The sequence below is a fragment of the Chlorocebus sabaeus genome, chromosome 23 (assembly GCF_047675955.1).
Source record: "Chlorocebus sabaeus isolate Y175 chromosome 23, mChlSab1.0.hap1, whole genome shotgun sequence".
In the NCBI taxonomy this organism is placed as follows: Eukaryota; Metazoa; Chordata; class Mammalia; order Primates; family Cercopithecidae; genus Chlorocebus; species Chlorocebus sabaeus.
Window position 1 is genome coordinate 80,589,464 of NC_132926.1, and position 72,089 is coordinate 80,661,552.

A 72,089-nucleotide genomic window follows, 5' to 3' on the forward strand; every position below is an offset into this window, starting at 1 on the left:
AAAATAATTATTTTAATCACTTAGACTTTTAGTGGTAAAATTATTACCTAATATATTAGGATTATCGATATGTTTGATATAAAAACACCAAGAATTAGAAGTTTTATTTAATAACATAAAAAACTATTATTCTGATCCATTGTTATAAAAGTAATTAAATTTTCACTTTCTACACAAGATAATTCCTGTTTACTTTTGCAAGTTATTGTTTGTTTCTGCTAAAAATTATACTATATCACATCCAGTTTGAAAAGGGGGATATCTATTCTGATCATTGTAAGTAGCTTACTATGTTTTTGGTCATGATGAAAATAATTTTTATACATTGAAACCCTTTAAATAATTTGTAATGAGAAAAGCAATATATTTTTAAGTGAAGCTTTATTAAAATCTTGAATGTACCATTAGCACAACAGCGGTTTTAACATCAGCAGTTCATAGTTCAGAGGCTATATAATATAGAGTCCTATTATTTCTTCTACATCAAGTAAAACTCTAAGAAAACTCTGCCTGCCTGAATATTTGTGTATGTATGCGTGACTGTGTCATACTCAGGTTAAAGGCCTAAGCAGAGAATTGGTTAGGTGCATTTTATTACAACAAAGTGCGGTAGGAGGCACCACTCAACTGCAGAGGCAGGGCTTAGCCATTGGAACAAATTGAGGACTAGTTAAAACAGGGATGGGGCAGAAGCATCTTTCCATTTTGTATAAATCACTACCAAATCTCAGAGAGAATTCACAGAGTATCCTGTTTTTTTAGGTCTTGGGTCTAACTAATAATGCAGTCAATAAGGGAAGCACAAACAATCCTTTAACTTTTTAGATTGAGAAGTTTACTCAGGAGGCAAGACCCTTCTTTCTCTCCATTCAATTTGTTAGGACTTGGTGATTAAAAAAAAAAAAAAAAAAAAAAAAAACGAAAAAAGAAAAGAAAATCTAGCAATAATTTTGAGTGTTGCCTCATGGCCACTAACCAGTCATTAAAACAACAACAACAACAACAACAACAACAACAAAAAAAAAAAACAACAACAAAAACACTTGGCCGGGCGCAGTGGCTCACACCTGTAATCCCAGCACTTTGGGAGGCCGAGGCAGGCGGATCACGAGGTTAGGAGACCGAGACCATCCTGGCTAACACGGTGAAACCCCGTCTCTACTAAAAATACAAAAAATTAGCCGGGCGCGGGGGAGGGAGCCTGTAGTCCCAGCTACTGGGGAGACTGAGGCGTGAGAACTGCGTGAACCCGGGAGGCGGAGCTTGCAGTGAGCCGAGATCGCGCCACTGCACTCCAGCCTGGGCGACAGAGCAAGACTCTGTCTCAGAAAAGAAAAAAAGAAAAAAGTAAAATTTTCATAAAAGAAAAAAATTGTCTATTAAGTTTCTAGCAAAGGATTAACATTATTAGATTAACTACATGGAAACGATTTGACAATCACAGCAGCAGCAACAAGCATTTATTGTTGCTTCCTATTTGCCAAGCTCTCTATTAAATACAAGTTATCATATTTAAATCTCTCACTAACATATGAAATAAAAACCAGGTTTACCCCCAGTTTATTTTTTAGAAAAATCGAAGAGAGAAAGGTTCAGTCAAAAACAAAAACAAAAATGAAACAAAACAAAAAAACAACAAAAAAAAATCTTTAGAAAATATTTGTAACAATAAAGCAATTTTATAAATATAAGAAACATTAGAAACATTAAATATAAGAAACAAGAAACATATTACACATATTCTTCATAATATACATGTGTACAGATATTATATTTACTACAACTTATAATTATACCAAAAGAAAAAAAAACACAAAAATTCTGACAATACAAAAATGATCAAATGCTTATTGTACATTCACATAATATGCTTAAAACCATATTAATTAGGTAGATTTAATAGAATAATAGAATGTTCAAAACAATACATCTGATTGAACAATATGTTTCTGAATATTACTTTGAGTTGCAGTGGAACTTATGTAACTGAAGTCATACCCACCCACTCTTTGAGAATAACAGTTAAATCCATATTAAATACAAACATCCATTTTAAAGAGAGTGTTTTCTCTGGGGTACCCAAAGCTTCAGAGGCTACAGTCCCAGAGAGCAGGACATTGCAGTGAAGACAGTCTATATTTATGGCCCCTTTTTTCCACTGGAGCATTTTCTCCTTCAAAAAGCAGGGCATAAGGAAAAACAGCAAACGTTAGTTTTAACATGATTATATTATTTTGGGTTATGGAGACTAATATTATAATTATTATAATTCAAAGAATTTCAGCTGAGGGACAGAAAGATTGTCAGGACTAGTTTTCTGAGGGGTCCACAAGGCAGAAAGCACAGAGGCAGTCATGAGCAATCTCTTTTCTTTTTCCCCTGTTTTCATTTTGAAGTAAAATGCTTTCCCAGAAATTTTCCTTTATATAGCATTTCTTAGAATTGTATCACATGTTCAGCCATAAATTTAGAAGAGTCTGGGTAATTGAACATGATGACAGCCGGGTGTAGCTGGCATTCACAAAGAATAGAGTTCCATCTCACTTCCTACTTTAACACAGAGATTTGTATATAAACACTATTTCCTAATGAGTTTTCTCTGTTTCTTCTATTTTTGCCATAAATTATTTTATAGTATTTTTTTACCGGGCATTTGTATCTTTATACTAAAACTTTCTTTTATGGTACATAAAATAATTGACTTATGATGGAAAAAATTCAGACATTGGATGTACATTGATGAGGGAAACTGGGCTAGGGGAATAATTCAGGGAAATTCTTGATGCCCTTAAAAACAAGTCTCATAAACAGATGCCTAATTTAGTATATCCACAGTTTAAACTTTACTTGAGAGAGAAACTTTTTTTTTTCAATATTGATGAATTGAGGATTAGTAGGTAAGGCAGAGCAATATATAATATTGATTTTCAAAATGTTAATGTTGTTCTAAATAGAACTTTTTTTTTTTTTTTCTTAAGCCATTACCACCCACTTGAGTTCTTGGAATTCCTGACTCACTATGTATCACGCTGAATAAACGGCTCTTGTTCCCGGAGCTAACCATCTGACTACTTATTGGCATCAATCAGTTTTAAAAAGGAGGACTTGAGAGTATTTATAAAAAGGTACTTCATCTATGGAACACATTAGTCACATATTTCAAAAACACTGTAAAAGGAAAGTCTCTTGATAACCAATAGTAATGAAAGTGTCTCTCTTTTTCCAGTCATTTGTAGACATATGTCCAGGAGAAATTATTCTATGCTGTATTTATTAACAATTTCATTTGGCATTTGGGTATAGGTGTGTGTTGTTTAAACTTGACCAGAGTGATTAATTTAGAGTAGTACTCACTCGATAAAATAAAACTATTGTGAGTGTGTTTGTGTGTGTGTGTGTGAATGATTCAGATTATTGCTTATTGCATTATCTGCCCATCACACAATAAGGGTACAATGATTATTTTTATAGTCTTAGAAGAATACACTCTCCATAGTTATGTTCAGAAAATTCAATTTTTATCCCCACACTAGTAAGATTAATAAAGAATAAAAGATGCCAGAATAGATGAGGCACAGTGTAAGAGAAAGATTACCTGATGATAATTATATAGTTTCATAAATAACAGATAATTTGAAATATTAACATTTTGTAAATATCTGTTTAACTAGTAAAATTAGTAGCTTGTAAAGTTGTTCTGTGGGAGTCTAAGGATTCATTTCCTTTCCTGACTTCACTCTTTATAGTTTTTACACATTCAGAATAATAAGATTGGCTGGTTGCTGGAAACAAACTGAGTAGAGACATTTGGAATGAGGGCCGGTTACTAGAATTTATTGATTCTGTTAAAGTTGCAAATGTTAAAAGAGTATTTATACAATAAACATATTGAAACATATCTGCCTGTGATTACAAAATAGATCCCCATTTCCTACAAAGTTACCAGAAAGTCTTATCATGTCTTTAGGTATCAATCTTGAAATCATCTCAAAGAATGTCCTGGTTTTCTCACATTCGAATATGAATTGTATATTCACTTTATCTCTGCCAGTGGCCACCTCCCAGGAAAGTCAGATCATCACAAAGTCACCCTCTGAAACAAAATTTCATTACTAACTTTTAGATGGCCCGACCTCCTGGTCTTTATTTCTTCTACCACTTCTCTGAATGTTCTTCAAAATACTATGTGAAGATCATGGGATCCCAAATAAAGAAAAGGTTGGGCCACATCACTGATTTTTCTGAACCAGAATCTTCACTTACTACATTCATAAAAGTAACCTTTGTGTCACCCTGGTGGCCAACATATGGACTATCTCCTAGTGATGCTCACCAATCTAGCTAACATAGTTCTATGGTAATTCCCCTTGGTCTGGGGATTCTTTAATAAAAACATATTTATTGTCACACATTGCTGAGTAGTCTCATGAACATTAATTTTACTGATGCTCACACATGCAAGTGGGTAAGAGTGATTTTTAGCATCACCCATTGACTATGTAGAACCATGAGTCCCTCAAAACAATTTAAGTCCTAGGATTAATGTCACCTGACTCATTATTTCTTTTGGTAGGTATATCATTTAATCTCAGAGGGTCCAGTTGTTACTAGTCATCTAACTTCAGGTATGAAAATCCCAGTTTATATTTAGATTATTTTGATTTTTAATTAAATTGCTGATATTTCTTAATCTTTTTGATGAAGAGAAACTCCCAATTTTGCTACCTCGGAATTACTGTCATTTTCAATGTCCAATTTTAGTCTACGACCATATTAATTAATTATCTCTACTATAAATACACAATCTTGTAGGTTTTCCTCAAATTATTTTTCTCTTTTCTTTCAGGAATGACTTTTATCTGAAGTTGCAAATGTCTTATATGCTTCAGAGTATTGAACTAGGTGTGCCTGGCTGTCCTTAGCTGTGACCTACTTTTAGCTTCTTTCATCTATCCATTGGGCTTTCTTTACAAATCTACTAAAAGGTTTCAGGTTAAATTGTCTCCTTGGATATTCTGCTTACATAACACACTGAAGTCAATTTTTCCTGTAATTAAGGTCTTCTTACTATGTGGCTTTCTCAGCTCCACTGTAATCCCTCCCACTCTATTGGTGCTCTTAGACCTTCTTTATCCCACTCTAGGATAGGCAGAAAAATTCTGATCCCACTTGTACCCTGCCTTGACCATAAGATACAAGGGTTTATTTTTCAGTTTATCAGTTTAGATATCTTGTACATAAAGAACCTCAATAATTCACTTGAATTTCCCCCAAATTATGTCCTGGAAATAAGAAACAAGCACTTTTGTATTGGTATGCACCACCCTCAGAAAATCATTTGGCTGTTTTTCTTTCCTTTCCGATCTTATCTGATCAAGTTTAATATTCTAATGGGGAATAGAAAGTTGCATAGAAATAAGCAGACTTATCTCTGGCACATGAATTCTTAGTCTTTCCTTGCAGTTCTTGGAAAAAGAACACAGTCAGAAACCTGGCTCTTGATAGTTTAATTTTAATCTAAATTTTCTGATTAGAGGTTGAATTTATAGCTTGTTTTTATTGATATGTTAAACTATATGTAATATTTAAGATAAAACTTCTACAATGAGAGTAATACCCAGGTAACTTTTAAAAATCATAACTTATGCAAATTCTTTTAGTGTATTTTTCACGTTATGAGGTTGAATATCATCTTTATTACACAAAGTACAAAATACATATCCAGAATTCCATATTTACATGAATAAATTATTGAATAAATAAATAAGTTGAACTTCAGATAAATCTGCGAGCAGAGTAATTCTGTTATATATGTAGCTATTCCACCCTTCAAGAAGATGGGATATAATGTTCTACCTCCTAAATATAGGCTACACATAGTGACTTCTGCTCAAAAAGAACAATGTGGAAAGGGAAAACGTTCATCTTTTCAGTGGAGATACCTGACAAACACTACTTCACCAGGTGAAGAATGTTGACATCAGTGATAATAAGACATGCTGATATTATTTACCCATAATATGTGATAAAAAAGAAATTTTACCACTGTGGTCTCCATCCCCCAAGACAAAAAATACCTATATAATGACAAGAAAAAAAATAAACAAACCTTAATTGAAGGACATCACACACATTTTAAATCTTGGAATAGTGTTAACTCTAGTCCACATATGTGGTTAAATATATTTACAAAACTTAGAAAATTAACATTGTCTTCATTGGGTCAAATCAAACTTAAACAGATAGAAGAACAGTAAGATAATTTGTTCCAAGTCACTTTTCTTTGGAATTTGGAGAAGTTACTCAGTTTGTCCCATGGAAACTATGAAATCATGGGTTCTGCAATATTTGGAAAAAAAATTGAGATAGAGAAAAATCAAAGAACCACCAAAAGAGAAGAAAGAACAGTAAAAAATAGTATCAACAAATCTTGGGGGTGAAATTACTTAAAAGGAAGAAATTCCCAAACAATATTTAAGACTAATAATGGATTCAATTTTGAACATTGCTGAGTGTCAGAATTTTCCTTCTTTTCCTCTCATAAATTATCAAATTGTCACAAAGAGAATTAAAGAAAAAATAAAAAATGTACTCCAAGGAAACTAAACCCATATGTAGTGCTCATAGTGTGGAATATGTGTTTATGTGTTATATTCACCAAAGCAACTCAGATGAGCAGAGTCTATATAGAAAAACAATAAAGAGAATAAATGTAGGGGGTGGAGAGATGATACAACTCTTACCAGATATCATGAAGTGCCAGAAAAAAACAAAATTTATAAAGAATAGAGACTTACCACGAAGAAAAAGGGATATATCTTGTTTAAAACACTAGATATGGGTCCTAAAGTGAATAGTGAACAAGGCATATCCAATTAGGTTCAAGAAAGGAAATACGGTAAAGTTATATAAACAATTTTCCGGGCTAGCTGTACATGTGGAAAGCAATTTGTGTCAGTGGCAGAACAGATGGAGAAAGATTTTTAGTTTGTAGTGTCCTCTCCTCTTTCCACTGCCCCACAGGAAATTCTGGAAGTAGCTGGTACAAGATAGAATAGCAATGTATTCATGTAGTTCATACAAACATACATATATTTTTGTCACAGAATTAATTCTAAAATTAAAATTAAAAGTTCATGTATACACTTATATATAAATATTATATGTATGTATATGTGTGTATGTGTGTGTATATATACACACACAGTCATATGACATCAAGACTATATGTGCATTATATATATACACAGAGGCTATATATAGTATATGTATATATGAATATATATACACACATATATACTCTCTATATAAAATATTTTGTATATATATTTATGTATACATGAAATATTTAAGTATATATATAAAATATTTATGTTTCTGTATACACAGACACACATACATACAGTCTTCATGGCGTATGATGGCTTGAGTGTTTCAGTGATAAACAAGAGTTAGAAGCTGTAGGACAAAGCAAAGATCAGCATTAACCTAGAGGTAAAATGAGAATCATTGTTTCAAGTAGCATAATGAATTTTCAATTTTGGACCTGCAACATCCAGCAAATGTAGAAAAGTGCTAAATTAGGCTAAGGGTGTTAGCACATGTGATACCCTGGCAGAAAAAAAAAAAAAAAAAGATTAATCTTTTTATAGAAGACATTATCTTGATTTAGCGTACCTCGTTTTTCATAGATCAACCTAATCTGAACTCCTCATCAAAGAGCATAAAAAGAGACTCTCAAAATAAATTTGAGTCAGCTTATTACACAGAATTAGGGAAACCGCCAGGTGGCCAAGCTAAAAATGCAACAGTAGAGGCCATACTAACAGAATTTAGATATAAGTTGTTGCACACTATAAAGAAAAAGGAGATTACATTTGAGTCCAAGGAAGTATAAATTCAACTATTAATAGAATTAAAATTTAAAACGTCCTCAGATGAATATATCAGAGTCACTACATTTTATTATAGAAACTGCCCAGTTTTCAATGAGAAATTATTGGACATTCAAAGAAAGAAAAAGTCAGAAACCTGTGACGTATACTAAAAAAAAAAAAAAAAAAAAAATTGGTAAACAATAGAAATTCTCTGTCTTTTGAGTTTCTGGATTTTGGATTTAACTGACCTTTAAATGAACCTTTAAAGAAGTTATGAAATACATGTTCAAAGACTAAGAAAAAACATGGTGCTTTTTAAATAAACACAAAATATCTACCAAAAAAGAAAATTGTTAACGTAAATTCTAGAGCTTAAACTTCCAATAACTAAAATAAAAACATCACTAGATGGGTTCTGCAGAATAACAATGATGTCCAAATAAATAATTAATAAATATTAAGTTAGATCCATAGAAGCTATTCAATATGAATAATAGCTGAAAAGAAAATTGAGAAAAATAGAGCCTCAGATATTGTAGGAAAAATTTCAAGCAATGAAATATATTCCATTGAAATAACGGAGGACAGGAGAAAAGAAAGAGACAGAAAGGGTGTTAAATACTAGAGTTTCAATGATGAAGATAAGTAAATTCTGGATATCTAAGGTAGAGCAATGTGAATATAATCAACAATACTGTATTGTCTAATTCAGATTTTTTTAGAAGGTAGATATTAAGTGTTCTCAACACACACTATGTTAGACGTTAGATATGTTAGCCTAATTGTAGTGATTATTTCACAATGTATAAGTCTGTTAAAACATTAAGTGGTACACCTAAAATACATAGATACTTTTTGTCAATTATACTTCAATAAAAATGAAAAAAAAAAATGCTTTGTCAAATAAAATCCTAAACAAATAAGCAGACAAAATCAGCTCAAAAAATCCCAAAGAGGGGAGTGAAATTTCTTTTGATTCAGCCCCATCCGGTCTTCCTGTCAAAATAATAAAAAATAAATAAATAAAGCAAGGGAACACAGCATAGTCAAGAAGGGTTAGAGTTTCAAGGAAATGAACTGGAAATGCTGAAAGTTGATTGCAAAGTGAGCAATGCTGTAACCTTGAAGAAACACTTGAGAAGGTCACATTCCAGAAACACAGACCCATTGAAACACCAGCATTCAATCATGAGATAACAGAATACTCCTTTTCTACACAGCTTACCGCCACATCAGGTCTCTCATATGTTAACAACAAATTACAGATCAAAGAACTCCATGTCAGATTCTCCAAGGAGAAATAAGAAAGTCTAAAGCACAAGAAGAGATAAAAAACAAGGACACAAGGACAAAGTGAAGCCTTTGGCATCTGTAGCTACAACAAACATTAAGCACAGCAAACTTCTAGTGATATTAACATATACTAAACACATACACAGACTGAAGGGTGTTTGACCTCATTTCTTATTACCTGATCCAACATATTCAGCTTTAAGCAAAAATGACAAGAGCTGCCAAAAGGCAAGAAAATACATAATGTAAAGACACAATCCAATTATCAGACACAGAAGAATCCTGCCGCCAGTTGAAAATGGCTCTGATTAATACGTTAAGGGAACTAATGGGAACCACACACAAGAACAGATGGGCAGTGTAAACAGAGAGAAACTCTAATAAAAGAACCATAAGAAAATGCCAGAAACTAAAATCATTTTAACAGAAATAAAGAATGCCTTTAGTGGGCATATCAGTAGTAAAATATTTCTTACAGTAGTTTAGAATCATAGAAGCATTGCAAAGAGGATACAGACATCTTGTGTGACCCCTAATTTCTCCTTAGCAAATTTCTTATGGTAGTATGGCACATACTTTTTATAATTAATGAACAAATGCTTAATTAAAATACATAACTTATGCAGATTTCCTCAGTTTTCTCTACTGTCCTTTCTATGTTCCAGGATCCCACTCAGGAAACTCCATTACGTTGGTGTGGCAGGTTCTCAAACTTCCCTTGTTCTAATAGCCTTAACCATTTTAAGGAATCACGATCATTTATTTTGCGGAATGTTCCTCAAGAGGGTGGGTCTGATATTTTTCTCATTATTAGACTGAGGAATTTGTTTTTGAAAGGAAAGCCATGGAGGTAAAGAGCCATATTTATTATATAATATCAAGGGTATATATAATCAATATTACTTAATATTGTTAATATTAACTTTGGTGAGCTGGCTAAGGTAGTGTTTGTCAAATTTTTGTACTGTGGTTATTCAGGATTTTTTCTCTTTTTTCATACTTTACTGGTATGGAAAAAACTACCGACAGCTTAAGGATAGAGTAGCCACCTACATTATTTGGAGTTCTTCTGTATGGGAAGTTCATTAATTCTTCTATCCTTCACTAATTTATTAAATAATTTATTTATCTCAGTATGAACTCATGAATATTTATTTTGTAAATAGTTATGATCCAATAAAGTTTGATTTTTTTTTTTTGCTTCAATTGACTAAGTTTGACTAAGGAGTATTCTTTTGGTTAATCCTTTTGTCCCTTTAGCAGACTCTCATCATTTTGTGAGGATTTTTTTTTTTTTCTTTTAGCATTTTCTTAATTTCTGGTTCTATAAGATGCTTTCGGCTCATCTGGTGTAGTTCTTGCCTCAGTAGTAGAAACAGTCCTTTCTCCAAGGAACTTTGGTTCCTATTACTGGAGAATAATGATCAAAACCAAGATTCTGAAACTAAATCTGCTTGTTGCTCTTGGGTATCATGATTTCTAGGTCCCCTCACCTGAAACATGGCTATGGTCTGAATGTTTGTATCCCTCCAAAATGTATATGTTGAAACCTCCTCACCAAGGTAATGGTATTAGAAGGTGGGGACTTGGAGTTGTGATTAGGTAATGAGGACAGAGTCATCATGAATGGGATTAGTCCCGTAAGAACTCCAGAGAACTTTCTTGCCCATCACACCACATGAAGACACAGCAAGAATGTGTCATTTATGAGCGAGAAAGCCCTATCCAGACACCAAATCTGCCAGCCCCTTGACTTTGCATTTCCCAGCACCCAGAAAAGTAAGAAATAAATTTCTGTTATTTAAAAATGACTCAGTGTATGGTATTTGTACCAGCCTGCACAGACTAAGTCAGATATTAAAATAAAAGTTGTAGGTTAACCTATGTAGATATGTATACATCTTTATACATATCTCAATATGTAAGCATCTGTACCTATATTAAGTTAAGCATTAGTTCATGTTGAGGTATCCAACTCTAATGTGTGTGAGGAAAAGAAAGAAAGATCAGGCTGTTACTGTGTCTATATCGAAAGAAGTAGACATAAGAGACTCCATTTTGTTCTGTGTTTGAGATGCTGTTAATCTGTGACCCTACCCCCAACCTTGTCCTTGCAAGAGACATGTGTGCTGTGGTGACTCAAGGCTTAATGGATTTTGGGCTGTGCAGGATGTGTCTTTGTTAAACAAGTGCCTGAAGGAAGCTTGCTGATTAAAAGTCATCACCATTCTCTTAATCTCAAGTACCCAGGGACATGTACACTGCCAAAGGTCGCAGGGACCTCTGCCTAGGAAAGCTAGGTATTGTCCAAGGTTTCTCTTGTGATAGTCTGAAATATGGCCTCGTGGGAAGGGAAAGACCTGATCATCCCCCAGCCTGACACCCGTGAAGGGTCTGTGCTGAGGAGGACTCGTGCAAGAGGAAAGAAGGCCTTTTGGCAGTTGTTGGCAGTTGAGATAGAGAAAAGCATCTGTCTCCTGCCCGTCCCTGGGCAATGGAACATCTCCGTGTAAAACCCGATTGTATGCTCTGTTTACTGAGATAGGAGAAAAACGCCTTATGGCAAAAGGTGGGACTTGCTGGCGCAATGCTGCTAAAAGGTTTATGGAGATGTTTGCATATGCATATCAAGGCACAGCATTTTCCTTTAAACTTATTCATATCACAGAGATCTTTATTCATATGTCTTACTGCTGATTTTCTCCCTACAGTGATCCTATTATCTTGCCACTCCCTTATCTTTAAGATGGTAAAGATAATTATCAATAAATACTAGGAAACTCAGAGAGGGTGCCAGCGTGGGTCCCCTGGGCCCACTTTTTCTTATTCTATACTTTGCCTCTGTGTCTCATTTCTTTTCTCAAGTCTCTCATTCCACCTAACGAGAAACGCCCACAGGTGTGGAGGGGTAGGCCATCCCTTCAATGTGTACATGGTACAGTGCACATGGTAACAGTGAGAAACCTGGTTCTAAATATTTGACATCCGTTTAATAGCTTTTCAGTTCTACTATACATGTGTAGCGATGTTAGAATTTTTAAGCTATATCCCCATGGGAAACAACTTTGTCCACTATATTGTTTATGTTTAGTTAATTTTACGTTTAGTGTTACAGACTCCACTCATTTCCAAAGCCACTTAGGCTATCACCTTTTCTTCCCAGCTAATTTAATTTTAGTAATCTTTTCAAATAACCAGCTTTAAATTTGTTTCTTTTTCTTCTGTTGTTTTTCCTGTTGTATTTCCAAAAAGAGAACAAAATTGTTTAGCTGTAAGCACAAGATTAGTTTGCAATAACATTAACAGTTATAAGCATCAGATTAGTTTTCAGATATCAGAGACTGCTTTTTTTGTTTCTTCTCAAGGGTATCACAGACACTATGATAGAAACATACATTGATACACTAAAGACACATAGAGGGGACCTATCTTATTAACATGCAGAGAGTAGAATAAGTAGACTTCTTGGAAATTATGATTGCAGGAGTGATAAAGTGAAGGAGGGGTATATAAGAAAAGGGTAGAAATGGAGTAAAAAATATGGAATGATTGAAGCAAGAGCATCACTTGGAGGCTGTAAATAATTTGGCACATTCAAAACCTTCAAGTCATTCAGTATAGCAGTCACATACAATGTGGAAAAGGGTGTAGTTTATTTTAGTTTAGCAAAGGCCAGTGATCCTTTATATGCCATGTGAAGAAATTTGACCTTCCTTCTATATGCAACTTTTGCTTGTGGTTTTGAAGTTGTAATATACTGTACTATGATGTGTGGATTAGAAAATATAGCTGAAGGAAGAGGCTATAAAAAATTGATTAAGAGATGATAAGCAAATGTTATAAAACTGAATTTTTGAATTTTCCTACCTTTCTCAAAGTTATGAAAAGGTTTATGATACTGCAGTTTGAATCACTGTGTTTATTCCTTCATTATACAGTGTTCTGTAATTTTCTGAAATGGCATCTCAATGGAAATCTTTTCTCTCTGATCCACCTTTATAGAGCTTTCTGGTCAGGGACTATAATATTTTTCTCTGTAATTGCCCATGCAGTGTAAACTCTATAGATATGAACCACAATTACTATGTTTTTATTGATCAGTGAGTCATGGGACAGGCAGGATTGTGGAAAATAAATTTGTATGCATGTGTGCGGTTTTTGTTGTTGTTATTTGTACTGACATGAACAGTTTGTGTTAAACTATTCTGAAACTGAAAGTAGACTTAAGCTTGAATTTTTGGAGCCAAAACAAAGAAAATAGTACTTATCATTTTATTAAAATTATAATAAAATGAAAAATATTAAATAACAAAGAGCAGGACTTATACAGTAAACATATCCCTAAAGGATAACATTATCCTGATCCTTTTATTCAACTCTTTCAACGTGTATCTCTTTATCCTCTTAGTGTTATAAAGTTTAGATATTATTGTATATTGATCCAGTATTAAAAATAATAACAGTTTAACAAAAGACACTATAGTTGATTTGGGCTTAGGGCATTACGCGTCCATAAATCATGAAATAGTTGGAAGATCACTGGTCTATGACCCTGAGATCTTTGTTTTATTTTCATGTTAGGTTGTAGCTGTCACCCTGAAGCAAGACATTTAATCTCTATGCACTTTAAGTGACATATTTATAAGAGAAAAGGGTTTAAACTAGATGACTTCTCAGGTTTCCTCTTATTTGAATATTCAATGGTATGTTCAACACATAAGACAAGAAGGATTTTCATCACTATAGTAAGAGATATGCGTTATTTAAAAAAATTATTGGCCAATTTTTAATACATATAATTCTAAGACCCCATTTAATTGATGTCTGCATCATTGTCTAGTTTCATAAGGCTTGATGAAATATAAATATTGAGATTAATTTTTTCTGTAATTGAATTTATTGATAGTCTAATTTCCCAAGTTCATTGTAACTACACTTGATCAAGACAATGAATGGCTCCATGATAACAAATCTAAGCATTTTTTTTTTTTTTTTTGTACAAAATATTCTCCAAAGGTTATTGATCGACTGTTATGGAAGATTCAGTGTTAACAGAAATTGCAATATTGTTAAGAAAGTAGCAAAAAAGGATTATAAATAATAAGAAAATAATGCAGTAAAATGGTTTTTGTAATTATACACAGATGAGTTTACATTAGAGGTTCTGTTCACTAAAAATAAATTAAGCCTAATTTTCTTTTTCTTTCCTGAGTGGGCAAAAACAAATTTAAAGCAATCACGCTAGCTCTGGAAGTGTTAGAATTTTTTTTTTCTGACCAGGTCTTGCTCTGTAGCCCAGCTGGAGAGCAATGGTGAGGTCATAGCTCACTACAACCTTTACTCCTGAGCTCAAGTGATCTTCCCACCTCGGCCACCTAAAGAGCTAAGCCTACATGTGGATCACCATACCTGGGTAATTTAATATGATTTTTTTTTTTTTTCAAAGACAGGGTCTCCCTATGTTGGCCAGTCTGGTTTCAAACTCATGGCTCAATTGGTCTCCCACCTTGGCAACCCAAAGCATTTGGACTGCATACGTGAGCCACTGCTTTGGGCTGGAAATAGCTTTGGAAATAGTACTGTAGCACTGCTATGAGTTAATAACGATGCTTTGAAAAAAATATTTTTAAAATCACTATAATTAAGACAAGATAAGAATGTAAACAGAATAATAAGGGAGTATACCTCTATCACCCTTTCCCTCACGCCTTTCTAACAGAATGGCCTATATTAGTGTACAAAACTAGCTGCCATTCAGGTGTTCCAAATAGCAAGCAACAGACTGTGGGAAGGAGTCGAAGTCATATCATTTGTAAAGTGATTAAAAACAAAGAGTAAATTAATCATGTATTCGCTAAATTTAGAACAATGATAGAACAATTTTCATAGTACTGGATGTCTGTTTTTCTCTTCCTACTGTTTCCTTTTCCCCTTTGACAAAAAACCTATCAGAGTTCAGAAAAAGCATCCTCCCCACTCAGAGTCCAATGTTGCTTGTAGAAATGACATCGACTCCAACTTCACCTCCAAGTTTGGGATCAAGAGCCAGATCTGTGCCAATGGCTTATGCTTGTTGCCCTGGTTCATGAATAGGTGCATGATATAATTTGGCTGTATCCCCACCAAAATCTCAATTTGAATTCTCACGTTGTTGGAGGGACCCAGTAGGAAGTAATTGAATCATAGTGGCATATCTTCCGCATGCTGTTCTTGTGATAATGAGTAAGTCTCATGAGATCTGATGGCTTTATAAGGGGGAGTTCCGCTGCACAAGTTCTCTCTTTGCCTGCTGCCATCCACGTGAGACATGACTTGCTCCTCCTTGTCATCCACTGTGATTGTGGTGCCTCACAAGCCATGTGGAACTGTAAGTCCAATAAACCTCTTTCTTTTGTAAATTGTCCAGTCTCGAGTTTGTCTTTACTAGCAGCATGAAAACTTACTAATACAGTGCATGATCTAGTTTGGGCCACCTGTTATCAGACTCATCATTGCACTGAAACTTTTGGTAAAGCAAAATATATTTTCCACATGGATTGTTGGAAAATAGGATATAAATAAGATAAAAATAGTATATAAAAAGTTGGCTACAGCCAACTTCCTTTAGAAATTGATAATAACTTGTCTAAAAATGAAGTACAGCCCAGTTATGCTTGGACTTCTTAATTAAACAGAGAAATAAACTTTCTTTTCATACACTCATTCAAGTAGAGTTGTGCTATTGGTTTACAAATAAAAGTCCTCACTCACCCCTTTAAATTACTGATATTTACAACTTCATATCTTTGTCCTTGTTTTGTGTTGTTTTGATCTTACTGATCTTGCTTTGATTGTGTTAATATTGTCAAGTAAGTAAACATTCCAATGGCTCTTAAGATTACACTGTTACTGAAGTCATATGAAAAAAAAAAAGTTCAGTTGGGCATGGTGACTCACTCCTTTAATTCTAATACTTTGAGAGGCCAAGACTGGAGGACTGCTTGAGGCCAGGAGTTCAAGATCAGCCTGGGCAATATAGCAAGACCCTGTCTATATTCAGAGAAAACAAAGCAAAACAAAAAATAACATACACACATACATTATATTGTTACTAATAGATTTTTATATTTTTCAAGTCATTTATTATAGAATCTTTTAATAAAACATCAAATGAATTACCCAAATTTTAAAAATTATAAATATTAAATATTGATCAGCAAATAAATTGGTTTACTAGTGGATTTAAGTTTTATTGTGCTTAAACTAATAAAAAATAAAAATTCCATCCTATGGAATATTCTGAGGTCAGTTATTTATATCTAAAATACATGAACTTGTTTGGTAAGGTTTTACTTTTATGTGGAAGAATACTAAAAAAAAGAGAGATGTATACAACATAGCTGGTGAAATATTAATGTTTTGTATGCAGTCTCCAGAGGAATGACTCTGATTGATTTTTTCTGCCTTGAAAAATAACATTTTTATTATAATATAACATAAGTTGAGCTACAGCTAATTATATTAAAACTTCCAGCTACAGAGAACCTTTATTTAACATTGAACTTGAAATAGTACTTTAGTCCTGCCAAGACAATATTTTTCCCACATTTTAACTGCTGTAGGTGTTTCAGCTTCAAAAGAAACACATCCTCTGCAGCCCTCATCTGGGTCTTTTCCATGAGATGGAAAGAAACCGACACACTAATGGAAGGAATAGTTATAAGTTGGTAGCGGGTAGCTCAAGGCTAAAAAAGTCAGTGCTAGACAAATTCCTATTATCTGCACCCTCCAAAAATAAGTATAAAGGCAAAAGATTTTTCATGCTCCCCACTGCAAGAAGATTAAGGAGGTAAAGCTGAGGAAGTGGATATCTTTGAATGAAGTTTCTGTTCAATGATGAAGCAAAAGTAAGTCTTTGAATTGTGTCAATCAGCTTGAAGTACCAATAAAAATGGAATCTAAATAATGCACTAAGACAATCAGAAACCCAAAATATACACTTTATCATAATCTTTTTCTCATACATGATGTGTTTATTAAAGTATCAGGCATCGTATAGCAGGAGCATGTAAGTTTTTTACTAAAAACTCTAAATTTTGGTCTATTGTGAATACAGTGACTCAGTAGGGGTAGAGGAACGTCAATTATTGTTATGCACTCTTAACAAAATTTTTATTTTATTGACTTAGATCTTTGAGAGACCTCAGTCAGCTGTATTGCCTCAGTTTTATACAAGCATTACCTTCAACTTGTTTACAGCCAACATTCTCACACCCTGCTACTAAAGATCTGTCCTTTAGAAACCAAATTTTATCTTTTCTACATCAATCTATGAAAATTAAAAGTGATTACATGATGAGATGGCTTATGAGAAAGAATTCTACTCCAATAGCATCAACATATTTGTCTTTGTGTGAATGTATTGAAATGTATTCAACATACACTTGAATTTTTCTTTGCATTTCTCTCTTATTTAGTAAAATAATAGAAAAGAAAGTAACAGCTGATATTTGGGAAAAGTGCTGTAGTTGAAAAATATTAAAATAGAGCAGTATCCATGAAAAGTAGTGGCATTTTAACCCTGTTCTGAATATTACATTTGTTGAAAAATAAAAATTAGTGATATAAATGCATATTTAAAATATAACTTACCTGCTGATGTCTAAAAAGCAGTATATTTGATGAATTCCAAAAGCAATTTAAGTTCTTGGTATTGAAAAAGGTTTTTCTTTTATTTTCCTTTTGGATAAATTAATTTCATATATCTTTTTCTTCAAAAAGTATATTATGCAAGAAACTAGGGGATCGTCCATATATTTAATATTGAGAAAATTAGTTCAATTATTTACCCACTGGAAAACACTTGTTAAGCACATGTCTCAGTTCTGGAAGTGAGATACATATAGTAACAACTCTTCAAAAAGACCCTATACAAATAGAGTTTGCAGTCTTGTTAGAAAAATGTAGGCATTAAACCGTTAATTGACTGCATATTTATAGGAGGAGACTCATATTATATACTAAAACAAAAACTAAATACCAAATAGGGTTTAGGCTACTCCTGATGAGGCTACTTTGAGTAGTGACCTTAAAGAAGTGAGGGATGGGATCATGTGACTACGGGAGAAAGCACATTTCAAACACAGGAGTAAAAGCTGGAAAATAGGACCTTTCAAGCTTAATTGCAGAACAACAGGGGGTCAGTGTTGCTAGAGCTAGGTGAGTAGGAGGGTACAGAAGAAGGTCACAAAGTTAGGGAAGTTACAGGAGACCAGCTTACACAGTAATTAACTTTAATTTTTCTGCACGAGATGGAAAGCCAATGGAAAATGTGGGGCAAGTGTCAATATTTTAAATTAGATATCTTTTTGAAAGTATTTCTTTTATATCTGAGTAGAGAATAGCATACAGAAGTCCAAGGAAGGAAGTAGGGCGACATGTTATAAGAATATTGAAATACTTCACGCTAGAGATGATGCTGGCTCACATGAGAATGGTTAAAGTGGAAACCTGTGGCAAATGATTGGGTTGTTATTTCTATAGTTTTTGGGGCACATGTGTTTTTTGGATAAAAATTGATGAGTTCTTCAGTGATGAATTCTGAGGTTTTAGTGCACCTTTCAAATGAACAGTATATACTGTATCCAATATGTACACTGCCAGTCCCCACAGCCATTTCCCAAAGTCCATTACATCACTCTGTATCCTTTTGTAGCCTCATAGCTTAGCTTCCACTTGTAATGAGAACACAATATTTGTTTTTCCATTCCTGAGTTACTTCACTCAGTATAACGGACTCCAGCTCCATCCAAATTGCTGTAGAAGACACTAGTTTTTGTTTTTTTGTCTTTCTATAACTGAGTAGTATTCCATACCACATTTTCTTCATCCATTCCTTTGTTGATGAGCACTGGGTTGAATCCATATCCTTGCAACTGCAAAGTATGCTGCTATAAACATTCATGTCCATGTGTCTTTTTCATATAATGACTTATTTTCTTTTGGGTAGATACCCAGTAGTGGGATTGCTGGAATGAATGGTAGGTCTAGTTTTAGTTCTTTAAGGAATTGCCATACTGTTTTCCATAGAGGTTGTACTAATTTACATTCTCACCAGCAGTTTCCACTTTTACAGTGCTCCCTTTTCACCATATCCACACCAACATCTCTTGTTTCTTGACTTTTTTATTATGGCCATTTTTGCAAGCATAAGGTGGTATTTAATAGTGGTTTAAATTTGCATTCCTGATGATTAGTGATTTTGAGCATTTTTATGTGTGTGTTGACTGTTTGTACATCTTTTGAGAAATGTCTATCCGTGTCCTTTGCCCACTTTTTGATGGGATTATTTGCTTTTTGCTTACTGATTTGTTTGAGCTCTTCGTATATTCTGTATACTAGTCCTTTGAACAATGAATAGTTTGTGAATATTTTCTCGACTCTGTCGGTTGTCTGTCTACTCTGGCAATTATTTATTTTACTGTGCAGAAGCCTTTTGGTTTAATTGGGTCTCATTTATTTCTTTTTGTTTTTGTTGCATTTGCTTTCGGAATCTTAGTCATGAATTTTTTGTCTATGCCCACAAGAGATTTTACAATGTTATTTTCCAGAATGTTTATGATTTCAGGTCTTAGATTTAAGTCTTTTATTCATCTTGAGTTGATTTTTGTATAAGCTGAGAGGGGGATCCAGTTTCATTCTTCTACATGTGGCTTGCCAATTTTCTGTGCATCATTTATTGAATAGGATGTCCTTTTGTGTCCGGAATTGGTGGGTTCTCGGTATTGCTGACGTCAAGAATGAAGCAGCAGACCCTCGCGGTGAGTGTTACGATTCTTAAAGATGGTGTATCCACAGTTTGTTCCTTCTGATGTTTGGACATGTCCAGAGTTTCTTCCTTCTGGTGGGTTTGTGGTCTTGCTCACTTCAGGAGTGAAGCTGCAGACCTTCACGGTGGATGTTACAGTTGATAAAGGTAGCAGCGCGCCCAGAGTTGTTTGTTCCTCCTGATAGGTTGTGACTTCAGGAGTGAAGAGCAAAAAGATAATATATCATGATACGTTACATAAACAAAATTGAAACCTATATGATTATCTCACTAGACACAGAAAAAGCATTTGATAAAATACAGCATCTCTTTATGATAAAAACCCTCAACAAAACAGGCATAGAAGGGACTTACCTCAAAGTGAAAACAAAAAAGACAAACACTACAAGCCCACATCCAACATCATACTGAATAAAGGAAAGTTAAAAGAATTCCCTCTGAGAACTGGAATAAGAGAATGTCCATTGTATTCACCACTTCTGACTTCATGTCGCTGACTTCAGGAGTGAAGTTGCAGACCTTTGCAGTGAGTGTTACAGTTCATAAAGGCGGGAGGCCTCTGGAGTTTTTCATTCCTCCTGGTGGGTTCATGGTCTCGCTGACTTCAGGAGTGAAGCCGCAGACCTTCCTGGTGAGTGTTACAGCTCATAAAGGTGGCGTGGACCCAAAGACTGAGCAGCAGCAAGATTTATTGGGAAGAGGGAATGAAAAACCATTCACAGGCAGGAAGGGGACCCCAGTGGGTTGCCACTGCTGGCTCCAGGGGCCTGCTTTTATTCCCTTAGCTGGCCCATTTACAGAGAGCTGATTGGTCTGTTTTACAGAGAGCTGATTGGTCTGTTTTACAGAGAGCTGATTGGTCCATTTTGACAGAGTGCTGATTGGTGCATTTACAAACCTTTAGCTAGACACAGAATGCTGATTGGTGAGTTACAATACTTTAGCTAGACAGAAAAGTTCTTCAAGTCCCCACCTGACCCAGAAGCCCAGCCAGCTTAACCTCTCACTTTCCCAATTTATGTTTTTGTATGCTTTGTTGAAGATCAGTTGACTATAATTATTTGGCTTTATTTCTGAGTTCTCTATTCTAAGAACATATTCTATACCAGTAACATGCTGTTTTGGTAACCATAGCCTTGTAGCATACTTTAAAATCTGGTAATGTGATGCCTCCAGATATGTTCTTTATGCTTAATATTGCTTTGGCTATGCAGACACTCTTTAGGTTTCATATGAATTCTAGGATTTTTTTTGTAGTTCTGTGAAAAATGATGATATTTTGATGGGAATTGCATTGAATCTGTAGATTGCTTTGGGCAGTTTGATTGTTTTCACAATATTTATTATTCTCATCCATGGTCATGGGATGAGTTTTCATTTGTTTTTGTCATTTATGTTTTCTTTCAGCAGTGTTTTGTAGTTGTCCTTGTAAAGATCTTTCACCTCCTTGATTAAGTATATTCCTTGGTTAAGAATCTGCATATTGCTTTGGACAGTTTGATCATTTTCACAATATTTATTCTTCTCATCCATGAGTATGGGATGTGTTTTTATTTGTTTGTGTCATCTATGATTTCTTTCAGCAGTGTTTTGTAGTTTTCCTTGTAGAGGTCTTTTGCCTCTTTGGTTAAATATGCTCCTGGGTATTTTTTTTCCAGCTATTGTAAAAGAGATTGAGTTCTTGATTTGATTCTCAACTTGGTTGATGTTGGTGTATAGCAGTGCTACTGATTTGTGTATACTGATTTTTTAACCTGAGAGTTTACTGAATTTGTTTATCAAATCTAGGATCCTTTTGGATGAATCTTTAGGGTTTTCTAGGTATTCAATTCTATCATCAGTGAAAATTGACTGATTTCCTCTTTTCTAATTTGGAATCATTTATTTATTTCTCTTGCCTGATTGCTCTGGCTAGGACTTCCAGTACTATGTTGAATAGAAGTAGTGAACACAGTGGGCATTCTCTTATTCCAGTTCTCAGAGGGAATTCTTTTAACTGTCCTCCATTCAGTATGATGTTGGATGTGGGCTTGTCGTATTTGTTTTGTTTGTTTGTTTGTTTGTTTTTACTTCTATGCCTGTTTTGTTGAGGGTTTTTATCATAAAGGGATGCTGTATTTTATCAAATGCTTTTTCTGTGTCTAGTGAGATGATCATATAGGTTTTGTTTTAATTTTGTTTATGTAATGTATCACGATATATTATTTTTTTACTCTGCTGTTGGATTCAGTTAGCTAGTATTTTGTTGGGGATTTGTGCTCATCAGGGATACTGGTCTTTTCTTTTTTTTTCATAATACCCTTTCCTGCTTTTGGTATTAGGGTGATACTGACTTCATAAAATGATTTAGGGAGAATTCCCTCTCTGTGTTTTTTGGAATAATGTCAGTAGGATTGACGCCAATTCTTCTGAATCCATCTGGTCCTGGACTTTGTTTGTTGGCATTTTGTTTTAATTACTGATTTAATCTCACTGCTTGTTATTGGTCTGGTCAGGGTTTCTGTTTCTTCCTGATTTAATCTAGGAGGGTAGTATATTTCCAGGAATTTATCCATTTCCTGTAGATTTTATACTTGGTACATGTAATGGTGTTCATAGTCCCCTTGAATGACTTTGTGTATTTTTGTGGTATTGGATGTAATATTTCCAGTTTCATTTATAATCAAACATTTTTGGATGGTCTCTCTTCCTTTCCTGGTTAATTTCACTAATGGTCTATCAATTTTGTTTGTCTTTTCAAATAAAAAGCTCTTTGTTTCATTTACCTTTTGTATTTTCTTTGCTTCTATTTAATTTAGTTCTGCTCTGATTTTTGTTATTTCTTTTATTCTTCTGTCTTTAGGTAGTTTCTTCCAGTTTCTGTAGTTCTTTGAGGTGTGATATTAGGTTGTCAATTTGTGCTTTTCAAACTTTTTGATTTAGACATTTAATGTTATGAACTTTCCTCTTAGCACTGCTTTTGATATATTTAAGCAGTTTTGATAACTTGTGTCACTGTTATTGTTCATTTTAAAGAATTTTAAATTTCCATCTTGATTTCATCCCTAATGCAAAAGTAATCAAGAACAGATTATTTAATTTCCATGTATTTATATATTTTTGAGGGTTCCTTTTGGAGTGATTTCCAGTTTTATTACACTGTGACCTGAGAATATACTTGATACAATGTTGATTTTCTTAAATTTGTTGAAACTTGTTGCATGGCCTATCATATGGTCTATCTTGGAGAATGTTCCCCGTGCTGATGAGAATAATGTATATTCAGCAGTTTATGAGAAGGATCTATAAATATGTGTTAAGTCCATTTGTTATAGGGTATAGTTTAGTCCATTGTTTTTCTTTGTTGACTTTATGTCTTGATGATCTGTCCATTGCTGTCAGTGGATTATTGATGTCCCCCACTTATTGTGTTGCTATTTCATCTCTTACGTCTACAAGCAATTGTTTTTATAAACCTGGGATTTCCAGTGTTAGGTGCATATGAGTTTCCAATTGTAATATCTTCTGGTTGGATTGGTCCTTTTATCATTATGTAATGCCTTCTCTGTCTTTTTTCCTTTAAAGCTTTAAGGTCTGTTTTGTCTGATCGAAGAACAGTGACTCGTATTTGCTTTGATTTATATTTACATGGAATATAGTTTTTTACCCTTTAACCTGGTGTTATATGAATCCTTATGTGTTAGTTGAGTCTCTTACAGACAGCAGATAGTTACCTGATGTTTTTTAAAATCTATTCTGCCATTCTCTATTTTTTAAATGGAGCATTTAGGCCATTGACATTCCACAGTAATATTGAGATTTAACACTAGTATTTTTTAAAATGTTGCTGAGGAGTTACATGTGGAGACAAGGGAAAAATGCCTTCAATGATTTTGCTTGGAACGTCTCATGGAAGGGAGTTGCCAATTATTGAGATGAGCAACAACAACAGCATATAATGAGAATTTGGGGTATGGGGAGTGTGGCATAAAATATTTCATTGAAAATATGCGACATGTGAATTACCTATGCAACACCCAATGGAGATGCCAAGTAAGCTAGCAGGTTCATGAGTGGCTTTTCAAAGTACAGAATAAAATAAACACATACTTTTATAAGCAGCAGCAAATCAATTACATTTAAAACCAATAAACCAGGTATAACCAAAGCAGTTAATGAAGACAAAGTCTATCCAAGAACAGATTCTCTGATAATTCAATACTTAGAAATTAAAATTTTGGGAAGAAATTAGCACAGGAAACAGAAAGAAAAAATAAATTCTGAGTTGAGAAAGACAGAACAAAAGTAATGTTTCTTAGCAGTCAACATGGATGGTGAGAGGAGTCAAAATTGTTGAATTTTCTATTTCTGAGTAACAAGACGGCTGGTAATAATTTCATCAATGACATTGGACAAACAAGAGGAGCAATCTGCAGAATTTGATGCAGAACAAAAGCACAATATCTTCCTTAAAACTCACAACATATTTCCTTTGATGTGCCAATACAACTTAGCATGCAGAACAGTTATTGATTATCAAAAGCAGTCAATTAAGAAGTGTCAAGACAATAACTGTTCCCTCGATAACTGTAGGCCATAATTTATACAACAGATGATGGGCAGTGGTATTATAGTTAATATATAAATTGAATTTTTACAGACTCTAGTACACTTGTTTCTTTCTCATCCTATTATTTTCTCTTCCTTAGATCTGTTTTATAAAGTAAATAGGGTTATTATTGATTGTTCTGCTTTGAATTAGAATGCTGTTTGTACTAGTCAAGATATATAATGCCAATACTATAATAAATATTGATATTTTAAAACGTAAACTTTTAAAGTATACAAGAGTTAAAATATTTTGTCTTAAAATTAATTGCTATTTTAATAATATTTATTGTAAAAAGATAGGAACATGTCACAGTATTTAATTAATAAAGAAGTTATAAGATACCTGTGATATATAAGACTTTCATTTTTCCCTAGGTGTAGTGAATTGGTTCACTTTTGTGCTGAAAATGTAGTACATTTTTATTATGAAACCTCTGAGATTAGAAGACATCACTTTCACCTGAGTTTACTGATTATAATACTTAAAGCAGCAGAGATTTCCAAATATTATTTTGGATTTTTTAAATCAAATTTCCAACAATTGTATTTAGGATGATCACATTTCAGTGCTTTCCACAAAAGTAATAAAGATTTTAAATGTGAGTAACAGATCGAGTTTACTAAAACAAGCTTTGGCATAACTCAGTCTGTACACCCATGCATCTGCAAGCTGTCTATTACTCAAGCATTTTCCAGCAAAACTCATTCTGTATTAAGCTCTGAAGCAGCATCTTTAGTTCATTACTGACATTTCCATATAAAATTTCTACCTGGAACCCAATTAATTAACCAAACAAAAATAATTATTTTCTTCAAAATGTTCTCATTTTTTGTCAGTCCCAGATAATGACATCACCAACATGCCTACATCTTATACTTCAAATTTTAACATCATCTTTGAGACCTCGATGTCCTGTTGTTACCCTAGACATCTTCTTAATAATTCATATCAATTATTTCATTCAACTTCTGAGAAACTCTCTTTAACAAAAAATTTCAATAGGTTTTTTTCTTACAAAAGTATTATATATTCATTATATAAGATATAGGAAATGTAGACAAATCTAAAAATTAAGTTAATGCTTACTCATAATCCTATATACTGGAGAGAATTACCATTACTATTCTATTGTGTATATATATTATATATATAATATGCAATATAATATTTAATAGTCACATTAATGCATATAATTTACAAAATAGAAATCATTGTATATATTTTGTTTAATCTGGATTTCAATGTTTTGTAAATATGTTTCATTGCATTAATTACTCTTCCAAAACAGTCTCTCCCCATTTTTTGTTGTTACCTAGTTAAGAGGAACCACAATCTCTCCATTTGAAAATTATGTTTATTTAACTTAAAATATGTTTTTATACTAGTAACATAATATTCAATTAGCTGGATGGACTACAATTTATTGAAATTTTCCCTAATGGTAAGCTAATAAATTATTTATAATTTCTCATCACTATAAACAGTATGCCTAAGATTATCAATTTCATTAAATCTTTCTGCTAGTATTTCCTTATCTATTCCTAAAAGTGGATTGGTAAGAGTGAACATCTATTGTGGCATTTGATACGCACTGTGCAGAGACCTGTTCTACTTTTCATTTCCTGCAAAGAGATCTCATGCTCATTAGCATGATGTTTGAAGCTTTCAACCATTTGGTTTTAAATAGTCATTAGCTATTCCAGTTTTTTGGCCTGCTAAAATTGCACCCACTCACACAGCTACACGCTAACTATAGTAAACCCATTTGGTTGTTTTGATTCAAGTGCATATTTCTGCCTCTTGTTTAAACATGTCAGAGTTGTTTTTGTTTTTGTTTTTAACATTTCCGCCTTGTTTATTTATTGGGTAATTTCTCAGAAGCAAGGTTTTCAAAAAGAGGAGAGAGATGAGATATTCTGTAAAGAGAAATATGAAGCCCCTTCTTTTTGAGGAAAGGGGAACATGCAAAAACCAGCTGAGGGAAAGGAACAAGTTTTTGGAGGGGAGAGATTAGAGAACATGGAAAAAAATAACAATTTCTCTAAGAACTGGATTTATCCACAGTCAACTTTCTACTCCTTTTGTCCTGTTCCAATTGTTTGAACACAGATTTCAAATGACTTTTTTTTAAATCTAGTTTTGGTATATAGAGTTGTATCCCTTTTTCTGTGCACACATTCTCATGTACAACATGCAATTATAAAAACAGGATTGGTTCCAATGCTGTTATGCTATCTGTAGTCTTCCTCCTTAACAGTCTGTCAGGTGCCAATCTTCTCATGTTAGTTAGTTCACATATTCATCAACGTTTTAATAGCTGTATGGTAACTTCTTTAACTGTTTTTCTAATGGACAATCAATTTGTCTCTATTTTTGTATTTTTAACAATATGTGTTCATGCTTCTTTTCAGCCTTTAATGTCAGGATTTTTGATATCCTATATAAAGACACCTGTAGGGTGAAACATCTGTGTCTCCTTGGATAACACTTTTTCTCCCCTTTGTGCCTTTCATGGTATTATGTGTCTCTAATATATAATATGGATATAATATATACTTCAGTGTAATAAAACTGTGTGTGACTGTATCTTGATTTTGACCATTACGCCTAGCAAGTGGCTTAAGGTAGAGTGTATTTCAGTTATGTGGCTTAAGGTGGAGTATATTTCAGTTATGCTTGTATACACTAAAATACCTTGCTCAAAAGAACAATACATGATTTGTATTATATTGGATGTTGTATATCATAAGTGCAGCTTCTACCTTGTTCAGCACAGCTTGTATGTTTGTGGTATATGATAGGTATTATATCATAAAGTGTTTTAAATTTCTTGAGTAAAGATGAATTCTGATAGTGAAAAGCAAATTGGGAATATTAAATCTTTCTGGCATGGATGATGGCCATGTGCACCCATGTATCAGAGAGCTGTCTATTGCTCAAACATTTCCCAGAAAATCTGACTCACTATTGAATTCTGAACAACATTTTAATTGAGTTCAGGGCCAATATTTAAATTAGTGAAATATTTAATTATCAACCTTTATTTCATGCTCTTTCATTTGTCCTTAATACTAATACATTTTAAATATTTCATAAATATAAGTAATTGCATAGATTTTTTATAGAGATATATGAGGAACTTAATAGTCCAAATTCATTCAAATGTTCAGAACTTTGAAAATCTATAGTAATGTTAGTGTTGTATGCAACAAAAGGTTTTATATGATACTTTACTCCAGATTACATAGAATGAGACCTCCTTTCCTGTTAAAAACATTATATTCTCACACAATACACTGGATACATCTTTTTTATGAGAAGCAAGTATCTTTTTAAAAATATTTGAATACATATCTATAAGATTTGTATTCAGGTCTAACAGTGATTTAAGCAATATAAATATAAATTTGTGACAGATCTTCAAGCAATTACCTAAACAGAGCTGTTTTAAACCTTTTGGTGGTTTCAAGTATAATTTCTCCATTGTGCTTTGTTTTGAAAATGGAATTTTACCAAATGTAATCATTTCTAAAATTTTGTTTAATTTTATATACACAAATTGTTTGTTTATATACACAAATTGTGTGTATATAGTAGGTGTATATATTTATGGGGTACATGAGATGTTTTACTATAGGAATGCAGTATGAAATAAGCACATCCTGGAGAGTGGAGTATCCATCCCCTTGAGCATTTATTCTTTGAGTTACAAATAATCCAATTACATACTTTATTTTGGAGTTTCCTCAAAAAATTAAAAATTGAATTACCAAATACACTCTTCCAATTTGATAAAGCAGGTGTCCAAAGTAGTCAGAAAGTAAATGCACAATAGACACATCCACCTTTGATTTTTAATAAATGGTGTGATGTGAATGGTCCAAAGAAACAATCAGAAGCAAATGGAGTCATTTTGGTAATAATTTAACATATTTACTCTTATAATTTTCTTTTTAAAATGTTTTCCACAAACGTTAAAATAAAAATAGTTAAGAAAAATTAGCCAGGGCAGTGGTATATGCCTGTAGTTGCAGCTACTTGTGAGGCTGAAGTGGGAGGCTCACTTAAGCCCTGGAATTCAAGGCCAGCCTGGGCAACATAGTGAGACCACATCTCTAAAACACAAATACACAAAACCAAATGTATCATTTGTACATACATTTTGTTTCTCTTTAATGCCAAGGGAAAGTATATTATGATGGCAAAGAACAAGAAAGTCTAAGTATAATTTCTGCTTGAGGTGGAGGAAAAGTGTCAAGAGTTAGGTCTTTTTTTAATTCTTTTAGCCCATTGATTCTCTATCAGCAGCAGTATTGTATCCTAGATGAAAACTGGCAATATGTGTGGATGTAATTTGTTGTCACAAGTGGATAGTGCTACTGGCATTTAATGGACAGAGGTGAGAAATGCTGCCAAATATTCTATAATGCACCACATAAACATGCACAACAAAGAATTATCTGACCCCAAATGTCAATAGTGCCAAGGCTGAGAAACACTGTTTTAATATCTATCAGCCCTTTGCCTCCTTTTGTGGATGTCTCTTTCCTGTACCTATAACCAAGCTTTAGTCCCCGGTCCTTGTGGTCAAGAAAAAACATCTATATTATATACAATAAGCTGTGATATATATATATACACACACACACACATATATATATTTATATTTGTTCCAAAGTACTCAAACCCCAGTCATAAATGTAAAAAAAAAGTAATCTTAAGTCATTTCCCACCTGCTGATGTATCTCTCATATATTCATACACTCATACTTATTTTTTTTGTTTTGTCTTTAATACTGAATTTTCAAGAATGAGATAAACTGATCACATGTGAAGGATTATTAAACCATTTTAATTTAATTAGCCATTTTATTGCTGAATGTTCTTTATTGCTCTTGCTGTATTAAAAGAGAGTGAGAATCTACAAGATTACTGAGTGTTGCTGAAAGGCCAATATTTTCATGCAATTTTCTAGTCACTCTACATTACATCAACTTCAAGATTGAAGAAGCCAGGTTGGCCAAGATTTAGACAAAAATGAAATTCTTGTCTTAGAGCAGGGATTGGCAAACTACAACCTACAGACTAAGTTCAGCCAGCCAATCTGATTTTGTGTTGAAGACTTAAATCTAAGTCCTGGAATTATGAAAATACTACAACATAACATTGGGAAAATGTTTTACATTAGTCTTGGCAAATAGTTTTTGAATAGACCTCAAAAGCACAGGCAATAAAGCAAAAATAGGCAAAGGAGATCGCATCAAGTTAAAAAAAAACTTCTGCACATCAAATGAAACAATCAACAATGTAAAAAGACAACCCACAGACTGGGAGAATTTTTTCCAAACTATCTGTCTGATAAAGGATTAATAACCATAGTATATAAAGAGCTAAGACAGATCAATAGTGAAAAATGAACAGATAATTTAATTTAAAAATGGGCTAAAGATCTGAAGACATTTCACCAAAGAAGATATATAAATGGCCAATAGTTATGTGAAAGAATGCTCAAAATTACTATCATCAGAGAAATGAAAATCAAAACTACAATGAGATATCACCTCACGCCAGTTTAAATGGTCATTATGAAAAAAAAAAAAAATACAAGGAATAACAAATGCTGGTGAGAATGTGGAGAAAGGGAAACCCTTGAACACTGTAGGTAGGTATGTCAATTAGAACAGCCACTATGGAAAACAGTACGGTGGTTCCTCAAAATAATAAAAGTAGAACTATCATGTTATCCAGCAAATTCAGTACTTAGTATATAAAAAAAGAAATGAAATCAATATATCAAAGGGATATCTGCATTCCCATGTTTATTAAAACACTATTCACAATAGCCAGAGTATGGAATCAACCTTAGTGCCCATCAATGCATGAATGGATTAAGAAAATTGGTATGTATACGCAATCGAATATTATTCAGCTATAAAAACGAACAAAATCCTGTCATTTGCAGCCACAAAGATAGAACTGGAGGTCATTTTGCCAAATGAAATAAGTCAAGCCTAGAAAGACAAATATTTCATGTTTTCACTCATATTAAGGAGCTTAAAAATGTATCTCATAAAGATAAAGGGTAGATTGGTGGTTTGCAAGTAGTTCATAAAACAGCTCAGTTATATTTTTAATGAATTTCCCATGGCGACTTTTGTGCTACAATGCATTTGAGTAGTTGCCACAGAAATTATATAGCTTACAAAGTTTAAAATCTTACCCCTGGACTTTTCCAGAAAAAAAAAAAAAATGTCATCCTGTTCTAGAGCAATGATTTCTAAATACTAAAGTGAGTTACTGTGGCCACAGGGAGAGCGAAGCAGTAAGTTTGAAGCTAGAATAGTCCTTTCTTCTCTTGAAATGTATTCAAGTCTATCTGCATAATCTAACGAAACTTTTACAGAGTTTAAAATCAGTGACTTAAATCTTTAAGTACTCAGTAAATATTTGTTTTGATGATGCTGATAATGACAGTAATGATGTTAATAAAAGATATAGTTAAGATCAACACAAATTGAGTACATATTATGCACCATATATGTACAGGAGGAATGACATGATTCTTTCTCTGGGGGTGGCAATAGAATTTTTTTTTTTCTCTAGGATTTGTATTATCTTTGTTGAATTTAAGGACACGCATTGTAATATGTAGTGGTTACATATATACAGGGTATATATTACATCATAATATATATTAGTTAAATGTATAGTATTAACAAGGGTTTATCAAGAAGAGATAAATTAACTCTTTTCTTTCTCTTTAGTTTTACCATATATTTTTAAAATGTGTTTTGGATGTTTTCAGGTTAAGAATCTTTAAAATAGGCATTCAGGTTTATCCTGTGGGGATTTCTAGATATTCATTTTGTCCTTTTCCTTGTAATTATTTTGCTTTCCTTTTATTGAGATGAAAGTGTTAAATTGTAAAATAAATTATGTATTTTGAATAATTTCTGTCACTGTTTATTTCTGTATATAAGTTGAAATAAGAGGACAGGGGGACAAGGCAATATAAATTGAGAGCAAGGATATATCTAAGTTACAGAAAAAACAAAACCAAATGCTATCCATAAAGAGGATTTTCTTCTGACCTACAGTGGCATAATTTCCTACATAAGAGGGTAAGTGCTCAGGTCTAAGGTCTTAACTCTACCCCTTTCCCTTAAAGCCCTTTCCCACTCCTTGTGTTCTCAGCTCAGTAATTAGCAAATGTGTCTACCCAGTCACTCAGCACAAAAAGTTTGGCAGCATCTTTAATTTATCTTGCTTTCCACATGCAATCTATCATTAAGTCCTATTAATTTACCTCCTAAACAATTAACCACTACTATTACTTTTATCCAACACTTTTATCACATCTTTCTTGGTCTACTATGATTGTCTCCCCATGGCTCTCCATGTTTATACCTTTGCTTTCACACAATCTGCTGTCACTAATGCAATGATTTTTTTTGAAACACAAATTATATAACTCAGTCAAGTTTATAACTCCTCTCCACCTTCACAATTAAAATAAAAATTGAGGATTTTGTTCTGAATTATGAAGCTTTTGTGATCTGAACTGTGTCTGCTCTCCTGATTTCCTCTGATGCACCTTCTCCCTTGGCCCACACCAGAGGTGCTGGCCTTCCCTTTCTTCCTGCAAGGTGACTCACTCATTTCTACTTTTTACTCTTTTCTCTGGGGATTTGCTTTCTCATGATCTTTGCTGCATGTGTTCTTTCTAAAGAGTTTAAATGAGGCTGGAGAAGTACTACTATTATTTTTGATGCGGAGATAAAAATAGGTTTAGCATTTGCACTACCTTGCTGTATTTATGCGCAAACATTTTAGTATATAGTTAACTTAAATATTGTTTTCTCAGAGATGTCTTCCCCTTCAGTCTCCTAGTTACTCATTAAAGAATGGCATGTTTTCTTTTTTTTTTTTAACCTGCTTCATTGAGGTATAATTTACTTAAATTATGTTATCAATTTAATTACTTTTGACAAATACATAAAGGCATGTAAATGCCACCATAGTCAAGATAGAGAACATTTCCATCACCCCCAGAATATTCCTTTAGGACACTTGCTACCAATAAGCTGTGCCCCCCTCCAGTTTCCTGAATAGAAATTTCTCAAGAGAAGACATTCAAATGACAAACAAATATATGAAAAAAAAATGCTCAGCATCACTAATCGTCATGGAAATGCATATGGAAACCACTGTGAGATATCACTTAACACAGGTTAGAATCACCGTTACCAAAAGGGGAAAAATGTTAGCAAGGATATGTCAAAAGAAAATCTTGAGCCAAATTAAATTTTAAAAAGTTTATTTGAACAATTAATGATTTGCTAATTGGACAGTCCCCAGAATCACAGCAGATTCAGAGAGACTCCAGGGATGTCTCAGGGTCAGAACAAATTTATAGACACACACCTTCCCCACACACCTTACATGTAAAATTATGTTTTCAGTAGTCTCAATTACATGTTACAATGGTAACTCTGAGCAACTTTTACTTTCAGTGCATACATTTCCTTTCATGAATTCTCTTATGACTTCCATAGACATGACATGCTTGGACTTTCTGACTTGTCCTAAACATCCCTCTTTTTAAACAACCAGTTATTTTACTTTAGGACATGAATTTGCCATAGAAGATCCTCTCTTACATAACATCTCTTTTATTTATAACCTTCTTTGCATAGCTAGGGCACATGGCTAATTCCACATGTCCCCAGGCTTTCTTTAGAATCTAATGCTCCAGAATAAATTGAACAATTTTTAAAAGTCAAAGAAGCAGTTTATGACCTTAAAGCATTTAGAAAACCTAATGTCTGACCTGCATAATTTAGACCAAATATTTTTATTTTGCTAATAATCTTTAAAACTATTTTAATTTTCCAAAGATTACTAAAGTTATGTGAGCTATAGAACATTACAGTTTTAATTTTTCTTTCAATATATTTGATTTAAGCACTTATTTTTCTTTAAGCCAGTTAATTAGAGCTCACACACAAAATACACATATAAATATACAGACAGACAGAAGAAGATCCAGTAGTTGTAAGATATTTCATTTACCAGTTTCTAGGTTTCTTAATTGGATTACTGACCTTAGGGTGCAGTCCAGGGAAGAAATGACTAGGAAAACATTCAGTTACTAGGGCCTAACAAGCAGGCACAGCTGGAAGGCAAAACAGATCTCTAAAAATCAAAGGTCCCATTTTTGTACCAGATCCTGGATCTCAAAAAGAGGGAATCAGCCCATTCCCATGGGAGTCTTCTCACTCAGTGTGGAGTGGGGACATTTCCATAATGTGCATGGGGCAAGAGCATGCTTCTCTAATCCAAACATGCAAACAGTTAAGTATTTCCCCATAATTGCCATCAGCCATCACTAAAAGTACATTTCCAACCTAGTTATTACACATCAAAGCTCCCTTAATGTGAATTTTGATTACTTCACAAAACCATCAGATAACACAATGCAAAACAGAAAAATCCTTAGATTTTTAAAGGGATCTATCTACTTTTAATTCCTGGGGTTTCATGAGGAGAACAGAGTGGTTTTTTTTGTTGTTGTTGTTTGTTTGTTTGTTTGTAGACAGGTTCTATGGTGCCTCCTCTGTTTTTCCCAAGGAGTCCTAGTCTATCAGAAGTTATCTTAGGTCCTCTCATGTGTGCATGAAGACTGGCAAGATAAAAATGGATAAAAATAATTAAGTGGACTGAGAAGAAAAAATTATTTTTTCCTAACAAAATTCAAGAAGGGAAAAAAACATAAAGGCTTTTAAATATTTGTATATCAGGGATATCCACTTTTAATTAAGCTGACTTTTAACCATAGTTCTCTTTTAAAAATCCGTTTAAATCTCTTATTACCAGACTTTAACCATGCCAAACAGCATTTCTGGCTTTTGAACTTTACCAAAGGTAACCTCCCAGGTGCTCAGAGAAAGGAAAATTCAAGAGAGTTCGTAGAGGGGAAGAGTATCAATAAATTGTAAAGGTCACCAAATATCAAACCAGAAAGAAATCATTCCTTAAGCCAGGAATTGAACCTGGATGGCCACTGTGAAAAGGCAAAAGCTTTGAATCTGTAAATTACCTTGGGCAGTATGGCCATTTTCACAATGTTGATTCTTCCTATCCATGAGCATGGAATGTTCTTCCATTTCTCTGTGTCCTCTTTTATTTCATTGATGAGTGGTTTGTAGTTCTCCTTGAAGAGATCCTTCACATCCCTTGTAAGTTGAATTCCTAGGTATTTTATTCTCTTTGAAGCAATTGTGAATGGTTGTTCACTCATGATTTGGCTCTCTGTGTGTTATGGTTGTGAATTTTGTACATTGATTTTGTATCCTCAGACTTTGCTGAAGTTGCTTATCAGCTTAAGGAGATTTTGGGCTGAGATGATGGGGTTTTCTAAATATACAATCATGTCATCTGCAAACACAGACAATTTGACTGTCTCTTTTCCTAATTGACTACCTTTTATTTCTTTCTCTTGCCTGATTGCCCTGGCCAGAACTTCCAACACTATGTTGATAAGAGTGGTGAGAGAGGGTATCCCTGTCTTGTGCAAGGTAATTTATAGATTCAATGCCATCCTCATCAAGCTACCAACGACTTTCTTCACAGAATTGGAAAAAACTACTTTAAAGGTCATATGGAACCAAAAAAGAGCCTGCATTGCCAAAAATATCCTAAGCCAAAAGAACGAAACTGGAGGCATCACAATACCTGACTTCAAACTATAGTACAAGGCTACAGTAACCAAAACAGCATAGTACTGGTACCAAAACAGAGATATAGACCAATGGAACAGATCAGAGCCCCCAATAATACTGCACATCTACAACCATCTGATCTTTGACAACCCTGACAAAAACAAGAAAAGGGGAAAGGATTCCCTATTTAATAAATGGTGCTGGGAAAACTGACTAGCTAACCATAAGTAGAAAGCTGAAACTGGATCCCTTCCTTACACCTTATACAAAAATTAATTCAAGATAGACTAAAGGCTTAAATGTTAGATGTCAAACCATAAAAACCCTAGAAGAAAACCTAGGCAATACATGTGTAAAACACCAAAAGCAATGATAACAAAAGCCAAAATTGACAAATGGGATCGAATTAAACTAAAGAGCTTCTGCACAGCAAAAGAAACTACCATCAGAGTGAACAGGCAACCTACAGAATGGGAGAAAATTTTTGCAATCTACTCATCTGACAAAGGGCTAGTATCCAGAATCTACAAAGAACTCAAACAAACTTACAAGGAAAAACTAAACAACCCCATCAAAAAGTGGGCAAAGGATATGAACAGACACTTCTCAAAAGAAGACATTTATACAGCCAACAGACACACGAAAAAATGCTCATCATCACTGGCCATCAGAGAAATGCAAATCAAAAACACAATGAGATACCATCTCACACCAGTTAGAATGGCAATCACTAAAAAGTCAGGAAACAACAGGTGCTAGAGAGGATGTGGAGAAATAGGAACACTTTTACACTGTTGGTGGAACTGTAAACCAGTTCAACCATTTTGGAAGACAGTGTGGCAATTCCTCAAGGATATAGAACTAGAAATACCATCTGACCCAGCCATCCCCTTACTTGGTATATACCCAAAGGATTATAAATCATGCTGCTGTAAAGACACATGCACATGTATGTTTATTGCGGCACTGTTCACAATAGTGAAGACTTAGAAGCAACCCAAATGTCCATCAGTGATAGACTGGATTAAGAAAATGTGGCACATATGCACCATGGAATACTATGCAGCCATAAAAAAGAATGACTTCATGTCCTTTATAAGGACATGGATGAAGCTTGAAACCATCATTCTGAGCAAACTATTGCAAGGACAAAAAACCAAACACCACATGTTCTCACTCATAGGTGGGAACTGAGCAGGGAGAACACTTGGACACATAGTGGGGAACATCACACACCGGGGCCTGTTGTGGGGTGGGGGGAGGGGGGAGGGATAGAATTAGGAGATATACCTAATGTAAAATGACCAGTTAATGGATGCAGCACACCAACATGACACAAGTATACATATGTAACAAATCTGCACTGGGCAGACCACCCTGGCTAACATGGTGAAACCCCTTGTCTACTAAAAATACAAAAAGTTAGCCAGGTGTGGTGGCAGGTACCTGTAGTCCCAGCTACTCGGGAGGCTGAGGCAGGAAGATGGCATGAACTCAGGAGGCAGAGCTTGCAGTGAGCTGAGATCGCGCCACTGCACTCTAGCCTGGGCAACAGAGCGAGACTCTGTCTAAAAAAAAAAAAAAAAAAAGATAATTGCCAGACACATTATTTCCCATAAGGATATGGGAACTCATATTTTGTGCATATGTATATAACCATTGATATATATGTATTTGTGTATATATATTATACATATATTCATATATATAATATATATATATATTTAACCACTGAATTGTGAAGAAACAATTATCCATATATGTGCAGACAGGTCTATTTCTAGATTCTGTGATCTGTTCATTGCTCTATAAGTTTATCTTTTCTTTCTTTATTAATATACTTTAAGAGTGAGTCTTAAAACACATATTGTGTGCCTTAATTTTAGTACATATTTTCTAAATTTATTTTTGCTATTCTAGACCCTTTACACTTACATATAAATATTTCATTCAGCTCGTAAAATTTTATGAAAACCCTTTTGTGGTTTTTGATTGGAATTTTATTAACTAGGTAAATCAAGTTGGGTGGAATTGACATCTTAGCAATACTGAGTCTTCTGATCCAGGGGGATGGTATATATCTTCATTTATTTAGGTCTTATAATTTATATTAAAGTTCAGTGCTTTCATACTTCTGATTGTACAGGTCTTACACATATTTTATTAAATTATTTCTAAGAGTTTCATATTTTGGGGGCAGAGCAAGATGGCCGAATAGGAACAGCTCCAGTCTCCAACTCCGAGTGCGAGCGACACAGAAGACAGGTGATTTCTGCATTTTCAACTGAGGTACTGAGTTCATCTCACTAGGGAGTGCCAGACAATCGGTGCTGGTCAGCTGCTGCAGCCCGACCAGCGAGAGCTGAAGCAGGGCGAGGCATCGCCTCACCTGGGAAGTGCAAGGGGGAAGGGAATCCCTTTTCCTAGCCAGGGGAACTGAGACACACAACACCTGGAAAATCGGGTAACTCCCACCCCAATACTGCACTTTAAGGAATCAGGCACACCAGATTATATCCCACACCTGGCTGGGAGGGTCCCATGCCCACCGGAGCGTCCCTCATTACTAGCACAGCAGTCTGTGATCTACCAGCAAGGCAGCAGTGAGGCTGGGGGAGGGGCGCCCGCCATTGCTGAGGCTTAAGTAGGTAAACAAAGCCGCTGGGAAGCTCGAACTGGGTGGAGCTCACAGCAGCTCAAGGAAACCTGCCTGTCTCTGTAGACTCCACCTCTGGGGACAGGGCACAGTAAGCAATAACAAATGCAACAGAAACTTCTGCAGACGCAAATGACTCTGTCTGACAGCTTTGAAGAGAGCAGTGGATCTCCCAACACAGAGGTTGAGATCTGAGAAGGGACAGACTGCCTGCTCAAGTGGGTCCCTGACCCCTGAGTAGCCTAACTGGGAGACATCTCCCACTAGGGGCAGTCTGACACCCCACACCTCACAGGGTGGAGTACACCCTGACAGGAAGCTTCCAAAGCAAGAATCAGACAGGTACACTTGCTGTTTAGCAATATTCTATCTTCTGCAGCCTCTGCTGCTGATACCCAGGCAAACAGGGTCTGGGGTGGACCTCAAGCAATCTCCAACAGACCTACAGCTGAGGGTCCTGACTGTTAGAAGGAAAACTATCAAACAGGAAGGACACCTACACCAAAACCCCATCAGTACGTCACCATCATCAAAGACCAGAGGCAGATAAAACCACAAAGATGGGGAAAAAGCAGGGCAGAAAAGCTGGAAATTCAAAAAACAAGAGTGCATCTCCCCCTGCAGAGGAACACAGCTCATTGCCAGCAACGGATCAAAGTTGGACGGAGAATGACTTTGACGAGATGAGAGAAGAAGCCTCCAGTCCATCAAACTTCTCACAGCTAAAAGAGGAATTATGTACCCAGCACAAAGAAACTAAAAATCTTGAAAAAAGAGAGGAAGAATTGATAACTAGAATAATTAATGCAGAGAAGGCCATAAATGAACTGACAGAGATGAAAACCACGATACAAGAAATACGTGACAAATGCACAAGCTTCAGTAACCGACTCGATCAGCTGGAAGAAAGAGTATCAGCAATTGAGGATCAAATCAATGAAATGAAGTGAGAAGAGAAATCTAAAGAAAAAAAGAAGAAAAATAAATGAACAAAGCCTGCAGGAAGTGTGGGATTATGTAAAAAGACCAAATCTACATCTGATTGGGATGCCTGAAACTGAGGGGGAAAATGGAACCAAGTTGTAAAACACTCTTCAGGATATCATCCAGGAGAACTTCTCCCAACCTAGTAGGGCAGGCCAACATTCAACTTCAGGAAATACAGAGAACGCCACAAAGATACTCCTCGAGAAGAGCAACTCCAAGACACATAATTGCCAGATTCACCAAAGTTGAAATGAAGGAAAAAATCTTAAGGGCAGCCAGAGAGAAAGGTCGGGTTACCCACAAAGGGAAGCCCATCAGACTAACAGCAGATCTCTCGGCAGAAACTCTACAAGCCAGAAGAGAGTGGGGGCCAATATTCAACACTCTTAAAGAGAAGAATTTTAAACCCAGAATTTCATATCCAGCGAAACTAAGTTTCATAAGTGAAGGAGAAATAAAATCCTTTACAGATAAGCAAATGCTTAGAGATTTTGTCACCACTAGGCCTGCCTTACAAGAGACCCTGAAGGAAGCACTAAACATGGAAAGGAACAACCGGTACCAGCCATTGCAAAAACATGCCAAAATGTAAAGACCATCAAGGCTAGGAAGAAACTGCTTCAACTAACGAGCAAAATAACCAGTTAATATCATAATGGCAGGATCAAGTTCACACATAACAATCTTAACCTTAAATGTAAATGGACTAAATGCTCCAATTAAAAGACACAGACTGGCAAACTGGATAAAGAGTCAAGACCCATCAGTCTGCTGTATTCAGGAGACACATCTCACATGCAGAGACACACATAGTCTCAAAATAAAGGGATGGAGGAAGATCTACCAAGCAAATGGAGAATAAAAAAAAGCAGGGGTTGCAATACTAGTCTCTGATAAAACAGACTTTAAACCATCAAAGATCAAAAGAGACAAAGACGGCCATTACATAATGGTAAAGGGATCAATTCAACAGGAAGAGCTAACTATCCTAAATATATATGCACCCATACAGGAGCACCCAGATTCATAAAGGAAGTCCTTAGAGACTTACAAAGAGAATTAGACTCCCATACAATAATAATGGGAGACTTCAACACCCCACTGTCAACATTAGACAAATCAACGAGACAGAAAGTTAACAATGATATCCTGGAATTGAACTCATCTCTGCAGCAAGCAGACCTAATAGACATCTACAGAACTCTTCACCCCAAATCAACAGACTATACATTCTACTCAGCACCACATCACACTTATTCCAAAATTGACTACATAATTGGAAGTAAAGCACTCCTCAGCAAATGTACAAGAACAGAAATTATAACAAACTGTCTCTCAGACCATAGTGCAATCAAACTAGAACTCAGGACTAAGAAACTCAATCAAAACCGCTCAACTACATGAAACTGAATAACCTGCTCCTGAATGACAACTGGATACATAATGAAATGAAGGCAGAAATAAAGATGTTCTTTGAAACCAATGAGAACAAAGATACAACATACCAGAATCTCTGGGACACATTTAAAGCAGTGTGTAGAGGGAAATTTATAACACTAAATGCCCACAAGAGAAAGCAGGAAAGATCTAAAATTGACACTCTAACATCACAATTAAAAGAACTAGAGAAGCAAGAGCAAATACATTCAAAAGCTAGCAGAAGGCAAGAAATAACTAAGATCAGAGCAGAACTGAAGGAGATAGAGACACAAAAACCCCCTAAAATCAATGAATCCAGGAGTTGGTTTTTTGAAAAGATCAACAAAATTGATAGACCGCTAGCAAGACTAATAAAGAAGAAAAGAGAGAAGAATCAAATTGACGCAATAAAAAATGATAAAGGGGATATCACCAACAATCCCACAGAAATACAGACTACTATCAGAGAATACTATAAACACTTTTAAGCAAATAAACTAGAAAATCTAGGAGAAATGGATAATTTCCTGGACACTTACACTCTCCCAAGACTAAACCAGGAAGAAGCTAAATTCCTGAATAGACCAATAGCAGGCTCTGAAATTGAGGCAATAATTAATAGTCTACCAACCAAAAAAAGTCCAGGACCAGATGGATTCACAGCCGAATTCTACCAGAGGTACAAGGAGGAGCTGGTACCATTCCTTCTGAAACTATTCCAATCAATAGATAAAGAGGGAATCCTCCCTAACTCATTTTATGAGGCCAACATCATCCTGATACCAAAGCCTGGCAGAGACACAACCAAAAAAAGAGAATTTTAGACCAATATCCCTGATGAACATCGATGCAAAAATCCTCAATAAAATACTGGCAAACTGGATCCAGCAGCACATCAAAAAGCTTATCCACCATGATCCAGTGGGCTTCATCCCTGGGTTGCAAGGCTGGTTCAACATACACAAATCAATAAACATAATCCAGCATATAAACAGAACCAAAGACAAAAACCACAAGATTATCTCAATAGATGTGGAAAAGACCTTTGACAAAATCAACAGCCCTTCATGCTAAAAACGCTCAATAAATTCGGTATTGATGGAACGTATCTCAAAATAATAAGAGCTATTTATGACAAACCCACAGCCAATATCATACTGAATGGGCAAAAACTGGAAAAATTCCCTTTGAAAACTGGCACAAGACAGGGATGCCCTCTCTCACCACACCTATTCAACATAGTGTTGGAAGTTCTGGCTAGGGCAATCAGGCAAGAGAAAGAAATCAAGGGTATTCAGTTAGGAAAAGAAGAAGTCAAATTGTCCCTGTTTGTAGATGAAATGATTGTATATTTAGAAAACCCATTGCCTCAGCCCAAAATCTCCTTAAGCTGATAAGAAACTTCAGCAAAGTCTCAGGATACAAAATTAATGTGCAAAAATCACAAGCATTCTTATACACCAGTAACAGACAAACAGAGAGCCAAATCTTGAATGAACTTCCATTCACAATTGCTTCAAAGAGAATAAAATACCTAGGAATCCAACTTATAAGGGATGTAAAGGACCTCTTCAAGGAGAACTACAAACCACTGCTCAGTGAAATAAAAGAGGACACAAACAAATGGAAGAATATACCATGCTCATGGATAGGAAGAATCAATATCATGAAAATGGCCATACTGCCCAAGGTAATTTATAGATTCAATGCCATCCCCATCAAGCTACCAATGAGTTTCTTCACAGAATTGGAAAAAACTGCTTTAAAGTTCATATGGAACCAAAAAAGAGCCCACATTGCCAAGACAATCCTAAGTCAAAAGAACAAAGCTGGAGGCATCACGCTACCTGATTTCAAACTATACTACAAGGCTACAGTAACCAAAACAGCATGGTACTGCTACCAAAACAGAGAGCAAGGACTTCATGTCTAAAACACCAAAAGCAATGGCAAGAAAAGCCAAAATTGACAAATGGGATCTAATTAAACTAAAGAGCTTCTGCACAGCAAAAGAAACTACCATCAGAGTGAACAGGCAACCTACAGAATGAGAGAAAATTTTTGCAATCTACTCATCTGACAAAGGGCTAATATCCAGAACCTACAAAGAACTCAAACAAATTTACAAGAAAAAAACAAACAACCCCATCAAAAAGTGGGCAAAGGATATGAACAGACACTTCTCAAAAGAAGACATTCATACAGCCAACAGACACATGAAAAAATGCTTATCATCACTGGCCATCAGAGAAATGCAAATCAAAACCACAGTGAGATACCATCTCACACCAGTTAGAATGGCAATCATTAAAAAGTCAGGAAAAAACAGGTGCTGGAGAGGATATGGAGAAATAGGAACACTTTTACACTGTTGGTGGGATTGTAAACTAGTTCAACCATTATGGAAAACAGTATGACAATTCCTCAAGGATCTAGAACGAGAAGTACCATTTGACCCAGCCATCCCATTACTGGGTATATACCCAAAGTATTATAAATCATGCTGCTATAAAGACACATGCACACGTATGGTTATTGCGGCACTATTCACAATAGCAAAGACTTGGAATCAACCCAAAAGTCCATCAGTGACAGACCGAATTAAGAAAATGTGGCACATATACACCATGGAACACTATGCAGCCATAAAAATGGATGAGTTTGTGTCCTTTGTAGGGACATGGATGTAACTGGAAACCATCATTCTCAGCAAACTATGGCAAGAACAGAAAACCAAACACCGCGTGTTCTCACTCATAGGTGGGAACTGAACAATAAGATCACTTGGACTGGGGAAGGGGAACATCACGCACCGGGGCCTCTCATGGGGAGGCGGAAGGGGGGAGGGATGGCATTGGGAGTTATACCTGATGTAAATGACGAGTTGAAGGGTGCTGACGAGTTGATGGGTGCAGCACACCAACATGGCACAAGTATACATATGTAACAAACCTGCACGTTATGCACATGTACCCTAGAACTTAAAATATAATAATAATAATAATAAAATAAAATAAAAATAACAGGAAACAGAAATTAAAAAAAGAAAAAAGATATATTACACAAACATTAATGCAAGGAAACAAGAGTGCCTGTATGTATATCAGATAAAGCAAAGAAAATTACCAGAAACAGAGAGATTATATAATGATCAAAGGTTTAATCCATGAAGAAGACAGCAATTTTAAAAGTGTACTCACCAAACAACAGTGCTGCAAAATGTGTGATGTGAAAACTGCCAGAACTAAAGTGGTTCAGGCTGGGACCTGCGCTGCCTCAGAATGTAAATTGTAACAAGGGGGCAGGGGGGATGAGGGGACAGCAACACGGGCCTGTGAGGCCTGTGGGTTGCCTGCGTTCCCCAGATCTCCCCGCAGCCGGCTCCGCAGTGGTCCGCTCTGCTTGGTTGCCACGTGCGGATTCGTATTCCAGACCCAAGGCTGCGTGTTCTCCACCGCTTGTTGTGGCCAGTGTTACTGCGGTGACCCCAGAGCAGCCTCCGCGCTATGGAGGAGCCGGGCGCTACGCCTCAGCCCTATTTGGGGCTGGTCCTGGAGGAGCTAGGCAGCCTTCTGGCAGCACTGCCTGAAAGTAGGAGACCATATTCAAATCCTTATGGTTTTCCATGGGAACTGGTGGTATGTGCAGCCGTTGTTGGATGTTTTGCTGTTCTTTTTTTGTGGAGAGCTTTTAGATCCGTTAGGAGTCGGCTTTATGTGGGAAGAGAAAAACAACTTGCTGCAACGCTTTCTGGACTAATTGAAGAAAAATGTAAACTACTTGAAAAATTTAGCCTTATTCAAAAAGAGTACGAAGGCTATGAAGCAGAGTCATCTTTAGAGAATGCCAGCCTTGAGAAGGCGGCAGCAGAAGCACGAAGTTTGGAGGCAACCTGTGAAAAGCTGAAGAGGTCCAATTCTGAACTTGAGGATGAAATCCTCTGTCTAGAAAAAGAGTTCAAAGAAGAGAAATCTAAACATTCTCAACAAGATGAATTGATGGCAGATATTTCAAAAAGGATACAGTCTCTAGAAGATGAGGCAAAATCCCTCAAATCACAAAAAGCTGAAGCCAAAATCATCTGCAAGATATTTAACATGAATGAAGAACGACACGAGATAGCAATACAAGATGCTTTGAATGAAAATTCTCAACTTCTGGAAAGCCAGAAGCAGCTTTTGCAAGAAGCTGAAGTATGGAAAGAACAAGTGAGTGAACTTAATAAACAGAAAATAACATTTGAAGACTCCAAAGTACATGCAGAACAAGTTCTAAATGATAAAGAAAATCACATCAAGACTCTGACTGGATGCTTGCTAGAGATGAAAGATCAAGCTGCTGTGCTTGGAGAGGACATAATGGATGATGATAACTTGGAATTAGAAGTGAACGGTGAATTGGAAAATGGTGCTTACTTAGATGATCCTCCAAAAGGAGCTTTGAAGAAACTGATTCATGCTGCTAAGTTAAATGTTTCTTTAAAAACCTCTGAAGGAGAAAGAAATCACATTATTATTCAGTTATCTGAAGTTGACAAAACAAAGGAAGAGCTTACAGAGCATATTAAAAATCTTCAGACTCAACAAGCATCTTTGCAGTCAGAAAACATGTATTTTGAAAGTGAGAATCAAAAGCTTCAACAGAAACTTAAAATAATGACTGAATTCTATCAAGAAAATGAAATGAAACTCCACAGGAAATTGACAGTAGAGGATTATTCCCGTATACAGGAAGAAGAGAAACTTTCTAAAATGGAAAAAAAGATCAGCCATACCACTGAAGGGCTGGAGACCTATGGAAAGCTAGCCAAAGATCTTGAAGAAGAATTGGAGAGAACTATTAATTTTTATCAAAGGCAGGTTATTTCCTATGAGAAAAAAGGACATGATAATTGGTTGGCAGCTCAGACTGCTGAAAGAAACCTCAATGATTTAAGGAAAGAAAATGCACACAACAGACAAAAATTAACTGAAACAGAGTTTAAATTTGAACTTTTAGAAAAAGATCCTTGTGCACCTGATGTTTCAAATACAGCATTTGGCAAAGAGCATTCCCCATATGGTCCCTCACCATTGGGTCAGCCTTCATCTGAAATGAGAGCTTTTCTATCTCCTCAAACTGTGTTGGAGGGTCCACTGAGATCCTCACCTGTGCTTCCGGGGGGAGGAGGAAGAGGCCCAAGAGGCCCAGGTAATCCTCTGGACCATCAGATTACCAATGAAAGACGAGAACCAGGCTGCAATACGTTAACCGATCCTCTCAGGGCTCCTCCTGACACTGGGTCCCTGTCATCTCCATGGGAACAGGACCGTAGGATGATATTTCCTCCACCAGGACAATCATATCCTGATTCAACTCTTCCTCCACAAAGGGAAGACAGATTTTATTCTAATTCTGATGGACTGGCTGGGCCAGCAGAACTCAGAAGTGTTGATATGCCTTCTTTGGATAAAATGGATGGGTCAATGCCTTCAGAAATGGAATCGAGTAGAAATGATGCCAAAGATCATCCTGGTAATTTAAATGTGCCTGATTCATCTCTCCCTGCTGAAAATGAAGGAACTGGTACCGGCTTCGTTCCTCCACCTCTGGCTCCAATCAGAGGTCCACTGTTTCCAGTGAATACAAGGGGCCCATTCATGAGAAGAGGACCTCCTTTCCCCCCACCTCCTCCAGGAACCATGTTTGGAGCTTCTCGAGGTTATTACTGTCCACGAAGGGATTTCCCAGGTCCACCATGTGCTCCATTTGCAATGAGAAACATCTATCCACCGAGAGGTTTTCTTCCTTCCCTTCACCCAAGACCTGGATTTTACCCCAACCCCACATTCTGAAGGTAGAAGCGAGTTCCCTTCAGGGTTGATTCCACCTTCCAAGGAGCCTGCTACTGAACAACCAGAACCACAGCAAGAAACCTGACAATATTTTTACTCTCTTCAAAAGTAATTTAGACTGATCTCATTTTCAGTTTAAGTAACGGCTGATACTTAAGTGATTACACTTTTCTCAGATTGAAGTTTAAGGAATTATAGTTCTTAGTATAGTAGTTTGTAAATAAAGATGATTTAAATACAAAAAAAAAGAGTTTCATATTTTAATGCTATGCTTAATGATATGTTAAAATTTCAATTAGCATGTTTTAATTCTTTGTACAGATCTTATCATCATTTGTTATTTCTGTGTTGGTGTATTTCAAAGCCTACAGTATATTTCCTTTTTTTTTTTTTCCCCACTGAAATTGTTAAGTAAGCTTCATCATTACAAATACCTTTTTGTATCTTGACCACTACTATATCCTCACTTCTGTAAAAATACTGGCGCACAATAATTTCTCAATAATAATTTATTCCTGAATGAATATACTATATGTTACCTTGTAAAAACTGTCTAATTTTTCTAGGACTTATGTTTCCACATACACACACACACACACACAGAATATACATATAGATATAGATACATGTAACATACATATTAATAATGCAATATTGTACTCAAATATATGCAGAATACAATATAACATTAGTACCCTCCCTAGGTTTTATCACTGTTAAATTGTATGATTTTTAAGTAAAATTCTTAGCATGGTCTGAAAGCAGCATTTTACAATTTCTAATTTTTTAATAATATTATCAAAGACATCAGGATTACTATGGCTGACTAATAGATGTAGCATATATATTGTAGTTTAGCTCTTTCTAGAATGAAACGGTGTCATTACTATTTTTTATGTAGTTCTCTGTTGAACTAGATTGAAATAGATTGTCGAACTAAATTACAGCTTTAAAAAGTTCTAAGCAAGTCAAGTTTTTAAATTAGATTTCATAGCATATTAATTCACTCTATCTCTAATAACTAACCCCAAATTTATTTATTAAATATATGAAAATATTTAAACTCGTATTTTAAGTAAACATTTCAGTTATAAATTTAGGACTAGGTTTCTGGGACTCTTCATTCTGAGTCCAATGTTCTTAGTATTTTTTCATTTTGTAAAAATACCTCATTTTTATGTTAAAAATCATTTGAGTTAGTGATCTTAGAAATATAGATATTAGAGTAATCCACTTTCTCACCTCAGCAAAGATACACAGAATATATGTTTTTTAAATCGAGAAACAAGCGATATTTCACCAAAGAAGCCACAAAGATTTGTAATCTTTGAACTACACATTTTGCAAAGCAAACTCTGACTCTGTTTCATAACTGCAGTTGTGTGCCCTAAATATGTATATATAAACACATATATATGTGTGTGTATAGATAGAGAGAGAGAGAGAGAGAGTTGTTGTTGCTTGTTTGTTCAGAACTAACTTCAACTTGGAAAGAAGTGGAACGTTTGGAATTTGAATGCAACCACTAGATGGTGCCGTGTATCCTGAACACGAGAAATGTCAGAAACTAGGAGAATGACAATTTGGAATCTTGTGTTACCATGGTGACCTGCTTGGTTTGTTGTGATTGTTTTTCCCTAGGTCATTTTTCCCCTCTCTGTCCTTCCTGAATACATGAATTAACTATTTTATGCACATGGTTACACATTGTGCCAATGGAAAAATAAATAAGATATGCACTGACTACCTTCAGCATCTCTATGTGTAATGTCCTATGCATGTTGCTTCTAAGGAGGATTAAAAAGGAAGTTTAAGTCATGCTATTTGTCATGACAGAATCTACAATCTAGGTTAAGACATAATATAGGACAAGTAAAAAAACAAAATAAACTAGCAATATCAGGAAACATTTGCTTGTGTGCGGAATTGAGGCTGTTCTTGGTAAATGTGATTGGATATCTTGTGGTAGAACTCTATATGATGAATTAGAGATACAGCTCTTTCATCTAGTGTGTCGTTAATTTGCTGTGTTCCTGGAAACATTTTTTAAAATTTTTTCCTGTTTTCCAATGTGTGTGTGTTGGATGGAGTAATCTCTGGTGTCACTCAAATCAAACATAATATGATTTTTCCAATGCTAAAGGAATAGCTTAAAATATAATTTTAGGTCATAATAGAAAAAATTATCATCACTGTTTCTTAAAATGTACTTCATATTTGAAAATGTAATGTTCTGAAGAATAGGCAGTATTTGGATCAAAGTAAAGAAAAAAATGCTTGTCAAACCTAAGTTCTGACATCGATCTTTGGCAATTTACATTAAATGTGAGGTGTATTTCTTCAGATAAAAATATTCTAAGTGTTTGTTTGGAAAATAGAATGAGAATGTGGGAGAGACAGTGATCATATATCCAATATTTTAAATAAGGTTATGAGCCTGAGAGTTGTACCGATAAAATAAAACAAAGTTGAATTCTGTAGAGAAATACCTTACAAGTTTAGGCGTCTCATAAACCAAAATGAATAATAAGTCTTTGGAAATCTTGTTATGACACTATTATGTAAAAAAAAAACATATAGCTCACTTTTCCTCAGTGTGTGTGAAAACCCTCTGCTGTGAACTAAATGTGCATGTCCCCCCCAAATTCATATGTCAAAAACCAAATCCTCTGTGTGATGGCATTTGGAAGTGGGACTTTTGGTACGTAATTAGTGTTAGATTAGGCCACGAGGGTGAGGCCCTCCTGGCAGAATTAATTAATGCCTTTATGAGAAGAGGAGAACTTAACCAGGAAGAGGGCCCTTACCAGAACTTGGCTATGCCTACACCCTGATATCATACACTTCCAGCTTCCAGAACTGTGAGAAATAAATGTTTCTTGTTTAAGCCCCCCAGTCTGTGATATTCTTTTATAGCAGTCAAAAGTGACTGACGTATTCCCTGTTTCAGAATCAACTGAGTTAGAACTGGAGCGTCATTGACTCCACCTGATGCTTGTGGTAGACATTCCATACCTAAATTTCTAATGAAAGACTGAATAAGTGAGTAAATGAGGAAGGGAGTAATAGATGAGGACACAGGGACAATTTAAGCCTTCTAGTATTAAGAAGATTGATTTCATGGCAAGTCAGTGGAGTAAGTATATTACATAGGTGGAGTCCTCATGTTCCTTTCACAAAGCATTATATAATTCAGCATATAACTTCTTTTTAAATTTTTCTTCCAGTCTCATATTTTAAACTCTCAGAACTCTCAGAGAGCCACTCATTAACAACCTTGTCTTAAGTAGTTCACTCTTTCTCTCATACCACCCTACTTGCTTCTTACTACCTATGACACTGAGTGATTTTCTCACACATTTTTGCAGTTTCTTCTATTTTTTTCCTCCCCCCACTAGATATTAGACCTCTAGAGGACATCATTCAGTGATTGTGCTTTTCATTTAGTCACTTTTGAGGCTTGGAGCTGCAATGTAAAGATTCTCCTTCCTGGGTAAAGATGAAGCTCCTCTACAAATTATTCCTGCAAAATGACCTTAGCAAATGGAATATTGCTGGAAAAAAAATACCCATTAAACTGTGAATATGCTAAATGATATTGAATTTACTTCTTCACTCACAGAGACTTTTTAATAATATGCATTTTAAAAACAAAAGTATAATACACTTAAGTTAATTCACACACTTCAAATAAAAATCTAAATGTTTACATCCCCTCAGATATTTTCCTAGTCCCCTTTCCCGATCAGTACTCCTCAGTGGTAACTATTATTCTATCATAAACAAAGATTAGTTTATACTGATTTTGAACTTTATGTAAACCAAGTCATAAAATATCAAGTTTTTTAGTCTAACTACTTTTGTTGAAGATGATGTTTTTGAGATTAATCAGTATTGTTTTGAGTATCAGTGGTCTATTCTTTGTTATAACTTGATAGTATTCCATGTTATGAATTTTCCATATTTCGTATATCCATTGTATACAGATAAACTTAAATATTTCACAGTTTAGGGATATTTTGAGTAAAGCTGCTGTGAATGTCCTTGCACATATCATTTTAATCTACATGCTTTTCATAATTTCTTTATATATTTGGGTTTTATACATACATATTAGACATTTTAACTATGTTACTTATCTTTCCTCAAATCCATCCTTTTTACTCTTTTTCTGCTTTTTTGCAGAAATTTGATCGAATATTTTCTATTAACCTGTCTTGGAAATTACAAATCCTACTTCCTACTCTGTGTAGGCTGCAGTTAAATTCATCCATTGAGGTCTTAATTTTACATGTTGCATATTACATTTCTAAATTTTCGATTGTGTGGGGGAGGAGGCATGGGTGGTTGAGTGGGTTATACTCTCCTTTGCATTCCTCCATTTTTAATGTACCATTTACTTTCATAGTTATCTTAAGGCCCTTGTTGATTTACTCCAAATCTGGATCATTTCTGATTATTAGTACTTTATTCTGCTTCTGTCATAGGCTTGGTGTTAGGTTTCATTAGGGTGGTTCCATATGAGTTTTGTTCTTATTGGAGGGTACAGACTTTATCTCAAGGTGTTAACCTTGTGCTTAGGGCATGGTCTTTCTGGAGTCTCATCTTAAAGCCAGTATTGTTCACAGAGATTTCTCTACTTTGATTGGGTTGGAACTTCAATGTCTCCCCCAAACTGAGACATTTTTCTTTTTTTAGCCTCTATTCACTATTCTCTGATAGGACTTCCAGAGATACACTTTGAGTGTTAATGGTTTAGAAGTTGGTCCAGGATTCAAAGTGAACTTTCATTCAGATTGTCGATGTTCCTTCTCTATATCTTTATTCTCAGCATTCTACCTCCAAATCCCAAAAACTTCTGTAACCCATGCACACACATTTTTTCCACATGCTAATCTCTGATTGGGATCTATTTCTGTGAATTATGGTTTTGGAAATGTCCTTAAGGAAACAGCAAAGGAGAATGAATGCTTCCCTGTGTTTTGTGCTAATACCTGCAAGGAAATGTTAACAATATTTTGTCTAGCTGTTGTAGTTAGTCACAGCAGGAGGCTATGTCTAATATTTGTTAGTCTATCATGACTAGTACTAAACATTTTCTAAGAGGTTCTAATTTGTAAAGTACAAGTAGTAGAAAATGTATTATATCTTTTTTATTATCTGCTCATTTTTTTAACAAATATAATAGCACCTTTATTTGCAAGTAACTTTTAAGCACTGAGGATACATATGTAGAAAAACATATATAGACCATACCCTCATGAAACTTGGTTAGAAAAATATCTATTAAATAAAAACATGCAGAAAAATATTTAATCCAAGTATTATAAATGGACCAGTTAAAATTAAAGCTTAATTAAAATGTATAATACACAGACTCCCCAAATCAGTACATAAATACAAGTAAATTAGTCAATTTAGCCTCTTGAGTTTTCCTAAATTTACTATAGAACTGAGTTCATCTACAACAGTTTGGAGAGCAGTCATATAGGTGAAAGTGGGCAGTGTGTGTCTTACAACTATCAAGAATACTTTTTAAAAATATCTTGAAAACATTTTCATATGTGTAATGTGAAATACCAACATATAAGCTGAAAGAGAATTATAGAATTAAATTATGTGGTTTTATTCAGACTATGAGTTCAGCTTTATCCAATTGAAGGAGGAAAGTAAATGTATTTAGGTGAAGTGCAGCTATGGGAACAAGTATGACAGAAGAGTTTCTAGCTGAACATTGCTTCTCTTGGGGGATAAAAGTTTCATGAAAACATTTTTTTGGAAGTTGCTTTCCAAAAGTCTGTGTTCATTGGAAAAGTGCATTTTATTGTATGAAAATAATAAACATTTCTCACAACAACTAACCACTTTCCCACAGTCTCTTCTGCACTATTCACAAAAGTAGAAATTTAATATGAGGTTCACATGATAGTCAGAAGATAATATATGTAATTTAATGACTCAAATTGAATGTATTAAGTAGTATTTGGACCATGATCCAAAAATTGAGTCACTATTTCTTTAATCACTATTCTATCATCAAACGGTCATACTTTACATTAAGTTTTTTTCTTAGATACTAGCACTATGCTAGAGTTCTAAGGGTACCACACAAACAAAAGTTACGGCTCCTGTTCCCAAAAGAAGCAGTATTTTCAAGATACTAAGAAGCAATCTAGAAAACAAAGGTATCTATAAATTGCCAAATTGTGTGATATAAGAATTTGTGCAATATAAATGTAAATAATTAAGAATAGAGAGAAGCTTGTAAGGCTTAGAATTGTCAGAAAGTTTTGGTAAGCAGATAAGAGCAGACATAGCTTTAACTCAAATTATGATTTAGTGGAGGTTGAAATGAAATAAATGACTTTAGAAAAGGTTAGATATTTGGTCTATGATCTGGGAGGACCTAAGTGTTCTTTGTTATGGAGCAGAGAGTAACCCTATATTTTTGTGCTGCGTTCAAGCCTACAAACTACTCAACAACTACTCAAGAGAAACTCTTTTCAGGACTCATAGATCTTTGATGGCAGTTCTTTTGATTTGAAGGATAACAGATGAACTTAATTAAAAACTTTTCAGAAAATATGTATCAGGCTGGTAGATGACATTTGCTTGTAGTAGCTTAAGTTGACTTGGCCAGGTAAAATTGAGATTCCAATGAGTGAGGTTTGTGGCCCTGGAAAAAGCAATCTCAATTTCATCCTTAATTATCATTATCAGACTTGGAACTCTTTTCACAGTTCTTCAAAAGCAATATTAAAACTAGACCTGTAATGTTATTATGCATTATTTTATGTGTGATAATCAGGGACAAACAAAGGAAGTATTTTCAAAAAACTGTGGAGAAATGTTTTTGTAAATAATTTGTAAAGTGTTTAGTCTTTCCTAGGCTTCTGGAGTCAATTTATTTGGCTTAATAAAATTTGTAAACTCTGAGAAGCTGTATTTCGCTTTCACCCATAGTTCAATAAAAATTCCATATCTATAGACAATTGAATACAGTATAAAATAGCAAATTTACCCACACATATGCAATATAGGAAATTGACTAATAACACAAACATCAAATCAGAGTCTCAAATTGATTTACTTTCCTGTTTTTGATTTAAAAACCTGCAAATGCAGAGTGAAACAGTAAGAGAGGGAAGAGGAGAAGGCCAATTTGACAATAAAAAAAAAAAAGACAGGTGCTTCATGAAAGACAGAAGATTGAAACTCCAGCTTTCTCACTGGGGTCAAGGGGTGAAGATCGCTGTATCACCCACTGCTCAGTGTTGTTTGGGGCTGACAATAAAGCAGAATAAAGCCAACATGGAGACTTTTCTCTGTGTGGTTCACGGAGCCAAGGGTTACTAAATAGCACCATGTGCTGGCAATGGAGGTGGGCGGCTTGGAACTTGTTTCTTTTTGTCAATTTTCTTTAAATCTGGATTGTCAGCTGAGTAAATACTTGAAGTGTGAGGCAAATCATTTTTGATTTGCAAAACATGCAGGAATGAGAGTAGATAAGTGGGTTTATGTTCCTCGTTTTCAGCAATACTTTGCTTCTCGGCATTAGAAGAGACAGAAAAATATTCTAAACTCTTCTAGAGTCTTCGTACCCATTAGCAGAATCACCACAAGTCACTTACTAAAATTTTTCAGTATTATAACATGCCCCTCAGCAAATATCAAAAAACTTTGATGTGCATACCCATGTGTAACCCTATCCTGAAAACTGCCTGCAAATAGTTATTACAGGTTACTTTTCAGATTATTTTCAAAGTGAAATACACACACACATGCACACACCCCACCAAAAATTAAATCTGTGCTAAGTGGAATCTGGTAAAAAGTCTCCCCTTCATTCTGTTTACCGTTCCTCAGTTCCCTTCCACCATAACCATATCATTTTAATGTATCCTACAAAAGATCTTCAATGCATACGCAAATATAATCTTGTTATATAAATATAGCACCCATTTTGATTCTTTTATTAAGTTATCATATTTTTACTCTTCATTTAACAATGTAATTTGAAATTAATCCCATAACAGTACAAATAGAGCAGTTTCACATTTTAATGATGGCATATTTTCTGTTATATCATATGTGGATATATCATGACATTTTCAACCAGTGCCATATGGGTGAGTAGATGGATAGCTTCGACAATTTCTTGTTTATTTGCTTTTACAACTAATCATAAAATGAACATACTTTACATATATATTTGTGCCAGTATATGAATATGTACGTCAGGCTTTTCAGGTTTAATTTCCAAAGATAGCATGGCTAATTTATACTCTTACTGGTGAGTATGCAAAAACACAAAAGTAGTCTTAACTGCTTTGTATTGCCTCTCTAATTGTACATTCCTTCACCCACCAAATTATCTGTTTTCCTGGTATGATTTCTACACTTTTTCTCTGGCTGCTAACTCCATCTTAGCATCAGCTCTCTGGATCTTGATCACATAGGTTATCTTAACATGTTTTGCCCCACTCTTGGTGGGAATAATCGCTAACATCTCAGAAAGACTGAAAGTCCTAGTGTAGAACTTTGACAGCATCTCTCTTTTTGTTCTGTTGTTTAAAATATTGCTAATTCAGGAAAAACAGGGATAAATTCATCTCTTCAGATTTAGTTTAGTTCACTCTTTAATGCCATTTTAATATTTATATTGTAATCTTCCTTTGGGCTTTAGGAAAATATAATTTAATAATAAGTTTGTCATTTGTCACTTGTATTGTGATATGTAAATTGAATAATTACTCCCTTTTTAACGCAGCACATTGGCATTTGTTTCAACTACCTGTTATTCCTTGAGGTGGTATTAATTTTAGCATTACATTCTCTAGGTGGGAAGAGGAATAGGTTTTTTTAGCCTGGAAAGATGACATGTGACAGTTTACACCTTTTGTATGAATTCATATAAGTAAGTAAAGCACATAATTAAATTTTTGTTGTTATTTCTCCTATTTCTACTACTGTTTCTACTATTGATAACCACAGATGAGGAACTACATTCTCTCCTGTAAAAATTTGCAATTTTTATAAAAATTATAATATTTCCAAATGTCAAAGGAACCAAATGCTTGGTTTCTCAAAATCCGAAAATTTTATTGACTTAATTGTGTGAAACAAAGGTGAAAAATACTTCAAAACTTGACATAATTTGACATAATTGCTTGTAGGTATCAATAACAGTAGATTGATTTAGCTCTGTCTTTTTTGTTTGTTTCTTTTTGAGACAGAGTCTCGCTTTGTCGTCCAGGCTGCAGTGCAGTGGCCGGATCTCGGCTCACTGCAAGCTCCACCTCCCGGGTTCACGCCATTCTCCTGCCTCAGCCTCCCGAGTAGCTGGGACTACAGGAGCCCGCCACCTCGCCCGGCTAGTTTTTTTGTATTTTTTAGTAGAGACGGGGTTTCACCGGGTTAGCCAGGACGGGTCTCGATCTCCTGACCTCATGATCCGCCCATCTCGGCCTCCCAAAGTGCTGGGATTACAGGCTTGAGCCACCGTGCCCGGCCCAGCTCTGTCTTTTTAAATTTGATATAGTTCGGCTGTATCACCACCTAAATCTCATCTTGAATGGTAGCTCCCATAATTCCCTCATGTTGTGGGAGGGATCCAGTGAGAGATAGTTGAATCATGGGGACGGTTTCCCCCATATTGTTCTCATGGTAATGAATCATGAGATCTGATGATTTTATAAGGAGAAACCCCTTTCCCTTGTTTCTCATTCTATTATCTGCCGCCATGTGAGATGTGCCTTTCACCTTTCAGCATGATTATGAGGCCTCCCCAGCCAAGTGGAACTGTGAGTCCATTAAACCTCTTTCTTTTGTAAATTGCTCAATCTTGGGTACATCTTTATCAGCAGTGTGAAAACAGACTAATAAATTAAATTGGTACCCAGAGAGAGGGGCACTGCTGAAAAGATACCCCAAAATGCAGAAGCAACTTTGGAACTGGGTAACAGGTGGAGGTTGGAACAGTTTGAAGGGCTCAGAAGAAAACAGGAAAATGTGGGAAAGTTTGGAACTTCCTCAAGACTTGTTGACTGGCTTTGTCCAAAATGCTGATAGTGATATGGACAATAAATTCCAGGTTGAGGTAGTCTCAGTTGGAAATGAGGAACTTGTTGGGAACTGGAGCAAAGGTGACTTATTATGTTTTAGCAAAGAGACTGGTGGCATTTTGCCTCTGCCCTAGAGATCTGTGGAATATTGAACTTGAGGGAGATGATTTAGTGTGCCTGGTGGAATTTAAGAAGTGACTTGGTTACTCTTAAAGGCATTCAGTTTTATAAGAGAAGCAGAGCATAAAAGTTTAGAAAGTTTGCAGCCTGACAATCCTGCCTATCTATCTATCGATCTATCGATCTATCTATCTATCGATCTACCTATCTATCTATCTATCGATCTATCGATCTATCGATCTATCGATCTATCTGTAACATCTATCTACCTATTATTCTATATTTCTTGTTTATTGTAATGGATTGACTTACACAATTAAGTGAGGTACCTGGTTCAGCAAGTTTGAAGTCCATGGGGCAGGCAGTGATCAACAGATGATGGCTAGAGCCCCGAAAGCACAAGTGAGCTGATGCTTAGAATTCACAGGCAAGTAGTCAGGAAGAGAAGATCAAGAGCAGGCTATGACCACATGAGCAAGAACATACAGTCAAGAGGGAAGATCCAGGGGAGATGAAGAGCAATTGCAAACCTAACTGCTAGCTGCCAATCTCTGAGCTCAGGGAACAGTTAAACTCTTTTTAAAAGCGCTTGCGACAGATTTTCACACCACCATGAAAATCTGCCTTTTAATTAACTTAAATCCCATTGATCAGAGGCTTTCATTACTTCTGCAAAATCTTTTCACAGCAGCATCTTGATTTATATTTGATTAAATAATTGGGGAAAGGTATGTGTATGTTACCAACTGGCTGCTTCTTCTTTATATTGCCCAAATTTTAATAAAGAATATCTCTTCTAGCTCACTCTAACTGAAATAACATGAGGAAGGGAATTCTGAGCATTGTAGTTGAACTTAGCCAAGGTGACACATCAAGAAGCCATCATAAGTGTAGTTAGTATACTCATTATACTTCTTTTAATTTTGATACTGATACTATAAAAACATACTTAAAAGTTAATTAAATATTCCAAGGTCTCCAAATATGAGTTGGTTCCAGAAAACATCTCTAGACCTGTGCTTTACTGTAGAGCATTAAGCCTTTTCTTTATCAGAATAACTATTCCTTTTGCCTTAAACTGACTACCATGTACTTCCTTTATAATTTTATCTTTATTTATTTAAGAATGCCAAAAGAATGTGCAATATTGTTTTATCAGTTGATTTTAATCATTATTGACACCTTTTCCTTCTTTGAAAAACACATTTTTATTAAAAACGGAACACTGCAAACAATAACAAAAATCTACCAACCAAGAAAAAGCTTTGGGTAAGATAAATTCACAGCCAAATTTTACAAGACATACAGAGAAAGCCTAGTACCAATTCTATGAGAAGTATTATAAAAAATAAGGAGGAGGAATTCCTCTGTAATTCATTCTCCAAAGCCAACATCACAGTGATACCAAATATGGCAAAGACACACACACAAAAGAAAACTACAGGCCAATATCCCTGATGAACACAGATGCAAAAATCCTCATCAAAATACTAGCACACCAATTCCAGTAATTCATCATGATCAAGTAGACTTTATTCCTGGGATGCAAGATTGGTTCAACATATGCAAATCAATAAATGTGATTCGCCACATCAACAGAATTATAAACAAAAACCACCTGATCATCTCAATAGATGTAGAGAAAGAGTTCTTAAAATCCAGCATCCCTTCATGATAAAAAAAAAAACCTTCAACAAACTAGGCGTTGAAGGAACATACTTCAAAATAATAAGATCTACTTCGACAAACCCACAGCTAACACCATACTGAATGGGCAAAAACTGGAAGTATTCACCTAAAGACAGGGACAAGAAAAGGATGCCCACTCTCACCGCTCCTCTTCACTATGGTACTTGCAGTTCTAGCCAGAGCAATTGAACAAGATTAAAGGTATCCAAATAAGAAAAGAAGTCAAGCTATTTTTCTTCAACAGTGATATGACTCTACACTAAGAAAATGCTGAAAACATTGACAAAGGCCTCCAAGATCTGATAAATGGCTTCAGTAAATTTTCAGGATACAAAATATACATATAAACATCAGTAGCATTTTTACACACCAGTAATGTTCAAACTGATAGCCAAATCAAGAATGCAATCCCATTTACATAGCGACACACACACACACACACAAAATAGAACATCTAAGAATATATCTAACCAAGGAAGTGAAAGGTCTGTGCAGAATGAACTATAAAATACTGCTTTAAAAAACCGTAAATGACACAAACAAATGGACAAACATTCCATGATCATCAATGGGAGAATCGGTATTGTTAAAATGGCTATACTGCTCAAAGAAACCTATAGATTCAATGCCACTCCTATAAAACTACCAATGTAATTTTGCACAAAATTGGAAAAACTATTCTAAAATATATATGGACCTAAAAAATAGCCCAAATAGCCAAAGCAATCCTCAGCAAAAAAGAACAAAGCCAGGTGCATCAAATTACCTGCCTTCAAACTATGCTATAAAGCTATAGTAACCAAAACAGCCTAGTATTGCCGCAAAAACAGACACATAGACCAATGGAACAGAATAGAGAACCTTGAAATAAAGTTGCACACCTACAACCATCAGATTGTCAACAAAGTTGACAAAAATAAGCAATGGAAAAATATTCTTTATTCAATATCTGTTGCTGTGAGAACTGGCTAGCCATATGCCAATGAATGAAACTGAACCCCTACGTTTCACCATATACAAAAAATAACTTAAGATGGATTAATAATTTATATGTAAAACCTCAAACTATAAAAATTATAGAAGAATCCTGGTAAATACTATTCTGGACATCAGCCTTGGCAATTAATTTATGACTAAGACTTCAAAAGCAATTGCAATGAAAAAAAAATTGACAAGTGGGACCTAATTAAACTAAAGATTTTTTGCACAATAAAATAAACTATCAACAGAGTAAATAGACAACCCCTGAAGGGGAAAAGTATTTGTTAAGTATGCATGCAACAAAGGTTTAATATTCAAAATATATAAGGAACTTAACAAACCAAAAACAAATAACCCCACTGAAAAGTGGGCAAAGAACATGAACCAACACCTTTTAAAAGAAGACATACAAGCATCCAACAGACATAGGAAGAAATGCTTAATACCCCTAATCATCAGAACAAGTCAAATCAAAACCACAATGAAATAGTACCTCACTCTAGTCAAAATGGCTTTTATTAAAAGGCAACAACAGCAAACAAGCAAACAGATGCTACCAAATCTGTGAAGAAAGCGGAATACTTATATATGGTTGGTGAGAATGGAAATTAGTTACGCCACTGTGGAAAACAGGCTAGAAATTTCTCAAATATTTAAAACAGAAATGCCATTTGACCCAGCAATCTCTCTCCTGAGTACATACCCAAAGAGAAATAAATCGTTCTACCATAAAGATACATGCACTCACATGTTTATTGCAGCACTATTCACAATAGTAAATGCATGGAATCAACATAGGTGCCCATCAACAGTGGATTGGATAAGGAAAATGTGGTACATAAACACCATAGAATATTATACAGCCATAAAAATAAAATTATGTCTTTTGCAGCAACATGGATGCAGCTGGAGACCATTATCCTAAGTGAATTAACACAGGAACAGAAAGTCAAATACCACATGTTCTCACTTATAAATGGAAACTAAACAGTGGGTACACATGGACCCAAAGAAGGGAACAGTAGTCACTCGGACACTAGAAGGGAGAGAGGAGGATGGGAACAAGGGCTGAAAAATTACCTATTGGGTACTATGCTCACTACCTAGGTAACAGGATTATTTGTACCCCAAACCTCAGTGTCATACAATTTACCCATGTAATAATCCTGCACATATACCCTTGAATCAAAAATAAAAGGTGAAGCTATTGACAAAAATAGAAATTATTTGTTTCAATTATAAAACTGAGTGGACTATACAAAAAGAAAAGAAGAGAAGGAAAGAAAGAAAATCTCTATGCCATGCCAATGAAGACCCAGTAGTTACATGTTGTCTTTTCCTCTCAGCTGGGTGACCTGTACTATGGTTGGCTTTATTGGCTACACCTGTGAATAAAAGAGACAGATTTCTGTTCTTATGGAACTTGCATTTAACAAGACAGAGCAAACGAGAACTATATACATTATAAGTAAATAAATTGTATTTTTGTTAAAAGACATGTAGTACTGTAATAAACAGAGTAAAGTTACTTCAGATAATTGAAAGTATTCAGTGCTGATATTTGGAAAAGAGTATTTATGGTCAGCTTATTTTTTGTGTGTTTATCCAAATAATTTATTTTATGTGTGTATGTATGAGAATAGCAGTAGCAATAGTGAAAATAAATTCTTTAGAATATATTTCAACAAATTTTGATGACATTTTATCAAAACTTTTATCATGACTATATTTTGGCATTAAATATTTAGCCTGCATGACTTATTTGGTATTTAGTTTATGGAGTTTATACTGTTATGATGATTTCTTTCAGTATTTTATACCTATAATTATTTTTATCATTACTGATTTCTCTGTACATACATTCAAAAAAAAATAGAAATTTGAATTTAAATGGGACAAAAATTTTTCATTCTTTTGAGATCAACATATAAAGTGTCATCTAAGAAAAGTTATGGTAATTTTCCCCTTCACCAGAATATCAGAATTGATGCCTATTTTACAAAATGTGTCTTCATGAATAGACAACAGTTACATCTTTGGTGTTTTAATTTGCAGATATTAACTGTAATATTAGACATCCATTAAACTACTATTCAATTTTATTAATGTATGATTTATTTGTAGATTTGGGCAAATGTGCTTTTTTTTTTCTTTGTAACTTATTTTTTTGTTTTTTGATGTTGTTTTTGTATTGATATTAGGATTAGTTTTAAACTTCTGTTGATTTTTCCATTGGAATTTGTTTCATTGATACACTGAAATTCTATTAACAGATATGGTAGATTTTCATCAGTATGTACCTACTTTTTTTCACTTTCTTCTTTTTTTATGTTTATTTATTTATTTATTATTTTAGATGGATTCTCACTCTGTTGCCCATGCTGGAGTGCAGTGGCGCAATCTGGGTTCACTGCAACCTCTGCCTCCTGGGTTCAAGTGATTATCCTGCCTCAGCTCTGGAGTAATTGGCTTAGGCCACCACACCTAATTTTTGTGTTTTTAGTAGAGAGGGTGTTTCATTATGTTGGCCAGGCTGTTCTTGAACTCCTAACCTCAAGTGATCTTGTTGGCCTCCCATATGGGCTTCCTAAAGTGCTGGGAGGAGTAAGCCATTGCTCCTGGCTTCACTTTCTTTAATTCATTTAATTTGTAATTTACCTAGAATTTATGTAGAAAGTAAGAAAGCTGTTTCATTTTTTTCTCTAAATAATTAACTGTGCCCCATCAACTTATGTATAATTCTAAATTCTCCCCAGCAAAAGTTGTGATGACACATTCATTGTATTCCACGTTATTACATACACTCTAATTTACTTTTATGATGTTGAACCTGTTATCACCTTAGTATTTTTCAATTTAAATTTGTAGCTCCGCATAGCAATATCCAGTATCCTATAGGATAATCATTCCTTAAACTTCTTCAAAACATTTATAGAAATTTTTTTTCTTAAGTTATTGGGGTACAGATGATATTTGGTTACGTGGGTACATTCTTTCGTGGAGATTTGTGAGAACGTGGTGCACCCATCACCCAAGCAGTATCCATTGCACCATGCTATTTGTCTTTTATCCCGCGTTCCCCTCCCACTCTTCCCCTCAAGTCCCCAAAGCACATTGTATTATTCTATGCCTTTGCATCCTCATTGCTTAGCTCCCATATATCAAATTTTTACTATCTACCCATCTGACAAAAGGCTAATATCCAGAATCTACAAAGAACCAAAACAAATTTTCAAGAAAAATCAAAAAACCCCATCAAAAAGTGGGCAAAGGATATGAACAGATACTTCTCAAAAGAAAACATTTATGCAGCCAACAGACACATGAAAAAATGCTCATCATCACTGGCCATCAGAGAAATGCAAATCAAAACTACAATGAGATACCATCTCACACCAGTTAGAATGGTAATCATTAAAAAGTCAGGAAACAACAGTTGCTGGAGACGATGTGGAGAAATAGGAACACTTCTGCACTGTTGGTGGGACTGTAAACTAGTTCAACGATTGTGGAAGACAATGTGGCGATTCCTCAAGGATCTAGAACTAGAAATACCATTTGACCCAGCCATCCCATTACTGGGTATATACCCAGAGGATTATAAATTATGCTGCCGGCCGGGCGCGGTGGCTCAAGCCTGTAATCCCAGCACTTTGGGAGGCCGAGATGGCGGATCACGAGGTCAGGAGATCGAGACCATCCTGGCTAGCACGGTGAAACCCCGTCTCTACTAAAAAGAATACAAAAAACTAGCCGGGCGAGGTGGCGGGCGCCTGTAGTCCCAGCTACTCGGGAGGCTGAGGCAGGAGAATCGCGTTAACCCGGGAGGCGGAGCTTGCAGTGAGCCCAGATCGCGCCACGGCACTCCAGCCTGGGCGACAGAGCGAGACTCCGTCTCAAAAAAAAAAAAAAAAAAAAAAAAAATTCATGCTGCCAGAAAGACACATGCACACGTATGTTTATTGTGGCACTATTCACAATAGCAAAGACTTGGAACCAACCCAAATGTCCATCAATGATAGACTGGATTAAGAAAATGTAGCACATATACACCATGGAATACTATGCATCCATAAAAAAGGATGAGTTCATGTCTTTTGTAGGGAGATGGTTGAAGCTGGAAACCATCATTCTGAGCAAACTATCGCAAGGACAGAAAACCAAACACCGCATGTTCTCAATCATAGGTGGGAACTGAACAATGAGAACACTTGGACACAGGGTAGGGAATATCACATACCGGGGACTGTTGTGGGGTGGGGGAAGGGGGGAGGGATAGTATTAGGAGATATACCTAATGTAAATGACGAGTTAATGGGTGCAGCACACCAACATGGCACATATATACATATGTAACAAACCTGCATGTTATGCATACATACCCTAGAACTTAAACGATAATAATAATAAAAAAAGAACTTGTTTGTTTTAATTTGATGTACTTGGTAACTTGGAAAACTAAAATATAAATTAAAACTATTCTGTCAATTAATTTAAAGTAACCTATGTTTCTAAATTCTATTTTATTCCATAGAGATCTTATGAATTATTATCTATATATATATACACGCATACATATATAGCTTTCTTTGAGAGCACCAAATAAGTAGTTAAAGCAATATAATCTGAAAGTATTCCCTTCTTAAAAAAAATGTGTGAAGTATTTAGGAAATGTGTGATGTATTTAAGTATTTCTTTGTTTTAAATAAATAGGTTTTTTGGTTGCTAGAGTTTGATTTTGTGTCTTTGAACTATTTATTTGTAATTGTAATTTTTACTTCCAGTATGTTGCATAATTAGTCAACCATAACTTTTCATAATTTTTATCTTTTTCAATAAGGATACACCTTTTATGACATGCCTATTTACTAGGTTTCACTAGGAAATATTAATTAACAGTCATAATAATATTTAAGAGTTTTTCTTTTGTTCTTCACTTAGCCTTCTTTGTTGTTGTTTCTTTGTTTCTGATTCCTTGTTGATTTTATTTACTAACGCTTTCTCATAGGATTATTATTAGGTTCAAATATTGTCTTAATTCAGGTTTAATTTTCTTAGAGTTGCAAGATTTATTATTTTCTAGAGTCTATAATTGTAACTTTTAATTCCTCTTTGACTAAATAGTTATTTAGAAGTGTTTAAAGTGTTTTTTTAATTTGTTTTTTCTTTCCTTTTTCTATTCCTTATTAATAAGCAATATTTTCATTTCACTGTAGTCAAAGGAGGCTTATAGAAATTCTACTTTCTGTACAATTTAAAAAGTCTATTTTATGCTCTGGTCATAACATAAGTAAAAGTTTAATGGTAACACACAGAACATTGAGTCTTTACATAAAATTCATACAAACCTATATAAATAAGTTATAAGTATAAACATTTATGTTTATGCCTTTTACTACTCAAATATTATTAGTATATAATTTTTCATTTACTATTTGATTTATGCAATGAATTGTTTTGATTGAGACTTATCAGCCTGAGAGATAAGTCTTAATGAGAATCATTTTTTATTTCAAACTAACACAAACTGCTTAGTATCTTTTAAATGTATTTTTTCAATTATAAAATTATTTATTTAAAATTCAATGAAGTCTTGTTTTATTTTTCTTTGAATTTTTATGGTAATTTATATTTAAAGATTATATGGCTGCTTATGTCATAATCATGCAATTGAATTATTTAATCTTTTCTTTGAATATAGGAGTTTAAATATTTTCTGCTTGTCATATGTTCTTGAACAAATTATTACTCTCTCTAAGCTTAATTTCTTCATCTATAAACTAGAAGACCTAATACTAAGCAGTTATTTTGAAGTCAGATATTCAATTTTAAATTTACCTAGTGCTCTCATTGAAGTTTTCTAATATAATTTAATCCTATATTGTAAGCATAATTATTTTAGGCACTGTTTTACTATTTTATCTCTAATATATAATGCTAGGGAAGTATCATACTTCAAATGTCCTTTAAATTCCTCACGCTTTGTCACTCTCAAGTTACATAACTAGCATAAATTTTATTTATTATTTAATATATACTGTCACAAAAGGATGCTAAATAAGATTATTGCTATTTCAATTTTATCTACAATACTAAAGAAAAAAATTTCAAGTAACAACCCCATTTCTAATTAAAGAGTTAGATTTCCTAAGCTAATCTGAAAATTGTAAGTCAACTATAGCACCTCAGGAGAGTACTGGGAATATCCATTCTCTGGAATTTAAGGAGCATAAGACCTGGTTGGAAGGATGTTGCTACGCTGGCCAAGGCCAGACAAATAGAGAGGAAGGATGCGCTGCCTCTATGGTAATCAAAGAAAGCATTCATGTGTGTTCTCTGGATCTTATTTATGGATGGCTCTACCTGGAGCCATTATGAGGGTCTCTGTCCAGGATGGGTCCTTAAAGGTACTGGATAACCCAGCAGATAGGTGGACTGTCAGGATCTCAGTGACTGTACTTGACAGTCATAGACTCCCACTATCAAGAGAAAGTACAATCAAGCATTGCACAAATCATAGTACTTTAATTTCGATAATCCTCAGATGTTTCATGATGAGTACGATGTGAATTAAAGTGACAAGTGCCATTTCTGGATTTTGCCCAAAAATTGTTTCAGTTTTGGCTCTCTTCCTCTTCCTCATTGACTGGGAGTTTGCCGGTTACAGTAGGTACCTGGAACCCATAAATGGAAGTTACATATTTAGAATAGCAGAACTGTTCACTCATTCATGGCTGTTTATCTATGGTCTATTTTGTGAAAGAGGAATAAAGTTCTCTTTTATTTAAGCCACTATATTTGTGTCTCTATGTTGTATCACTTTAGCCTATAACCTTAATCATAAACAATAAACAATCTCAAACCCTTCCCTGTGTTTATGCATATTCAATATGGTTTTCCATTGATTTTTTTTGTCCCAGAACAAATTTGTTCAAATTTTCTCATGATAAATTAAATGTTTCCTCTTTGCACTACCATCTTGTTATCTCTCTGCCAACCCTACCAGTATTGAAGAAGGTATAATCAACATTTACATAATACATCTCCTCCTTTGACTCCACAAAAATATCTGTCTTCACAATATCTCCCTTAATTTCCAAACTGTCATCCCTGATTCTCCCCATTTTCCTAATATAGCCTTGACTATGCCTTCTCATTCTCTTTGCTTTGCCTCTACTTGCCTTTTATTTCCTTTGACTATTCTTCTACTTAAATGGTGGACTTCTTTGATTGTTTTCCTTCCTCTTTTAACTGGATATAATTGTATATACTCATATAGTTTAAACAACTAGCTTTACATTGAAAAAGAAGGCTTTAACTTTCCCCTTAGATTTACTATACTTTAAACAAGCATATTTCTGATTGTAAGCCTTGCTCTCTCTATTTTAGAGCATTTACTTCAGGAAACATCACTCTCTGCACTCTGAGGTATAAATCTTTTTGAAAGATTTTTTCTTTTTTCTTTTTTTCTATCATTATTATTATTATTATTTTGCCAATTTTACAACCCAGGAGCATCCTTCTAAAGGAGCTGGGGGCCGTCCCTTCGAAATGTAAACATTAAGCGAGATAGTGCCCCTGTATCTTATTTGTGAGAGAACAGGAACCTAACTTCCATGGGCACCTTGCTCCAAGTAATAAAATTATCTTCTGTCAAAAAGATATGTGGAAGTTTATTTTGCATTGGGTAAAACTAATTAGCAAACACAGATGGCTCAACATTTCTTTCTTATTCCAGCTCTTATACAAACCCTACTGATATTTGTTTCATCAAAGGTGAATTCAGACTGAGTTCTAGCCTCTCCCCTTTTCCAATAGTCTTGAATAAAGTTTTTCTGGTATATTTAACTTTGCCCAGTGCAATTTATGCTTTGACAAAATTAGTGACATTCAAATCTACATTCTAGTTTTTGTTTCTCTCGTGAGCTCTGTTTCAAATTTCCAAACGGCTGGATGTCTTCATGACAACTCAAATTCAACATGTCCAATCATGAATTCTCCTTTTCTAGCTCCTATTTCTATTTTCCCCTATGATAACTTCGTATATCTCCCTTCTCTCATTTATAGCAGACTCATCACTTTTCCAACGTAGTGCTAATATCAAACTTCTATTGATTCATTCAAGTTGACCTAGCAGCAGTTCCAAGTATGTCTTTTTAATTCTCCTCTTTCACTTTAACTCTCAACTTCATCTCTTTTTGGACTATTCACATTTAAGAGATATATCAAGTGCAATCTTCCTTCTTGTCCTGCTTATGTAACTCTTAAGCCCAAGAATGCTATTTCCACTTCTCAAATAATTAATAGCATACATATGGCCATCCGTTAATTCCTAGACAACATGCTATGTCTTCTCTGGAGTTTTTTTTCTTTTTCTTAATGAATAAAATTTCTTTTTCCATGATACAATCAAATTTGCTTTGTAATGTGGGTGTTTTAAAAATTCCCTTGTATTTTAATTCATAATAAGTATCTTCCTCACAAGATTGTAAATCCCTGAAGGAAAATAATCATATTTTATTCATTCTCCTTTTTGAAATTCTAACCTTCTTTTTACATTATTTATATAATTCTACAGTATGTGGAATTATAGCATTATGAAAATTGCTAAGTATTCACTTATGAACAAATGAAAAAATAGTCTTTACCTTGGAATGCACAGTAGAGTTACGGATAAAAATCATTACAAATAATTATGGAAATAAAAAAACATGCCTTGAAAGAAAATAACAGATTAACCACATATATTACATATAGTAGTCAAGAATAGCACCTCTAAAAATATGATTTTTAGCCTGGCATGTGAATAAAGGAGAAAGACCAGCAATGGGAATAGAGGTATGCACATAAGACTAAAAGAAGGTATAGGGTTATGGGCAGATGTGCACTGTGCAAAAGACTACATAGATGGGAAGAGCTTGGTATAACCAATAAAAAGAGACTGGGCGCAGTGGCTCAAGCCTGTAATCCCAGTACTTTGGGAGGCCGAGGCGGGCAGATCACGAGGTCAGGAGATCGAGACCATCCTGGCTAACACGGTGTAACCCTGTCTCTACTAAAAATACCAAAAAAAAAAAACAAAACAAAACAAAAACAAAAAAACAAACAAACAAACAAACAAAAAAACATTAGCCATGCGTGGTCATGGGCGCCTGTAGTCCCAGCTACTAGAGAGGCTGAGGCAGGAGAATGGCGTGAACCCAGGAGGCGGAGCTTGCAGTGAGCTGAGATCGTGCCACAGCACTGCAGTCTGGGCGACAGAGCGAGACTCCGTTTCAACAAAAAAAAAGAAAGAAAAGAAAAGAAAAAGCAAAGCAAAACAAAACAAAACAAAAAATCTTAGTGGCTGCAGCTTTGTACTGTGTGCAGTATATGTTCATGAAAGGTTAAAATCTAATTTAAAATATGTATTAAATAATGTGGATATTCCTGTATAGTTAAGAACCTGTATAGTTAAGAACACAGAATCTAGTAGCTTAATTGAGAGAATTTAGCATAGGGAACTAGTTGGTAAAATGTCTGGAAGAACTAATAGTGAAAGCAGGCTACTGTGAGTCAACAAAAAAAATTAGCACAGCAGATTAGATATCATCCCTAGTGCTAAAAAGACAAAGGGAGAAAGTAGTGTAAGAAAGAGAAACCCTTCACCTGGAGGACATGCTGTGAGCAAAAACTCCCAAAGGAGCTGGAACTTTAGAGAACATTGAATTATGGTTCTGCTGCAGCTCTGTTGGAAAGAGAGAAGGAGATAAACACTCTGACATTTCCCCTCTGCCCTTCAAAATTCTTCCAGTGTTTCATTAGCTAAACCTAGCTGACAGTCATTTAGGAGGGACGGTGGAATGTGTAGTATGTCAGTCTTTTATAATCCAAAGCAGAACAAGGGTAGATCTGGCAAGGGATATGAAAGTAAAGAAGTAAACGACCAGCACAAGGCCTAATGAGAGTATTAGAGATTAAAAATTTCAAATTCAGGAATGCTTTCTTGACACTTTCAGTTTTGTTCAAAAGCCCAGTCTACAGGATTTATCTATTAACCTTTTTATTTACTTGCAAGAATATTTTGTAGCAACATAAAGAGTGATGCATACACACCAAGACCACAATTTCAATAGGTGTAATAAAAATAATGACAAATATCCATTTTGAAAATGGTATGATGGGTATTAAAAAAAGTTAAATTACACAGACTGGAAATCCTTGGGCATGAGGATGTTTAAAAACTTAGAAATAACAACGGAAACGAGGAATAATAGACCACTAAAAGAGGTGTTAGGGAGTTTATGTGTTCATATGCATATTTGAATACACACAAATAGGGTCATTCAAGAGTAAATATCCGATCAAATTTTTTATTTTTCCTTAAGTATATAATTTATGTGGAAAAAGTGTATATTAAAATAATAGATATTTTCTTTTTTATTAAATTTAATATGAATTTAAGATAGACATATTCATTTATATAGATTCAAAGTTCTAAATCACTGAATAAGAGTAAAAAAGATTGAAAACTTTTGACAAGTATAAATAATTACAACTAGCTAGGAAAATGTTTCTTCAAAGATTTTATGCATTTCTAGGAACACTTTCTTAACAAAGCAGTGACTTTGAATTGTCCATATTACCTGACATCAGTAAGCTGTATATATGTACTAACAATTTATACTGTTTTATGGTAATTGATACTGTTTTATAAGATTTATACAAATAATATTATTAAATCATAATATTATTAAATTAGTGTCCAGTGACCAAAAAATATTGCTATCATATAACTAAAAACAGAAAACGTAGTAAATAGAAAAAAATTGAGGTATTAATACTTTAGTTCATAATTTAAAAATCACCCCGTTAACAAAGAATGACCATTAACAAAGAATGGTTAAGGAAACCAACAAGTTGTTAAACAATAATTATTATTTTCTTAAGATGTGAATTAAATTTTAATTAAAGGGACATTCCTGATAGTTTGGAACTTTATATATTCATACATACATATACACACAAACACACACATACACATACATGCATATTTATCTTGTGTATAGGCCGATTGTCCATATGGACACTACAAAATGTGTCAAGTATTATTCAAAATCTTTATTTGAAATAGTAAATGAGCATAATGGGTGCTGAATAATCAGATACATTTTTCTCAAGTCAAAATTTCATAAAATGATATTTGCCTCTACTTATGACTAATAATCCATAGGTTTTAATAGAAGTCTGAAATATGAGAAAATCATAGCATGAATCATAGGATATTTTTAACCTCATAAAACATAGCCTGAACATATCACCACATATACAGTAAGTATAGAACAATTACTGCTCAAAATTGAAGACTGTGTCCCTAAAGAGGAAAAATACAAGCAGTATGTATATCCTTGTGAATTTAGATACTAATGGGAAGTTAACCATATTTTTAGATACAGACACATATTTTTAATCATTTATCTAATACCAAAACTATATGAGACTTAAGTATCATGATTTCTACACTCTCCTGAAAATTAAGTTTTCAAAATCATCTAGATTAGTGACTGACCCAAATACTACTGTAATCTATATTAAGCATTTACTATACAGGTTTCATAGTGGTTGGAAACATTATAGATTAAGAATATATTAACAGAGTGTAGTCTTCAGTTTATTTCATTTTTAATCTGGCATTATTTCCTTATAAATCATATTATAGGCTTTTGATTTGCATAAATATCTACTCTTTATTAAAATAAAATGAACAAAGTATTCATAAAGTACTTTAGGCTAAAAGCAACATACTCTATAATAAAAATCAAACTAAATCATACAAATTAACCATTGGAATACTTTTAAAGAGCAAGGAGGGGCTGGGCGCGATGGCTCACGCCTGTAATCCCAGCACTTTTGGACGCTGAGGTGGGCGAATCACAAGGTCAGGAGATCGAGACCATCCTGGCTAACACGGTGAAACCCTGTCTCTACTAAAAATACAAAAATTAGTCAGGCATGGTGGTGGACACCTATAGTCCCAGCTACTGGGGAGGCTGAGGCAGGAGAATGGCATGAATCCAGGAGACGGAGCTTGCAGTGAGCCAAGATCGTACCACTGCACTGCAGCCTGGGCGACAGAGAGAGACTCCATCTCAAAAACAAAACAAACAAACAAACAAACAAAAGAAAATAAAAGAGCAAAGAGGTTCTAAATATGTCACATCACATATTAATTAAATATAACACAAGATATTAGTAGGATGACTTTAGTGAGAATACTCCTAAATTGAGAGCCAGAGGCAGTATGGTGTCTGTGTACGTTATTTTCATAAAGTTCTCTTGTAAAGGGTTTGGAACCCTTGAGAAAGATACATATTAATAACTATAACTGTGAAATATATGTACTTTTCTCATTGGTAGAAAATTATACTTTATACATGAAAATTGTGTGTAGAAAATAATGCAATAATTTTGGAGAAGTGATAAGTTTTGCGACAAGAAACGTACAACCCAGACTTCTAACTCCATGCTTCATTGATTATCTTGTAGTACTTCATACAAGGCTCAACGAAGCTCAAAAGACAGCTCTGTTTGCTTGCCTTCTGAGAAACACCCACCCTTGTTGATGAGTCCCTTCAGCATGAGATTGCTTTGCTGGCCTGTGACCATCTTTTCTGCCCTCTGGAAACTGGGCCTCAGGGAAAATTATTTTCTATGCTCTTGGTTACCCTATATATAAGAAGAGGAAAAATTGAAAAAAAAAAAAAATTCAGTGTCTGGTCTTCAAAATTAACTGACAAAAGCAGATTAACAAGAGAAAAACTTACAAATTGTATTTGATGTTGTAAATTTTCCATGGCATTGTGGGAGGGGTCACTCATGAAGAAAACAATCAAAGCAGCAGCTAGTCTTTGAGGCTTTTATGCCATCTGGACAAGAGGTGATACATTTATAGAGAAGTAAGGCAAAAGAAGGAGGTTTCTGGACTTCTTAGGGCAACAAATTATGGTAAGGTAGATATCTGGGAGATGCTAGTGTTATTTAAGGTCTAGTCTGTAAGGTTTGTTTTTAAGC

At 34.8% G+C, this 72,089-nt stretch overlaps 1 pseudogene; it reads left to right on the forward strand.

The window, feature by feature from the left end:
* The first annotated feature begins 43,857 nt into the window (after positions 1-43,857).
* On the forward strand, positions 43,858-46,270 carry LOC103244278 (cTAGE family member 8-like; annotated as a pseudogene).
* The last annotated feature ends 25,819 nt before the right edge of the window (positions 46,271-72,089 follow it).